The sequence below is a fragment of the Trachypithecus francoisi genome, unplaced genomic scaffold (assembly GCF_009764315.1).
Source record: "Trachypithecus francoisi isolate TF-2019V2 unplaced genomic scaffold, Tfra_2.0 Lachesis_group5, whole genome shotgun sequence".
Lineage (NCBI taxonomy): Eukaryota > Metazoa > Chordata > Mammalia > Primates > Cercopithecidae > Trachypithecus > Trachypithecus francoisi.
In genome coordinates, this window is record NW_022681470.1 from 23,708,400 (window position 1) to 23,766,073 (window position 57,674).

Here is a 57,674-nt window from a genome sequence, read left to right on the forward strand (position 1 = left end):
TTATTTTTAAATGTACTTTTAAAAAATTCGGTTTTGTTGGTTCACTGGTTTTTGTTATCCTCTCCCCTCATTAGATTGTAAACTTGAGGGGCAAGGAAGGCCTTATTTATCATGTTCCTCATACTGTCCCCCTCAACACTTTTCACAGTGCTTGGCACAAAGCTAGCTGGCCCTTTGTACCTGTAAAACACGGAAACACCCTCAGCTCCTCTTTTCCTCTACCTACTTTGTCGTACATTACGCAATAATGTACAGCAATTGCTCCAGGCCTCCCACGTGACAATGCCTCCGCCTGCCTCGCACCCAGCCAATCAGAGCACTTGCCACCTGCGACCGCCCTCTCCCCCCACCTCACCCGCAAGGCGGCACGAGCCAGAATCTTCCAGTCTCAGGCTGTTTGTCCCCCCAGCGGGGCAATGCGACTGCGCGCCCCGTCCTGATTGGCCGAGAGTTGCGGGCTGCGTGCGCAGGCGCCTACCTCGGTTACTTAGGGCGGGAGCCCGGCGAGGGCGCCGGTTCTTTGTGCTGTCTGAGGCCGGGAAGCCTGACCGCGCTGCCATGCCGAACCGCAAGGCCAGCCGGAATGCTTACTATTTCTTCGTGCAGGAGAAGATCCCCGAACTACGGCGACGAGGCCTGCCTGTGGCTCGCGTTGCTGATGCCATCCCCTACTGCTCCGCAGACTGGGCGGTAAGGCTGGAGCGGAGTGAGAGGGCTGGTCAGGGCAGTTGGGCAAGCCGGAGGGTGAGGCGGGAGGGCAGAAGGCCTCGAGGAGGTCAGGCGGCTTGGGCCTGCCAGAGGAAGAGGAAGGTCCTGGTTTGTGGTCCTGGGCAAACCGACACCAGAACCACCTCCCTGTAATGCCCCGGCATCTGCCTGCGGGCTCTAGAGCACTCGATCCTCATGGCTGTTTCTCTTCTTTGCCCCTTTAATCTCCAAAAGCTTCTGAGGGAGGAAGAAAAGGAGAAATACGCAGAAATGGCTCGAGAGTGGAGGGCCGCTCAGGGAAAGGACTCTGGGCCTTCAGAGAAGCAGGTAAAGTTAACAAGGGAAGAGCCGCCATCTGCCTGGCACATAGACGTATTCAGTAAAGGCTGGATGAGTGAATGAGTGAATGTCAAGGGTAGACTCCTTTGGGGGTTCGGTTAATGCAAAGACGACGTTCTTCTTTTGCCCTGGTGTCAGAATGCCTGTTAAAAGAAACCAGCAGCCTCCACAACTAGGGCATGCACACATTGGTGGAATTTGGTGGTGAAAGACCTGAGGAATTCCTGTTAGGAAACCTGCAGACAATACACTTTGATCAGTAATGGGAGTGTAACATCTAGGGGTTGTACTGGATGACATCAAGGTGTCCGTTTCAACTCTTCTGTGATTAATGAGCCTTAGTGGGGGTGGGGGAGGCAGTGGGGGCTTAAAAGTAGTTTAGACCATTCTGTCTTTTTTTCTTTAGCAAAAAATACCATTCTTTTAAAATGACACCTGAAACAAAGCCAGCTGCTGTGTTTAAAATATTGGAATAACAAGACTTGGATTAGTTGATGTATGTGTGTATGTCTTACAAGAGTTGAATAGGCTGGGCACGGTGGCTCACGCCTGTAATCGCAGCACTTTGGGAGGCAGAGGTGGGCGGATCACTTGAGGTCAGGAGTTTGAGATCAACTTGCCCAACATGGGGGAAACCCCAACTCTACTAAAAATAAAAAATAAAGCTGGGCGTGGTGGCAGACGTCTGTAGGAGGCTGAGGTGGGAGAATCGCTTGAACCCGGGAGGTGGAGGTTGTAGTGAGTCAGACTTGCGCCTCTGCACTCCAGCCTGTGCGAAAGAGCAAAACTCTGTCAAAAAAAAAAAAAAAAAAAAAGTTGAAGTTTATTTGGGTAAATTTCTGTGTAGTAGAATGTTAAAGTACTAAATAAAATTTGTTTTCTTGTTGATTTGTATCAGGAAAGTACAAGGTAATTGTTGGTGCTGTCCCAGCCTTTGTTTTTTCCGTTCTTCCATGATAAAATTCCATTCTTAAACTGTCAACATTGGATTGAAATTCAAGAGATAGTTTTATTTTGTGGATTTATGAGTAGAAACTCAGTTGAGTTTGTACTTACACTTGCAAGCCTTATTCTTACAAGATATCTCTCCTCAAAACTTAAGCTATGGTGTATGTGTACCTCATGTGAGACTTGGAGGCAACATAATCTGGTTTTGACTTTAAGTGAAAAACAAGCAACATTAGAGTACTTTGGGGCATAGTGTGCTTTTGGCCACTGACCTGGCATGTAGTAGGTGGCTTAGGATGATTACCTTGGATAATCAGTAGTGGGCAAAATGGCTTTCAGTTATTTACCACTCCTCTTCTGATTCAGAATATTTATAGATTTGTTATTCTGCCTTTGAGTGTTGGTATTATTGACAGATATATTTATTCATTGGATACATTGACCTTGGTAATCTATAGGCTGTTTTGAAGTTATTTATCTAAATTTTAATATATGGTCTAAAGTGCCCAGCAAGAGTTTATGTGGCCAATCATTCTCTTCCTCTTTAGAAACCTGTTTTCACACCACTGAGGAGGCCAGGCATGCTTGTACCAAAGCAGAATGTTTCACCTCCAGATATGTCAACTTTGTCTTTAAAAGGTGATCAAGGTAGAGTAATCCTGAAATATTTTGCTTGGTTAAATTTGAGTGCCCAAAACACTATATTTGTCAGTAAAAATGTTTTCTGTTCATTTTGATCCTCCATTTCAAAGTAATTAACTTCAAGTGTTAAACATTGTGGTACTGACATTATAAAAGATTAGGTAATTTGTTGAAATAAAACAGGAGAGAGTGGTTTTTTGGGGTTTTTTTTTTTAACAAAAATCTGGTCTCTGTTTCTACCACTCCATATGTTGATAAACATAGGTATTTTTTAGACTTGTTTGTAATTGGACACTTAAATACACTTAAAAACAAAAGTAAACAGGTGGGATAAGGTTTTCAGATATATTCTACAGTGTGATGACTACAGTTAATGTATGTTTCAAAATTGGTAAGAGTAGGTTTTACATATTCACACCACAAAAAGTGAGGTGATGGATATGTTAATGACTTGATTTAATCATTCTACAATGTATACATGTATCAAAACAACATTCATTGTACCTCATAAATATGTATATAATTATTATTTGTCAATTAAGAAAAAAATATTTAAAAATCCTGGGTGGTGGAGGGGAGTTATAAAGATACAAATGAATTATGGAACTTGCCAAGAAGAGAACATAGTTAATAAGGGTCATTGCTATGCCTTCTGGCTGGTTTTATTGTGTTCTGCCTTTGTTGAACACTGATAAACTTTTAACAGTCTTAAATGTGGCCAGTCTTGGTAAATAACACTTCACACATTCTCATATTCCTTTATTCCTTTAGAGGATTTATAGGTGGTCTTATATATATTGGTAAAAAGTGAAAAAAGAATGAACTAAATTGTTCATAGCTTTTATATTACAATCTTTCTACATTGATGCTGCTCAGCTTCGTTTCCCAAACCTTTACATATGTTGAATATGGGTCACTGCTCTGTGTCATTTCTGAGATTCAGGGCTCATCTATGGCCGAATTATGTAGAGCTGGCTGCAAGTTGGAATAATTTTGTTGCTTCATGCGAAGAGTGGTTACTTTAATCCTTGATAAGTGTAATTATAAAAATTTTGATTTCTTTATTTGGTACAGCTGATTAGTTTTCTCTTTTCCAGCTCATTTAGGAATATAGGAACAGAAAGAAAATTGTTCTAAAACATTTTTGTTTCCTTCAACTAAAGAGGCTTTTGTGGACAAGGTAAATTTGAGACATTCATTTATTCATTTTATCTTACAATTTTTTTTTAGCTCTCCTTGGAGGCATTTTTTATTTTTTGAACATTTTTAGCCATGGCGAGCTACCTCCTCATTGTGAACAGCGCTTCCTCCCTTGTGAAATTGGCTGTGTTAAGTATTCTCTCCAAGAAGGTATTATGGCAGATTTCCACAGTTTTATAAACCCTGGTAAGTCGTCAGAGTAGATGCTAGATCTTAAAAGTGTATGTTTTTTTTTTTTAAATCTTGACTTTATTTGACAATAGTACTTTTTCTTACAAACTCATGTACAGCTGTGTTCTTAATGTAACAAGACTTCATAATACTTACTGAGAAACAGTTAGGAATTAGGTGTTGACACAGGGTTTTTTGGTTTAGGCTTTTAACCTCAAATTACCGTTAAAATCAGATGGATAGACTATCTGAACAATTCATAGCCTGCTATTCACCTACCTAGGGCCTTACATCTTGGGGATTTTCTAAAAGCTGTGTCTGTGTATCCCATGATCTTTTCTTTCTCTACCTCATCCTTCACAGCAGTGGTGACTAGCTTTTTAAACCGCTATTGCTTTGTTGCCTTGAAGAAATTATTTAACCTCTCTGAACCTATCAGCTCATCCGTAAAGTGGGGATAATACCTATTGGAGGGTTGTTCTAAGGAATAGATAAGAAATATGGAAATAGCCTAATACTTAATCAGCTCTCAGATATTATCAGCATCTCTTCTTCCTACTGTTCCATCCCATTAAAAAGCAAGGTAGGTATGAAGACATAGGATTTGATACCCCTGAAGGTAAGTAGGAAAAATGTATAGGGAGAAGAGACTGGGGACATGACTTCATTTTTAGTTTTGTCAATTATCAATTACTTTAAAATTAATTAGGACATCCCAGCACTTTTTCCTCCTCATTTTTAGATGACAGAAAAACTAATCATCCTACTCACACTTGTGAGTGTTGCTACTTCTGTTTTTCCTCTGAGAAATGCATATACACCTTGCCATATCAATGCCCTTATGACCCCCTGAGGCCCATTCATGGACGTGGAGCTAAGACTCTTGTCACATGCTTGCTTTATCTAGCATTTCTTTCTCTGTAAGGAGTAACTTACTTTTAAAAGTAACTTACACAATATATCAAATTCTTCAACAGTTTTCATACCTTTGGTTGAAAATAAACCCTATAAAAGTTTAATCTTTTGTATTTTCATGTAATAAAAATTACCTTTCTGTATTATAACTTGGTCATCCTGTAGAGTATTACTGTAGCACTACTAGAGGACTTTGAAATTTCTGCTTCTCAACAAGATATTTTGTATTATAGGTGAAATTCCACGAGGATTTCGATTTCATTGTCAGGCTGCAAGTAAGTATAAAGGAATGTGGTATGATTTGTGACTTGAATGTATTCATACCTGGTTAAACTTATTCCTTTAACACACAAAATATAAAATGAGATGAAAATAACTTTAGGTTATTGTTAGAGAATCTGCATAGATGTGGTAGTTGGTGTCTGTGATCTTTAAATTTTTTGTAGACTGATAGTATACTGTACTTTTTCAGGGAATTGTTGTTTTATTTTCTGTATATATCCTTTGACCTTAAGGTCAGCTGTTCTTAGTGGCTGGGTACTTAGGAAAGCCTTTTAAGAAGTCTCAGATTATGTAGATTTAGGACCATTTTCAGGGACGTCCATTTCAAATGTGTTTTAAAAGTCAATACTTCAAAAAGAGTTCTGAATTTTTTAGATGAGTAAAAGAGTTTTCTAAGTATTTTGCCAAAGGGCATGACTGTATACCTAAGCCCTTGAACTTAAACCCTTTTTCTAGGAATTAGGTTTTAAGCAGTTTTCTGCTTAAATAGAATGACAATCGGAATAGGTTTATTTTTAAATGTATATTAAAAGCGTCAGTGCATAGGGACCATTTAATGATTCCTGTCCGTAAGGTAATTTTTTTTTTTTTTTGAGATGGAGCCTTGCTCTGTCACCAGGCTGGAGTGGAGTGGCACGATCTCGGCTCACTGCAACCTCTGCTTCCTGGGTTCAAGCAGTTCTGTCTCAGCCTCCTGACTGGCTGGGACTACAGGCGCACGCCACCGAGCCCAGCTTATTTTTGTGTTTTTAGCAGAGACGGCGTTTCACGATGTTGGCCAGGATGGTCTCAATCTCCTGACCTTGTGATCTGCCCACATCAGCCTCCCAAAAGTGCTGGGATTACAGGCACTGAGCCACCGCACCCAGCCAGTAATTTTTTTTTTAACTTAGAAATATGGACAGCTAGCCTGTAGAAGTGTTTGAAATTAAAAGTAAGTTTTTCAAATCTGCCACAACAAGCAACTATATTATAATACTTATAACTCTGTTTATAAATGAACATATTTTGGACTTATATTTGGTTGTATATTTTGAATTCCTAATATGTACTAATTCATAATTTGTTTGACTGGGATCAGGGCTGTAGGCTATGGAATAAGAAATGTAAGGGAGAATTGTTTTAGTAGTTCCTTTTTTTTTTTTTTTTTTTTTTGAGACAGAGCTTCGCTCTTGTTGCCCAGGCTGGAGTGTAATGGCACAATCTCAGCTTGCTGCAACCTCTGCCTCCTGGGTTCAAATGATTCTCCTGCCTCAGCCTCCCGAGTAGCTGGGATTACAGACACGCACCACCACACCTGGCTAATTTTGTATTTTTAGTAGACACGGGGTTTCTACATGTTGGTCAGGCTGGTCTCGAACTCCTGACCTCAGGTGATCCGCCCGCCTCAGGCTCTCAAAGTGCTGGGATTACAGGCGTGAGCCACCGTGCCTGGCAATAGTTCCTTCTTATATAGCTTTGAATGGAAAATAATTACAATATGGAAGAAAAACTCTGTACTTTCTTTGAAGTGTGAACATAGCTAATATCCCCAACTGTTACATCATCTGAGGTTATTGAACTAGATGGTAGTAAAAAAAAACAAAACATAAATGGAAACTCAGCCAGTGAATTAATTTTCACGTTTTTACTTAAACTCTGTTTCAGGTTTATTCATCTGTTAAATGCATTGGAATCCCTACTATGTGCCAGACATTCATTTCTGAGACTGTCACTGACTTACTGTTTCTTTACTATTTTGATTCTGTTAAATGCTTAAAAATCTATTTTTGACAACCTATTTTTACAACCTTTTCAAATTAATCAGATTAACAGAAAACGTGGTTCTTTAAAAAAATGTATTAAAGATTCTAGAAATGTTTTCTTAATTTATTATTCAACATAGTCGAAACAGTGCAATGTTTCTCTTTCAAGGAAACTTTAAAATGTTTGGAGCTTACTAATTTGAGCATGTCTTAAGTTGCCAATTTGATAATCCTGGGAAATACGCCAGTTAAATAAGATAAATGACTATTAGAGTGACACCTGTCACCATAATAACTAAAACTGCCTATGCTAATGTAATTGAGCTGATTTGGAGGAGACCATATTTTGTATAGTAACGCACTGGAATGAATTTACATGTGGATGTGAAGAATTTGAGTGGTATTTAAGGAACATGCATATTGATCTCTCAAATACTCCTGTGTTGTCTTATCTTTCATGAACTATGAGTGTGAGGATAGGAGGTCCTTATCTTTTATGAACTATAAGTGTGAGGATAGGAGGTCCTGGTTCTTCTCCCTCTCCACTTTAACCAGATGAGCTCTGCTTCTCTCCATTTTACTGGTTAATGATTTTCTTGAGAGAAATTCTGCTTTAAAACATCAACATTTTGCAAATTGCTTTCAGCTTCCTATACAAAAAGTCCATCAGCTTTTCAAAGGAAGCTTCTACACACAGAACATATTATAACATTTATTTAAGGTATAAAGAACATTAATAAAAAACAAAGCCACCCACAAGTCAGCTGAAAAAATAGCACATTTCCAGTGCCATTGAAAGTCCCTGTGTCTCTCCCTGATAGCGTCCCCTTCCCTCTTTATGAGAAAATTACGATTCTGAATTTTGTGTTTGAATTTTGTGTATTTCTTTTCTGAATAGTTTTACTACATGTACATATTTGTTTAAATGATGTATTTAATTTTACTTGTTTCAACTTTTGTGTAATTAACATATTGTATGTATCAGGGTGCCCAATCTTTGGGCTTCCCTGGGCCACCTTTTTTTTTTTTTTTTTGAGACGGAGTCTCGCTCCCTCGCCCAGGCTGGAGTACAGTGGCACGATCTCAGCTCACTGCAACTTCTGCCTCCCAGTTTCAAGTGATTCTCCTGCCTCAGTCTCCTGAGTAGCTGGGATTACAGTTGTGCACCACCACGCCCAGCTAATTTTTTGTCTTTAGTAGAGGCGGGGTTTCACCATTTTGGCCACACTGGTCTTGAACTCCTGACCTCGTGATCTGCCTGCCTCGGCCTCCCAAAGTTTTGAGATTACAGGCGTGAGCCACTGTGCCTAGCCCCCCTGGGCCACAGTGGAAGAAGAATTGTCTTGGGCCACACATAAAATACACTAACACTAATAATAACTGTTGAGCTAAACAAACAAATAAAAATCACAAAAAAAAATCTTGTAATGTTTTAAGAAAGTTTATGAGTTTGTATTGGATTGCATTCAAGCTATCCTGGGCCACATGAGGCCTGCATGCTGCGGGTTGTACAAGCATGATATATATGTTTTCTTTCCTGTGTTTTTTAACTCAATATCTTTCATTCGTTTTCTATTGAATTGTTTGTTTTTCTTACTGATGTGTGGAAGTTTATCTTATCTGCTGATGGATTTTTAAAAATTGTATGCAGATACCTGTTTTCAGTTTGTGTCTTGTATTTTTCACTCTTCTTTATGGTGTCTTTTAATGAACAGACTTTTTAAACATTTTTTGTTTTTTAGAGATGGGGTCTTGCTTTATTGCCCAGGCTAGAGCATGATGGCTATTCACAGATGCAGTCATAGGTCACTGCAGGCTCGAACTCCTGGGCTCAAGTGATCCTCCTGCCTCACTCACCTAAGTAGCTGGGACTTGAGGCATGCACCACTGTGCCCAGCTTGTTTTTATTTTTAATTTGGTAAATGTGTCGATATTTTTATCATTTGTGGGGTTTTGTGTCTTATTCAAGAATTCTTTTTTACCCCAAGGTTGTGAAAATAGTCTCTATTTTATTCTAAAAATTATAGAGTTTTATTTTTTGTATTCAAGTTCTTATTCTACCTGGAATTGACTTGTGTATAGTATAAGGGAGAGATTCACTTTAATTTTTAACCATGTAGATAATCATTTATCACAGCATCAATTATTGAATAATCATTTTGTGCCACCTGTATCATATGTTTCTGTTTGTGTGTGGGAGGATATTTTGTTCTCTTTATTCTGTTCTGTTCTACTTCTTTGCTGTCAATATCATATCCTTAAACACAGTAGTTTGATGATATCTATTTAGACAAGCCCCCAACCTCGTTCTTTTGGAATATCATGGCTGCTTTGACCCTTTGTTCTTCCATACACGATTTAGAATCAGTTCTTCATGTGTTACATTAAGTCATTTTGGAGAAAACTGGTATCTTCATTATATTGAATCTTTATATTTGTAAACATAGGGCTTCCTTCTTATTTTTTAGGTCCGTAATGTCTTTCAATGAAATTTTACAATTTTCTCCATTAGCAATCTGAATATCGTATGTTAAATTTATAGTGTATCATGCCTTTTGTTGCTGTTATAAATTATATCCCTTGAAATTATATTTTCTAATTGTTTACTTTTATGTTTTGGTTTTGTCCCACCCATTGGTAAACTCTGAGTTTTTAGCAAATTACTTAATCATATCTGTGAAATCACTTTGTTCTTTCTAATCTACATATCTTCATTTAAAATTTTTAAAGTTTGTTTTATCTTAGTATACTGACCATGACCTCTAGTTTCTAGTGTTTTTGCCAGTGAGTATGCTATTTCCTGTAGTTTTTTCTTTCTCTCCCCACCCCCGTTTTTGATGTGTGTTCTTTATCAGGATAAAGATGTTTCCTTCTACATGCACAGCTTGTTTTATTGCATTTCACTTTATTGCACTTTGCATATATTGCATTTTTTTACACATTGAGGTTTGTGGCAGCCCTGCGTTGAGCGAGTCTATTGGCATCATTTTTCCAGTAGCATGTACTTTTCTCTGTGTCACATTTTGGTAATTCTTGCAATATTTCAAACTTTGCCATTATCATTATGTCTGTTATGGTGATCTGTGATCAGTGATCTTTGATGTTCTTTTTTTTTTTTTTTTTTTTTTGAGACGGAGTCTTGCTCTGCTGCCCAGGCTGGAGTGCAGTGGCCGGCTCTCACTCACTGCAAGCTCCGCCTCCCGGGTTCCCGCCATTCTCCTGTCTCAGCCTCCCGAGTAGCTGGGACTACAGGCGCCCGCCTCGTCGCCCGGCTCGTTTTTTGTATTTTTTAGTAGAGACGGGGTTTCACCGTATTAGCCAGGATGGTCTCGATCTCCTGACCTCGTGATCCACCCGTCTCGGCCTCCCAAAGTGCTGGGATTACAGGCTTGAGCCACCGCGCCCGGCCTTTGATGTTCTATTGTAGTTGTTTTGGAATGTCAGGAACCATGCCCATATAAGATGGCAAATTTAATCAGTAAATATTGTACGTGTTCTGACTGCTCCCCTGACTGGCCATTGCCTCATCTCTCTCCCTTTCCTTGGGCCTCACTATTCCCTGAGACACAACAATATTGAAATTAGGTCAATTAATAATCCTACAATGGCCTCTCAGTGTTCAAGTGAAAGGAAGGGTTGCATGTCTCTCACTGTAAATCAAAAGCTAGAAATGGTTCAGCTTAGTGAGGAATGCATATCAAAAGCTGCAATAGGCTAAAAACTAGGCTTCTTGTGCCAAATGACCAAGTTGTGAATGCAAAGGGAATGTTCTTGAAGGAAATTTATGTACTACTCCAGTAAACAACCAATGATAAGAAAGTGAAACAGCCCCATTGCTGATACGAAGAAAGTTTTAGTGGTCAGAATAGATCAACATTCTCCAGTTACCACATTCCCTTAAGCTAAAGCCTAATCCGAAGCAAAACTTTAACTCTCTTCAATTCTGTGAAGGCTGAGAGAAGTGAGGAAGCTGCAGAATAAAAGTTTGAAGTTTGCAGAGTTTGGTTCATGAGGTTTAAGGAAAGAGCCATCTCTATAACATAAAAATGCAAAGTGAAGGAGCAGGTGCTGATGTAGATGCTGCAGCAAGTCATCCAGAGGGTCTAGCTAAGATAACTGACCAAGGTGGCTACAGCAAATAGCAGATTTTCAATGAAGATGAAACCACTTTCTGTTGGAAGAAGATACCATCTGGGAGTTCCATAGCTAGAGAGAATAAGTCAGTGCCTGGCTTCAAAGGACAGACTGATTCTCTTGTTAGTGACTAATGCAGCTGGTGACTTTAAGTTGAAGTCAGTGCTCATTTACCATTCTGAAAATCTTAGGACTCTTAGGAAATTATGCTAAATTGACTCTGCTTGTGCTATTATAAATGGAAGAACAAAACCTAGAAGACAGCGCATCTGCTTATAGCGTGGTTTACTGAATATTTTAAGACCACTCTTGAGATCTGCTGCTCAGAAAAAAAAGATTCCTTTCACAATTTTACTGCTCATTGACATTAGACCTAGTCATCCAAGAGCTCTGGTGGAGATGTAAAAAGAGATTAATGTTTTCACGCCTGCTACCACAGCATTCATTCTGTAGCCCATGGATCAAGGAGTAATTTCAACTTTCAAGTCTTACTGTTTAAGAAATACGTTTTATAAGTTTATAGCTGCCATAAATGGCGATTCTTCTGATGGATCTAAGCAAAATAAATTGAAAACCTTCTGAAAAGGATTCACCATTCTAGATGCCATTAAGAACATACATAATTCACTGGAGGAGGTCAAAATATCAACACTAAAGGTTGTTTGCAAGAAGTAGATTCCAGCCCTCATGAATGACTTTGAGCGGTTCAAGACTTCAGTGGAGGAAGTAATAGAAGAGAACTAGAATTAGAAATGGAACCTGAAAATGTGACTGAATTGCTGCAATCTCACAATAAAACCTGAATGGGTAAGGAGTTGCTTCTGATGTATGAGAAAAGAAACTAGTTGCCTGAGATGGAACCTACTAGTGAAGATGCTGTAAACACTGGTGAAATGACAAAGGACTAAGAATATTTCATAAACTTGGTAAAGTAGCAGCAGGGTTTGAAAGAATTTAAATTTCAAAAGAAGTTCTGTGAGGAAAATGTTATCAAACAGTATCATATGCTACAAATTCTTCATGAAAGGAAGAGTCAATGTGGCAAACTTCATTGTTTTATTTTAAGAAATTGCCACAACAGCTGCAGCCTTCAGCAACCATGACCCTGCTGGTCAGCAGCCAGTAACATCAAGACAGGATCTTCCACCAGCATGGGAATGTAAACTAGTACAACCACTATGGGAAAGAAAAAATATGTAGAAATTCCTTAACTAACTAAAAGTAGAACTACCACTTGAAAATTCTAACAGTCTCACTACTGGATATCTATCCAGAGGAAAAGAAGTCACATGAAAAGGATAAGTTGCACACACATGTTTATAACAGCACAATTTGCAATTGCAAAAATGTGGAACCAGCCCAAATACCCATCAATCAACAAGTGGATAAAGAAACTGTAGTATATATGTGTGTGTATATATGATGGAATAGTACTCAGCCATAAAAAGGAATGAGTTGATGGCATTCGCAGCAACCTGGATGGGATTGGAGACTATTCTAAGTGAAGCGACTCAGGAATGGAAAACCAAACATATGTTCTCACTCATAAATGGGAGCTAAGCTATAAGGATGCAAAGGCATAAGAATGATACAAAGGACTTTGGGGACTTTGGGGCGGAAGGGTGGGAAGGGGGTGAGGCATAAAAGACTACAAATTGGGTTCAGTGTATAGTATTCCGGTGATGGGTCCACCAAAATCTCACAAATCGTCACTAAAGAACTTACTCATATAACCAAATACCACCAGTTCCCCCAAAAACCTATGGAAATAAAAACATTTTTTTAAAAAGATCTTTAACCAGCAAAAAGACTGTAAGTCACTGAAGACTCAGTTGATCGTATTTTTAGCAATAAAATGTTTTCATATTAAGATATGTTCATTTTTAAAACAATGCTACTGCACACTTAACAGTATAGTCATAACTTTACAGTAAACATAATTTATATGCACTGGGAAACCAAAATATTAGCGTGACACTTTAAATTTCAGTACTCGCTTTATTATGGCAGTCTGGAACTGAACCTACAGCATCTCCAAGATATGCTTATGTTCCCTATTTGGCTAGGGAGATAGCAGTTGCACATTTTAGTGAATGCTTTTTCTGCATGTCATATGATTTTTGTCTTTTGTTCATGTGGCCATTTATATATTTTTTGAGACAGTCTGACTCCATCACCCAACCTAGAGTGCAGTGGCATGATCTCAGCTCACTATAGCCTCTGCCTCCCAGGCTCAAGTGATTCTTGTGCCTCAGCCTCCTGAATAGCTGGAATTATAGGTGCACGTTACCACACCCAGCTAATTTTTGTATTTTTATTAGAGACAAGGTTTTGTCATGTTGGCCAGGCCAGTCTCAAACTCCTGATCTCAAGTGGTCCACCCACCTTAGCCTCCCAAAGTGCTGGGATTATAGGCGTGAGCCACTGCGCCAGCCTCTTGTGGTAATTTATTAGTGTTAAACCAATCTTGTCTTCCAGGAACAAACCCAGTGTGGTCACTATATATCTTACATACACTGAGTTTGGTTTGTTACTATTTTGTTTTAGTACTTTTCCATTTATGTTAAAGACTGAGATTAACTTTACCTAATTTTATTATCAAGGTTATTTTGCCATTATAAGATGGGCTTGGGAATAGATTTTAAGATTTTGAATTTGATGCTTTTTTATGGCTCTACAGAAATTACTAATATTGCCTTTTAATTTCCCTAAACATAATAAGCCTAGTTATTTTAAAGGGTTATGTTGGATAATCCTCTTACAGGGATTTTCTTTTTGGAGTTGACTTTATAGTCTGTTGGTTATGGTGATGTTCAATCAAGCTAACAGAATCTCTTCATATGTCTAGTTATTTTCGAGTGCTAAACAGTGTATATGAAATCTCGTTATTTCTCTCCAAAGAAGATTTATGATTGTGTCTGTCAGAAAGCTGGAGTCAATAGCATCTCAGATTATCTTAATCCATTTTCAGGGATTGAAGTGGTTTTAAATTGGGTTTCAGACATCACAAAAGTCAATTTGTAGTTGGCCTTTACTAGAAAAGGGGGAAGGATGAACAGGTAATCACCAAAGGATTACTAGTAAAATTTACAGTTGACTTCACAGCATAAACAATGGAAGCCAGAAGACAATGGACTATTTTTTAATTTTAATTACAATTTTTTAAGTAAGTAATATTGCAATAAAATATTTAGTTCTTACCAGCTCTGAGTTTATTGGAAACCCTGTTCTGTTTCTCAGCCTCTAAATGTCCTCTTCCAGAATTGGTGAACTGGCCCTGGGAAGAAACAAACCCAACTGCCAGATTCAACTCTCTATAAGATTTCTTCCTTTCCAAGATTTTGAGCCCATGATTCATGATTCCTCACCACATTTTTGTCTCTGCAGGTCTTCGAAGAAGGTGTTTTATTTGTTCAGCTTTTCCCTAATCTATCATTAGAAGTTGAACAACTCCTGCATTTCTTTGGGGGAGAGTAAGGGGAAATAGAGTTCTTGTTCATTCACTCAGGCTGGAGTGCAGTGGTATGAACATAACTCACTGCAGCCTCAAACTCCTAGCTCAGTTGATCCAGTCTCAGCTTCCCAAGTAGCTGGGGCTGCAGGTGCATACCACCACACCTGGCTTCCTGAATATCTCTCTCTCTCTCTTTCTCTCTTCCCCCGCCCCCCCCCCATATATATATATTTAACAGTTTTGTGCTAAAATTTGTAATCTGGTCTCCTCAGACTTAATTAAGTAAAATCTGTCTATTCAAAATCTGGAGTACCTGTGGGTATCTTTCTGTCAACTATATATTCATTCTCATTCTTGTTTTATTGTGTACCTGATGGTTCATGGAGTATTTGGTGGAAGTAATGATTTCAGAGTAATTTGAGACTTATGATAATGTTAACTTCCTCTGGAAAGGGTTTGTGTTTGCTTTTTTAAGACGCCTGGGGGCCTAGAAGACCAGGCCCAGAAGCTGTTAAAAGCACTCTATTCAGTCATTCAGCTTCCTCTTCCGGAACTGGCAAATGATCCAGAGGAAAAACTTCCCTAAAGCTAATCTCACCTCTCTGAGTTTATGTATTCTCTAATCTTTTTTTTTTTTTTCTGAGACAAAGTCTGGCTCTGTCGCCCAGGCTGGAGTGCAGTGGCGCAATCTCAGCTCACTGCAACCTCTGCCTCCCGGGTTCACACCATTCTCCTGCCTCAGCCTCTCGAGTAGCTGGGACTACAGGCGCCCGCCACCACGCCTGGGTAATTTTTTGTATTTTTAGTAGAAACGGGGTTTCACCGTGTTAGCCAGGATGGTCTTGATCTCCTGACCTTGTGATCTGCCAGCCTCGGCCTCCCAAAGTGCTAGGATTACAGGCATGAGCCACCGCACCCGGCATATTCTCTAATCTTAACCCATTAATTCCTTAATGTTCTGTGTGATCTTAATATCCTCACACTTTTTTATTTTCTGTGGGAAAGTTGGTCTAAATTACTTGGTCTTTTTTTCCTGTAAAGTGGACATCATCATCATAACTTTTTTATAAAGCAATCATTACTATTAGGTTTTTCAGCCTTATTAGTAAAAAATTTATGAAAGGCAGCATGGGAGTAGTAAAACACTACAGGCCTGGTTACTGAACAAACCTAGGTTTAAGTCATGATTCAATTGTTTATCAGTTATTAAGTTACTAATTTCTCAGTTTCTCATACATGCACACACACACACACATCACATCATAGAATGGCTGTAAGACTGGGTTAAAATATGTAAAATCCTTACCAAAACGGCTTTGTACAGGTACTTAACTTTGTGTTACCCACTATCTTATTGTACCCCTACTTCCATACCTACCCCATAATATTTGTCTTGCTCAAAGTTTGAACTTCTCCTTTTTATTTACCTCAGGTGATTCTAGTCACAAGATTCCTATTTCAAATTTTGAACGTGGACATAACCAAGCAACTGTGTTACAAAACCTTTATAGATTTATTCATCCCAACCCAGGGAACTGGCCACCTATCTACTGCAAGGTAATTTCAGGTTAAGAAGTACTTTTAAGGTATCAATTTATAATACCAAAAGATCCATAAAACAAAGAATTTTTGCCTGTGTACTTTTGTCTGTGTGTCTTAAACACACATTCATTTTGAATTGTTTTGAATGTAATTAGGTGTAGTGCCTATTTTAAAAATGTCTCCAATTTTGGAGGGATTTTGAAGACTGCAAAAGCTAAACATATTTCTATTTTGGTAGAGTTCATGTTCTCTGAGTTCTTCTTTCTGAAATATCTGCAATATTTTTTACCCTTAAGAATGGATACTCCATTCTGTACACCTATCTTACCAAACAAGATTACCTTTTCTTCAAAACTGTCTTTGTAGCAATCCCTTCCTTCTTTGTTTGTAATATTTAGAGAGATGATATTCTTCGAGGCTTGGAGTTGAAAAGTTGGGTTTTAACCTTGCTACTTAGTATAACCATGAGGTGATTATCTGATCTTTTTCTGAACATTGATTTCTTCATTTGCATACCCTGGGTCTCCCTTGCTTCTCATAAAGTATCTTAACATTTCTGTATAAATGTAACTGACTAATAATAGCTGTAATCTTTTCTATGTCAATTTTTTATAGTTTTCATTTTGTTGGCACAAACTCTTCAGTCTTTTTCCTGTGTCCCCTACCTCCTAACCCCCACATTTTGAAAGGACAGCATTATAAGTCATTCAAAGTAGGAGAAGATACAAGTAGCTTTTTGTTTTGTTTTGTTTTGTTTTTTGCTTTCTCCAGTCTGATGATAGAACAAGAGTCAACTGGTGTTTGAAGCATATGGCAAAGGCATCAGGTAAGTAAAACTCTGGGTTGCTGCAGAAGTGCTTTATAATTAATATCTGTATTTGTTTCTACTTTGATATCTTCCGAGTATCTAAATTTACTAATTGTATGTGTTTTTCTATTTACTAATGGAAGAAATCAGGCAAGATCTACAACTTCTCGCTGTAGAGGACCTTGTAGTGGGGATCTACCAACAAAAATTTCTCAAGGAACCCTCTAAGACTTGGATTCGAAGCCTCCTAGATGTGGCCATGTGGGATTATTCTAGCAACACAAGGTATTGCTAGCATTTTTGTTTGAGTCATTTTGACTTCTTTTCTAAACTGGGAAAATATGGTAGGACTTTTTTGCCTTTTTATGCAATATTTTCCCATGAAAGCTTGGAATCATTGTATTTCCTTGAATATAAGATTTCATTGATAGTAAGATACATTGTTACTTGTGTATCACTAAAAACAAACCTGCCAAATAAACTGTTCTTTCTTATCACTTAGAATTTCTATACTGATGAAAGAATGTCCTTAGATTTATTTAGAGAGATTTTTATTACATAGAACTCTTGTACTTACATGTGAAAGAATATATAAGTGAAATCAATTGGCAAAAGTATTTTTTTATTTTGAGATAATTTTACACTTACAGAAAAGTTGCAAAAATATTACAAAGTTTACTATTCTCTGTTTCCTTAATTGCTAACATTTTAATACATTTTCTTTATAATTTTGTTTCTAAATATATATACACTTTTTCAAAATCACTTCAGGATAAGTTGCTGTCATTATGCCTCTTTATACTGAAATACTTCAATATGTATTTCCTAAGAATAAGAATGTTTAGTCTACGGCCATAGCACCCTGAACACGCCTGATCTTGTCTGATCTCACAAGCTAAGCAGGGATTGGCCTGGTTAGTACTTAGATGAGAGACTGCCTGGGAATACTGGGTGCTGTAGGCTTTTACTGTGTGTGCGTGCACGCGTGTGTATATAGAACATTTATATTACCATAGTGTAATGATCAAAATCAAGATATTGAATATAGGACACAATACTATTATCTAATCTGAAGACCATATTCATATTGTATTAGTTGTTCCACTATGTCTTTTATAGCCAGACAAATTCTAGAGTCCAGTCCAAGACCACATGTTGCACTTAGTTATTTATCTCTTTAATCTGGAACGGTTCCTCAGTCTTACTTTGACTTTCATGATCTGGATATTTTTGAGTATAGGCCAGTTATTTTATAGAATGTTTCTCACTTGTAGTTGATCGGTATTTCCTCATGGTTAAATTGAGATTATGCATTTTTGGTAGGAATACCACAGAAGGGATTATGTGACTGCTCAGTGTGTCATATCTGGAGGCATGTGATGTCAGTTTGTCCCATTACTGATGATGATAACTTTGATCACTTGTTTAAGATAGTACCTGTCAGTATTTCTCTCTTGGAAAGTTACTGTTTTTTTACCATGTAATTTTTTTTTTTTTTTTTTTTTTTTTTTGAGACAGAGGCTTGCTCTGTCACCCAGCCTGGAGTGCAGTAGCGTAATCTCAGTTCACTGCACCCTCCACCTCCCAGGTTCAAGCAATTCTCATGCCTCAGCCTCTCGAGTAGCTGGGATTACAGGTACCCACCACCACGCCCAGCTAATTTTTGTATTTTTAGTAGAGAAGCGATTTCACCATGTTGGCCAGGCTGGTCTTGAACTCCTGACCTCACGTGATCCACCCGCCTCAGCCTCCCAGAGTGCTGGGATTACGTGCATGAGCTCCTGGCTTTTTACCATATAATTAATAAATATTTTGTGGGGAAATACTTTCAAATTGGGTAGGTATTCTCTTCCTCAAACTTTCATATACAAATTTTAGTATCAAGTGCTGACTTTTGCCTGAGTCAATTATTACTGTCATTGTGAAAGGTGATTTTTCTCATTTGATTGTTCCTTCTGCATTTATTGGTTGGCATTCCACTGTAAAAAAAAAAAAAAAGAAAAAAAAGTTTCTCCTTTTTACCCATTTTTTTTTCATTTATATGAGCATGGACTCATGGATTCTTATTCAATACATTTTAATCTATTATTGTAATTTATTTTTATGATCAAATTGTTCCATATATGGCCAGCGGGAGTTACCTTCAAGCAGGGGTTTGTGTGTCCTTTTGACATTGCTTCATTGCTTTCTATCTAACAGAGCTGCTTTGCTTTCTATTTGGCACAGTATGTTACAGGCCTATCTTGTACTTTCTCTGTTCCAGCCCTGGATTAGCCATTTCTCCCAAGAATCTCTGGTTTCTTTTAGTGGAACATAATATTTAGGAGATAGAATCTGGGTGGTAGGTGTGCTCATTTCTTACTAAAGTGTTATTGATTCTATATCCCCTTAGTAGAGAGCTAGGAAATATATGTTTGTGTGTGTGTGTGTGTGTGTGTACACACACTCTCCATACACATCTGTTTGTAGCTAGGTCTGTCAGTCTTTTTATCCATCTCTGTCTTACCATGAGTTCACACTTAACCTGTTATTTCAATCCAATACCATAGAGTTCTCTAGCTTTTTTACTTTTTAAAAAATTTCCTTTCTCTAAGAATGAGAACCCTGGCTGTCAGTATTTTTTAGAATTATATGGTACCATTATTTTTTTTAAAAGACATACAACTGTTTAAAGTTTGTTTATCATTGTTTATAGTCTGAAAGTATATAGTCAAAATACTTTGTTCAGAAGTATTTTTAGGTTCTTTTTTCCCCTTTCAGTACAAATTACTCTTTTGGAATATATTAATAGTTAAGTTTATTTGCTTGTTTGTATTCCATGTTCATATTCCATTTTTGCTAATTTAGCTTTTGAATGTCTGATACATTTCTGTTTTGTAAACAAAAATAATATTCAGAAGAACTTTATTCTAGTTTCATTTTAAAAAAGCTTGTTAGGATTGCGTTAAATTTATAAATTAACTTGGGGATAACTGAAATATTTATAGTATTGAGTTGTTTCCAAAGACTAGGGACATCTTCCCATAGTTCAAATCTACTTTTGTGTCTTTCAAATATGTTTTAAAATTTTTCTCATGCAGATTGTGCATCTCTGGGACTGGCACATTTTTGTAGGAGCAGTTTCTTGATAATTTTTTCTGTTTTTCTATGGAAATTGGTTTTATTAGGCTTTCTAATTTTAATGAGGTAAATTTTGGTAATCTGTATGTTTCTAGAAAATGGTACATGTTATATAGCTTTTCAAAGTTATTTGTTTAAAGATCTGCAAGGAAGTGTGGTCTCTTAAAATTTTTTAAAATTTCATCTGTTTCAGTGGTTATCTTGTCATTGTATATTTGTGCTCTCTCATTTTTTTGTAAGCAAGTGTGTTGTCTACAATAGGATTTTAATTTATTAAACCTGTTTTTCTATTCTCTTCCTAATTAATTTTTGCTGTTATTCTCTTTGTATATTGTTGTTTTTCTAGTTTTGGGGGCTGGAAATGTAATTTATTTATCTTTTGCCTGATTTTTTAATGTGTTTGGTAGAGTGAAGTTTCTCTTAATCATTGTTTTCAGTGAACTACATAGATTATTGCGTGCCATATATTCATTGCCATTTTAAATAAATTATGTCATTTTAACTCTCAACCACCATCTCTTTAAAACAAGGCTTTTAAATGTCCAAGTGAAAAGGACTTTCTGCATTTTGTTTCTTTTAGTAAATTCCAGTGCTTTTACATTGTGATCAGAAAGCATTTATAATATTTTACTTTATGGAAGTTACTGGTATTTAGGGGATTTTTTTGCCGACTTAATGTTAGAATCAGTTTTTGTGACTGTTCTCTTGGCATATGAGAATATACTTTCTTTTCAGGATATAGCATTTGAGATCCACACACATACATCATCTATATTGATTGTATTGTTTAGATTTTCTTTAGTCATATTTTATATTTTCATTAGTTATATTTTATCCAGTTGATATATCTTGTGTTGAGAGTAATCTCCTGTTATAACTGTGTTTCTGTCTGTGTTTCATTGCATTTCCTGTAGTTGTAAGCTGCCTGCTGTGATATTTGATGCCTTAAAAGTTAAAGTTTGCTGAACCTTGATACAGTAAATTGATCAGGGGCTCATGGAAGAGTATTCCCTGTGTTCTTGCATGTTTAAAACTTTTCCTAATGGTTTACACAGTATTTCCTTGAGTTTCTAGAAAATGCAACTTCATTTTATGGCTTTGTGTGTTCCTTTTGTGAAATTTGGTCAGTTAATTCTCTTGGCCTTAGTTATCTTGGCCTTAGTTATGTGATCTTTTTGAATGGAGTTAGTTGATCATTTTGCCTGGAGACGACCTTAGTCTTTTTTCATTTTTAAAGTCTAATACTGTTACTGGGATATTTCTCTGAGTTTATATGCAGGTCCATTTTCTGAGACATTTGGTGAGCCCCTTCAATATGCAGAATCAGGTTCTATTTCTGGAGATTTTTTTTTAGATCATAGTTTAATATTAGTTTTGTTCCACTGTTTAATGTTTCTTCTTAAAAGGAGTCCTATATATGTATGTTGGATCTTCTTTGCCTTTCAGTCACTTTTTCTGACACTTTTTACTTTGTTTATTCTTATGATAGTTTCTGCTTTCTTCAGTTTCTCTTATTAGCTTTACAAATGAATCTGTTCAGCCTTGGGCAGTTGGTAATTTAGTTCTTTTCTGTAATGTTTTTGTCTTTTTTTCCCCTCCCTTTCCTGAGTTAATTTCTTCTTTTTTGTTTATTTCTGTTTCTAGTTTTGAAGTTTCTCATTCAGGATGTGTTTTTATATTCTCATATTCTTTTTCAGGATATTTAATTTAACATGGAGTGGTAATTGATATGGTTTGACTCTGTGTCCCCACCCAAATCTCATATGGTTTGGCTCTGTGTCCCTACCCAAATCTCACCTCAAATTGTAATCCCTGTAACCCCCACGTGTCAAGAGTGAGACCAGGTGGAGGTATCTGGATCATGGGGGCAGTTCCCGCATGCTGTTCTCATGAGATCTGATGGATTTAATAAGCATCTGGCATTTCCCCCGTTTGCACTCATTCCATCCTGCTGCCTTGTGAAGAAGGTGGCTGCTTCTCCTTTGCCTTTCCCATGGTTGTAAATTTCCTGAGGCCTCCCCACCAATGCAAAACTGTGAGTCAGTTAAACCTCTTTCCTTTATAAATTACCTGGTCTCAAATATTACTTCCTAGCAGTGTGAGAACAGACTAACACCGTAATGTTACGTTTTTCCCCTCCTTCATATTTTTTTGGGGGGTGGGGGTATGAGAAATTATCAGCTAAAGTGTTTTGATTCTCCTTTTCTGTTTTCTTTTCTTTTTTTTTTTTTTTTTTTTTTTAAGAGAGTCTCATTCTGTCACCCCGGCCGGAATGCAGTGACACAATCATAGCTCACTGCAGCCTGGTATTCCTAGAGTCAAGTAATCCTCATGCCTCAGTCTCCTGAGTAGCTGGTACTACAGGCATGTGCTACCATGCCTACCTAGTTATTTTTCATTTGTCATGGAGACAGAGTCTTGCTGTGTTGCCCAGCCTGGTGTCGAACTTCTGGCCTCAAGCGATCTTCCTGCCTCAGCCTTCCAAATTGCTGGAATTACAGGTGCAAGCCATCATGCCTGGCTATCTTCTTCTTATAATAGCTTGTTTTCTTCCTATAATAGCTTTCTGTAGATGAAGATACATTGCTCCTTTGCATATCTTGGACAAGGCTGATAATTTATGGGGAGGTTTGATTGAGAGTCTTTGTTCCAGGAACCTTCCTCTCTGTCAATGTGACAAAGTACAGGTTCTTTAATGAATGTTTTCAGGGTGGTGGGAGTGTGGTTGTAGGTTCTTAGAATTTTATTTCCTGCATGATCTTCAATTTCCCCCTTTGCTTTTTTTTCTCCACCTAATTTCTAAAGGGCCCTTCCCCCTTCCTCTTTCACTTAGCATGGCACTTGCCTATAGTCAATGCTCTGATCTACTAGGACTGTTTGAATATTTATATAAAGAATGGGCTTCCTCATTGTAAAAATGATTTTAATTTAATCTTAGGCTCTCCATTTTCTTTCTTCCCCACAGTTTTTTCTGGACTCTACTCCATATAAAGGTTGGGGTAGGAGACTGAGAAATTGCTCCATTGGAAATTACAGTTTTCATTTTTCTATTTATAGACAACTGAGTTTTGTAGCGTTCTTCTAGTTGTGCTGCAGGTGGAGATTTTGTTTTCCCCACGTTTGTTGTTCTTGTTAATCTGTAAAGCTTATGAATGATGTGTTAAGATATTTGGATTTATGTACCATTACCTCAGTTACAGGCTGAAGTATTTCTGAAATTTCACATTGAGTCATTCGTTGTCCATGTTTTTATACATTATTGTCCTCTGTGCCATTAAGAGTGTTGGCGATACAGCATTTCTTAAAAAAGAACTCCACTGTTGTCTCTGGGGTTTTGTTCTAAGCATACCCTTTCTGCAAGTTTTGATGCCAGTTCTTTCTTGATCTTTTCAGAAGGGGTCAAAAGAAAGTTTTCAGCGACAAACTTAATATGTCCTCAAATAATCTTTAAATGGTTTATTGACTAAAATGTTGAAGGATTGCAAATGTCTGGTTACCATCAAGATTAATAATTAAATTTGTACATGGTTAGGCAATGGCAGCTATTTCTAGACTGTCAAATGTACATTGTGCAATACCTTCAATTGTAAAATGCATTCTAATTTTGGTTAAAATGTGAAGAAAATGTGTTTTATAATTGAAGAAATACATTATTGAGTTCAGCAGAGTAGCTATACTCTGCAACAAGATTAGAGTAGCTCTAGTTTAAGACATTTGAGGCCCATGCTGTGGGATTTTGTTAAAGGTAAAAACTCTTACACAGTACTGTAGGCACTTTACTAAACTTCTTTGGACAGGATGGATCTACTTTTTATTGAGCTTCACAACATAATAAGATTCAAATGTATGATATTTTACAAGGGAGTTTGGATTGTCGTGTACAATAGAAACTATTAGAGTCTGTTAATATAAGCAAATGAAACTTATTCCAACCACTGCTCTTAAACGCTTACTGAAAGACCTTAAAGTTGGTAATAAATTTGTGGTAAATGTTTTGTCTAGTTCTAACAGAAATGGGTAGGTTTTGTATCGGTGAAATTGAGTACAATTAGACAATTTGACTATTAGAATCTTAAGTAAACAGTCTGTTAATAACATGCATTTTAGAGGCTAGAATATTTATAACTTTTATAGATCCCCTATTCTCCTGATGCTTCTTGTCATAATTGTTCTTGGACTATTTCACTGTCTATGACTTGCTAACTAAAACATGGTAGCCTTTATTTCATCAACAAATACTTATTGAGCACCTCCTCCGTGCCAGGAAATGATCTGAAAGTGAGCAAAATTAATGTGGTCCCTGCCATCAAGAAGCTAACAGTTAAGTAGGAAAGAAACATACAGTACATAATAAAGAAAATTATAATTTTAGCTTGTGGTAAGTGCTAAGAAGAAAATCAACAGGACACTCTAACAGAGAAGAATGTATAGAAAAGTAGACCACTTTATAGAATGGTCAAGAAGACTTTGAGGTTGTGACATTAGAACTGAGAACTGAAGTGGGAAAAGGATGCAGCCATGCAAAAAATGGTAAGAAGAGCACCCTGGACAGAGATAGAAAAACCTTGAGGTAAAGGCTTGGTGTTTACTAGAAATTGTTAGACAGTCAGTGTGACTGTGGAGTAATGAGTGAAGAGGAGAATGCACAAGATGAGGTTGAAGCAATGAGGGGGGCTCATAAACCATTAGAAAAATTTTAAACACACAAGAACACAGGGAGAGATGGAGAGGAATAGATCGATTTAAGATAGATTAAAGTCAGTAGACCTTGCTGATGGACTGGACCCAGAGAGAGAAAATGGAGAGAAATAATGAAAGATGACACCCAGGTTTCTAGTGTATACTACTGGATAGATGGGGAGGAGAGGAGCAAGGTTACAATGTTCTGAGGTCCTGGTGAGGCATCACATCCGGAGATAGCAGGCAAGCAACTGTCATCCTGCTAGAGCTCAGTGAAGCAGTTTGGGTAGTGTCAGCATTCTTTTCACTATGTGCTGGGCACTGAAGATACAGTACAGGAAGACAAGTCTTCTGCTTTGATGGACCTCACAGCATGTACATGAGATCACCTCAGCAAACAGCAGAAAGAGAACTGAGCACAAGCCCTAATGAGCTCTGATAAGTTAAAATGTGGGCAGAGGGTTTTCGAAGTCTCAGTACCTCTCAGCCTGTAAGTGTTGCTATGTTACACAAATCATAGCCATCATCAGTGTTGATGAGGGTTGAAAAGATGAGAAAAACTGGGGTTTGGGATTCTGGATGTAATAATTTCATAAATCCATGTGAAGTATTTGGTCTTCTTTACCACTCTATAAAGTACTCTGCCTTTCTACACAATCTTATATATCCTGTGAGGGCTATTAGTTTGCTTTTGTTCCCTGGATTATCTCATTCTTCTGGATTGTGAGTTGTGGTCTCCCTGTTTTATTCTTTTTCATGTTGCAGGCTTTTCTTGAATGCCTGATTATCCCTGATTGTGTTCATATTTAGAAATGAGGCTACAAAGCTGAGTGTTCCGTATCGTTCAGTGGGGATTGTTAACTGATGAGGCTTTCCTGTAAGGAAAGCAGACAAGAGAGATGTTTAGTTGGAGTCAAAATCGTAAATGCTAGAATATGAAAGGCTTTGCTTTAGGGTACCAGCAGCCATTCTTGCTGCCTGGTTTTCCAAGAACAGTTTACTTTTTTGCATGGGGGGTCAGGGAAGTAGACTATTCCTTTTACAGAAGTTCAGCCTCGTGTCTTCCCTTTCTGTTCTGTGAGTAGAGACATGCTCCCAAGTCCAGAGCCTCTTCAGAGTTCTGATAAGCAGACCTTCTTCTGCTGTTAGCCTCTTGAGCACTGAAGACTGTGACTTCTTTCCAGCTTCATCAGTTACCATTTATTTTGTTTATTTGCCAAAGATTTGTTAAAATCTTTTCTATGGAGGCCTCTTCCTGCCTTTTTCCTTTATTGTGGACATCTACCATTTTTATTCTTTATTGTGGACATCTACCATTTTTATTCTTTGACTGTCATCTTCACAGGGTCTTGGGACCAAGAAGAGATCAATTTGTGCATGTGTTTAATTCACCATCTTGAACCAGAAACCCCAGCAACAGTAGTATTAAGAAATGCAGTTTTATACTTTATCACTTTAAAATAGTTTTTCTTAGTCCAATTTAATGAGCTTTTGATACTTAGCAGGATTGGAACTGCTCTTGTACATAAGGCACTTGTATGGGAAAATTTCTGTGGGAAATATGGGAAAGAGTGACACACTCATCCTTGGCCTCAGAATCTCCTGTCCAAAAAGACTCTAGTGTGAAGATATTAGTCGTGTATGGTAAATTCTGATAGAATTTCAAAAGAGTTTCAAAAAGTTTTGAAAAATCATATGCAGAAGAAGTCACTTAAGTGTTGTAAGGGTTTAAAAACTATTAAATACTATATGGAATAAATGTTTTATTTGTTTCTTTTGTGAAGATAGAATTTCTTAGAGCAGAGATTTGGGTTGAAAGGGAGACCTTTCCGATAAAAAATGGCCTGAATAGTGACTCAGAGAAATGAAAGCCTGCTGGGCGCAGTGGCTCACACCTATAATCCCAGCACTATGGGAGGCCAAGGTGGGTGGATCCCCTGAGGTCAGCAGTTTGAGACCAGCCTGGCTAACATGGTGAAATCTTATCTCTACTAAAAATACAAAAATTAGCCAGGCGTGGTGGCACATGCTTGTAATCCCAGCTGCTCAAGAGGCTGAGGCATGAGAATCGCTTGAACCTGGGAGGTGGAGGTTGCAGTGAGCACAGATTGTGCCTCATATCTAAAAACGCAATTAAGGATAATCAGGCATTCAAGAAAAGCCTGCAACATGAAAAAGAACAAAATGGGGAGACCACAACTCACAATCCAGAAGAATGAGATAATCCCGGGAACAAAAGCAAACTAATAGCTCTAACAGGATACAGAAGATTGTGTAGAAAGGTAGAGTATTTTATAGAGTACTGTGCCCAGCCAGTTTCGGGTTTTTTTGTTTTCTTAAATTTTATCTTTTGCCGGTACATAGTACGTGTATATATGTACATAGTTTGTGTATTGTTTTAACCTAAGGCTTCATGTTATAGTTTTGTGAACTACCACATTTATTGGATCACTTTTCTTTGGAAAAACAGTGGGAAAATCTTAATTTTATTTTTAAGTAGTCTTCCATTCATCCATGCATGAAATAACTTTCATCCAGTGTGAATAATGGACTTTTTACACTTTTACTATTTAAAATGTTTATAATTTTAAATGAAGACTTTTGTTAAGTTTAGGCAAGCTTTGTATTGTACAAGTAGAGCTGCTCTGAGTCTTAATAGACTGTGTACTCATTGGAAAGATACACAAGTTTATAGCAGCTCTTGTCATGAAAGTGTGCTATTTTAGTGTTTGTAACCTTGTATTGACTTACACAAATTATTTCCGTCATTACCTCACCAACATGACCTCCTGAGATCTCCATTGAAACACCACCTTCTCAGTGTTACCTTTCATTGACACTTTATCTAAAATGTTGTTCCTCCCTAATAGTTTATATCACCTTTTTATTTTTTCTCCTTAGAACTTTCCCAGTTTTCTAATTTATTATGTATTATGCTTGCATATCTTTCTTGATCTGTCTTTCCCACTGGAAAGTAAGTTTTGTGTGGACAATAGTTTCTGTTTTTTCAATACTGTATTTCTAGTACCTACCACAAGGCCTAGCATTGAATAAATGTTTGTTGAATGAGTGCATGTCACTGATGTGCCAGAAGCACTCATTTTATTTCAAGGTAAAATTTGACTGTATGGTTATGTGTAGGTTGTGTGGTATCACGAATTTGTATCAGAGAAGGTAGCATTAAAATCTGTTTTTTAAAAATCTTTGTGTTAAATTTGAAGTTTTAATCTTTAAGTAACCTCATTTTTTAAAAGATTTCAGATAGAAATCTGGCATATAAAAACCTTTAAGCAGTGCTACTTCAGTTAGAATATTAAAGTCCTTTTTTTTATACAGGTGCAAGTGGCATGAAGAAAATGATACTCTCTTCTGTGCTTTAGCTGTTTGCAAGAAGATTGCGTAAGTTGGGGAAAGGAGTTTCTTCATAATACTGTATTCTGATTAAATTATTATGTGCTGTTTTGCTTGCTATTGCTTTGGCAGTCGGGGTAACTCTGTTTCCACAATGCTCTTTTAAAACAAAGGGGGTCAAATCAAAACTCCAGTGAGATATTATCTCACCCTGGTTTAAAATGGCTTATATCCAAAAGACCGACAATAATAAATGCTGGTGAGGATGTGGAGAAAAGGGAACCCTCATACACTGTTGGTGGGATGTAAGTCAATACAACCACTATGGGGAACAGTTTGGAGGTTCTCCAGAAAACTAAAAAGAGAGCTACCATATGATCCAGCACTTCTTCTGCTGGGTATATCCCCCAAAGAAAGGAAACACATTGAAGAAATATCTACACTCCCATGTTTGTTGCAGCATTGTTTACAATAGCCAAGATTTGGAAGCAACCTAAGTATCCATCAGCAGATGAATGGATAGAGCAAATGTGGTATATATACACAATAGAGTACTATTCAGCCATAAAAAAGAATGAAATGCAATCATTTGCAATAGCATAGATGGAACTAGATGTCATTATGTTAAGTGAAATAAGCCAGGCACAGGAAAATAATCATTGCATGTGCTCACTTATTTGTGGAATCTAAACATCAAAACAATTGAACTCATGGAAATAGAGGGTAGAAGAAATGATTACCAGAGGCTAGGAAGGGTACTAGAGGGGTGAGGGGGAAGTGAGGATTGTTAATTGGTACAAAAAAGTAGTTTGAATGAATGAATTAGGCCTAGTATTTGATAGCACAACAGTGTGACTATAGTCAATAATAATTTAATTGTACATTTGAAAATAACTAAAAGAGAATCATTGGATTGTTTATAATACAAAGGATAAACACTTGACGGGATGGATATGCCATCTTCCATGATGTGATTACTACACATTGCATGCTTGTATCAAAACATCTTATGTAGTCCATAAATATATGCACCTACTATATACTCACAAAAAATAAAAATAAAGGTGGTTTTGTACATCATATTACTTTTATTTTCTGTCCATGTCACCTCTTCTAGCAATATGGGTGAACCTTCAGAACCACTTCCTTATTGGGGTACTCTAACACATAGGTCTTTTGTTCTCATTTTGTAGTGAAAGTACCTGGAGCCCCACATAATCTGGGTGCTCTGGTAGCCCAGTGGGTGATATTAGTTCAGAGGATAGATTAGTGTTTATGGTTGTTGTCTTATTTCTGCCACTTCCCTCTCCTTGCCTTAAACGTTTGGGAATCGTAGTAATCTTTATCTTCATTGCCATGCCCTTAAAATGAACCTAAAATTTTATCTGGTAATCAAAAGATTGCTCACCAGTAATAACCTGTTTTATTATATGTATTGCTGTTTATTTATATGTCTTCTCTGAATCACCAAATTTATTTTTTTCCCAGTTTATAACAGTATCTCAGATGCTTTCTTTTTGTTAGAGATTTTAAAATACAAATACTTTTAGGTGAATTAAATTAGATTCTGATAGTGAGATTTTTATTTCTTTTAAAGGTACTGCATCAGTAATTCTCTGGCCACTCTGTTTGGAATCCAGCTCACAGAGGCTCATGTACCACTACAAGATTATGAAGCCAGCAATAGTGTGACACCCAAAATGGTTGTATTGGATGCAGGGCGTTACCAGGTAAGAACCTGACTTTTAAGAGCTGCTGGTCTCTTTAGCTGTTCTACTCAATGTGATTCTGGCCAACAGCTGTAAAAGATCAAGCCTTTGTTTGGTTCTTTCCCTCCCCTTAAACATTATTTTGAAGTCCTTCATGGAATGTCAAAAAGTTCCTAATCCAGTTGCGACTAGTAAAATTCTTTTTTCTCTGGTATATTTCCTACCAATTTAACAAAGTTTTAAGAAAGTTAAAACCAGTATTTAGTCTTTATATAAAACATTTCCAAAGATGTATTCCAAAAATTAAGTATCTGAATGTAAGTAATATAAATATTCTGAACATCTACTTCAAAAATGTTTAAGACCTGATTTAGGATTTGATTAAAAGCTGTCTAATTTTTTTACCACCTTCCTTCCCTCTCTGCTGTTTACTTATTAGTAGGCCTCTAAACCACTAAGTACATAGCAGTTAAGAGTATGGGCTATAGGGTCAGAATTCCTGAATTTTATTTTAGGTTCTGCTACATACAAGCTTTGTGACTTTATGCATGATACTTGAACTTTCTGTACTAATTTTTTATTTATTAAACAAGAACAATAATGGGGGCTAGTATTTGTTAGGATTAAATGCAGCAATATATGACAGTACCAAGGCCTTCCTGCCTTAGAGCTTAATAAATATTACATAAATATTGTTATTTTACAATAAACATTTAGTGAAAAGGAAACTCAAAGGCAAGAACTACTGATAAAAACAACTAGATTCATCCTAGTTAATTATGCTGAACAAAAGAAGCAGTCTCCAGAATTACGTACTTTAGAATATACTGTATGATTCCATTCATATGACATTTTTTTGAAGACAAAACTATAACAAGAACAAATTAGTGGTTCCCAGGGGATAGGAGTGGTGGGAACAGGGTGTCTATAAAGGGATTGAACATGAGAGAGGTTTTTGAGGTGATAGAATGGCTCTGCATCCTGATTGTGGTGTTTACACAAGTCTGTACATAATGTTAAACTTCATAGATGTGTACACCAAAAAAAAGTTTTACTGTGTGATAATTTAAAAATAAAAATGAAGGACTTCAGATCTCTCCATATGTACTCTAGGCAAGACCCTTCTCTACCCTCCCTTTAAACCTTTTACCCAGTGGTTCTCAACTCCATTTCATGTCCTCCATGGGACATCTGACAATGCCTGGGGGCATTTTTGGTTGTCACATCTGGGGAGGGGGTGCCCCTGGCATTTAGTGGATAAAGGCCAGGAACGCTGTTAAGCACTCTATCTGTACAGGACAGCCTTCCACCACAAAGCATTTTCCAGCCTAAAATGTCATTAGTGCCCAGGTTGAGAAACCCTACCTTAGTTTCATCACCGCCATCTGTATTCACATCATCAGAATTAATCTCAATAACGTGACTTTTCATTGTTGACATCAGTTGCTATAGGAAGCCTAGGACTCTTAAGATTCTTTCTCATCTCCCAGACTCATCTTATTTGGCTGGTCCTATTTCCCAGCCCTCCCCAACTCCTGAGAAACCTTCCTGTCGGTTTTCTCAGCCTTAGTTATCAGCAGAATTTCAGATATCTTCAGTCTCTTTGGGGGAAAGTCTATTTACCTTCTTGGTTGTAACTAAAACTTGACCCTCCTCTAAGGACACTGCTTCTCTATTAGCCTTTTCAAATGGTGACATCTTTTTCTTCTTCATGTGTCATGGGCTTAGATTTGAAGTAGTTGTCCTTGATTGTGGCTTCCAGACTTCTTTATACAGTCTCCCCAAAATTCCTAGGCATTGAATTTCCTGCCATCCAAGATGTAGTACCTGTTTGGAGTCAGTAGACTCCAAGTGGCCCCTTTTTGGAGTCAGTAGACTCCTGAGTTGGTTCCCCTCGTTCTTAGAGCAACACCGATCCAGAAAACTGGTTTTTCCATCAGAATTATTTATTTCAATTTCCCTACACATAGTCCTTCCAGCTGCCTAACCTCTCAGTTCGATTTCCTCTCCTTCAATAATCCTGTCTTCTACCAAACAATCATATCCTGGACCCCAGTGGTACCTCCTTCATAATCTCAATTTCAAACATCTCCCTCTCAGACTATCACCATCTTCTAGTACCCCAGTGCCAACAATTATTTGGTCTCTACTGGGATATACAATTCATTTATGCCTCCACTGTTTTACACTCCCTTACAGGGCCACTTCATTGCACAACTCCAGGGCACCATTCACGCTAGTAATGCTGTAGCCTCGTGTCTCCTCCTTTACCACCTTTGTCTCTACCCTTCACCTTCTTCCTTCCCAACTCAGATTCCTTGGCCTATCTTTTCCACTGCCTTGCATGCACTGTCAACTCCATTGGCCCTCTTTTTTTCATCATACTTGACAGATACTAACCCTGATTACATCTAACTCTTCACCTACTCTCCTCGTATACCTGTGAAGCTAAATGCACCTGGAAAGGAACTACCATGCTGACCGATCTTACTATTCATCACCACCAACTTCAAGGGGCCTTTAATGTTGCCTGACAGATACCCATTTCTCTAGTCTGATTGATTTCCTACTCTCCTAGACAGTTATTTCTCACTACCTTTTTCCTTCAAATTTTATCATCTCTTCCCTTACCTTTGCTCTAGCTGATGCCTTTGCCTCCTACTTCTCTGAGAAAATAGAAACAATTGGGAGAGATTTTCTACATATTCCTATGACTCATCTACCTGCATCTACCATATCCTCTGCTTTACTCCTATTTTAATGAATGAATTTTCTGTGTTCCTATCTGAAACCAATCTGTCCATGTGTATGTTAGATTTCCTTCCCTTACCACTCAAGGACATGGCTTCAGTAATTTTCCCCTCCTATATCATCAGAGATTCACTCTGTTCTAATTCATTATCAGCAAACGTGCTATAATCTCACTTAAAAAGAAAAAAAAAGGCAAACCCTTTTTTACCCTGGAATTCCTAATCTCCCTCCAAAGTCTATCCTGTTTTCTCCCCCTCTGTGCAGCAAAAATTGATCAGACATTGGAAAAGTATTTGAGTGTTAGTTTGCATTTTTAAAGAGTAATTTGAAATTGAAGACAGACCATCCAATAATTGATAAGAAATAAACATTTTTCCCCCTGGTATTTTCCTGCTACTTACAGAAGCTGAGGGTCGGGAGTTCAGGATTCTCTCATTTCAACTCTGCTAATCAGGAACAAAGATCAAACACACCCCTTGGTAAGCACCTTCTATTTTACAAAAATGCACCTAAAGGATGTTAGAGCCTATTACTAAGATCCTAGGGTGTGGTATTTAAACAGTGATATCTAAATTAGCTTTAGGATATAAGGCACTTGTTGAATTGAAGGTTTTATTTGGCATTAGCACCTTAAACAGTTTAGCTATGTACATTTTTGGGTCACTTGGATATATTGTAACTTCTCAGAATTTGTTAGGGCATTTAAAAGAAAACTTGTTTTTCTTGTAGCGGCAATAGCTTTATAGTTTTGATTTTAATGATACCTTTTGTGGGGTGAGACACTTTAAAAGCTCGTGACATGAAATTTCAAGTGGTGCCTAAAGAATTTCAATTAAAAGTTTCCTGGGCTAAAAACAAAAACATTTTTCTATTCTTGATCCATTGAATTATGGCTTAGTGAAAGGCCTACAGTAGGATGAGTCAGTTAATTGAGGCATCTCTTTGTAATAAAATTATAAAATTGCTATATTTCTTTTCCCGTATTTTCAATATCCCAGGTGACTACCCATCTAGGGCGAAAATTTCTGGCCAAAACAGCAGCGTTCGGGGAAGAGGGATTACCCGCTTACTAGAGAGCATCTCCAGTTCCTCCAGCAATATCCACAAATTCTCCAACTGTGACACTTCACTCTCATCTTACATGTCCCAAAAAGATGGATACAAATCTTCCTCTTCCTTCTCTTAATGATGGTACTCTTTTCAATTTCTGAAAACGGTAACAGGCCCAAGTTCCTTCTTACTACAGTCATATTAAACAGATCACATCAATGATAAATGTCACTACTATAAAAACTACTTAATTTGTAAGGAAATTGTTTCCTAGATTTAAAAAAATTGTGGTTGGAGAGCATCTTGGCATTTGTACTTTTTTTCTTGAGGGATTGTTCTGCTTCCTGGCTGTATGATGGGTGTATCATTAAAGTTTTGAGTCCTATACGAACAAAACTGACATTTTTAGAGTTGTACTTTTGGGAATGTTATAGATTGATAATTATTTCCCCTGATAATAAAGGTATTGAATATCTGTTATGAAAGGTTCTAAAATAGTGTTTATCTGTTTCTTCCTGTCATGAAATGGGACTCTTGCACTACAGACCTGCAGGCTGTTTTTATTGCAAATAACTAAGAAAATTCTTTAACAAACACAGAGTTTTGCTATCTTAAAAAGTTTTTGAAATATACTTACTTTGGCAAAAGGAGTCACTTGAAAGATGAGAAGGCAAAATTAGAAAGGTTATGTAATTTACCCTAAATCACATCACATGGCTAGATATTGAATGAATTTCTCATCCGTTGGACCGCAAAGCAAGCAGGTATTATATTGAGTCAGGTGTTCACTCTGTGACTGACTTAAACTGGTTTATTATTCTCAACTTGGGGTAATATATAACCTAGAATGAGTAAAATAGGTATGGTAACCCCTTTTGCTTGAAACCACAAGCCAAGACCACACATGACATTGGCAGAGGCAACAATTTGATTTAAGTCTGTCTGACCCCAAACTCTGGTCCCTCTGATTACAGAGAATGACTGTCCTGGGCCTCTGGTTTTGTAACCCATATTTTCCTTTACTAACTGTTGAATACCTACCTTATGGATGTTTTATATGTGTCATCTTAATTAAACCCTTATTACCACTCTGAAGGAGGCGATACATTTTAGAGACCAAAAAATGCTCAGGTCACATAGCTCCTAACTGAAGGAACCGTTGTTATTCCAAGTCAGTCTGACTCCAAAGACCATGTTCCTTTTTTTTTTCAATTGGCCGACCTTTTGTATAGATCATGTTCCTAATACACTATATTGTCCTCCATCTCGCATTCATCTGTTTCTGATACCAGATCTTTGAAAAAGAGCAATTCATAGACTAAATTTATATATTATACTTCTAGTAGTATATTTTTCTTTAAAAACTTCATATCCAAGCTTTAAAACCATTGTGTCTTTCTTAAAAATCAACTTAGACCAGGGGTGGTGCCTCACACCTTTAATCCCACCAGTTTGGGAGGCTGAGGCAGCAGGATCACTTGAGGACAGGAGTTTGAGACCAGCTGAGGCATAATAGCACAACCACAGCTATATAACAAGTTAAAAAGTTAGCCAGGCATGGTGGTGCATGTCTGTAGTCCTAGCTACTAGGGAGACTGTGGTAGGAGGATCACTTTAGTCCAGGAGTTCAAGGCTGCATTGAGCTGTGATCATGCCACTGCACTCCAGCCTGGGTAACAGGGCAAGACCCTGCCTCTAAAAAACTAATAATAATAACTTTGAAAAACTCACCTTATTAATAATTGGGTGGAGGAGATAAGGAAGGCTTAAAATATTCAGACTCATGACTTCAGATGCCTAAGTCTTGTTCTCTGTCACCTGAATTCAGTCCTCTGTGAATTGTTCAAGTTAATTTTTTAATTTAAACAATAGTATTGGTTATACTTTTGAGGTATATGTCAAATAAACGAAAACAATTCAATAGGCCCCAGGGATTTATTTTAAGAGAACAGCTGGTCTTTCTCTTCAAAGAAATTCAAAATCCCCAAACTATATTTTTAGTAAAATTCAAACCCTGTCTCCTCTTTAAAAAAAAAAAAAAATCTTTGGCATTGAATTTGAAGTATTAATTACCCTTCAGGAAGACTAGGTGAGTGATTGGTATACTCATGGATATCCTGGTTGACAGTGGTTTCTGCCCCCTCTAACTCCAGTAGTATTTCCTTTGTATTATCTTACAACATTTAACTGTTTTTAATTACAGCTATTTTGGTTCATGACATTATTTCTTTTTCTCAATTGCAAACTTTGTGGTGCCCATATTTCTATATGAGAGGGTGTTCACTACATGTTAGAATCAATAGTTGCCAATTTGAGTAATGGAGAAGGGATGTCAGAATTTCAAAGCCACTTCATAAGGTAAAGCACTACATGAGAAAGGGAACCAACTTTATTGTAGACTCCATTCCCTTTCTTTTCCTCAAATTAAGTGGTTAGTTTCATTTGTTCAGTGAAAATGTTTTGAGAGTCTGTTAAATGCTGAGTTAAAAATACTAAGATGAATAAAGATGTGGCTCCTGATCTCAAGGAACTCACAGTTTAATGGGGGACGTAAACTATTACAGTGCATTAGTAAAAGTGGTCTTAAGTATGAGGAGAGATGTATGTAAATCATTGGAATAGAATTGAATCTATTCCAGAAATAAACTCATATATCTGTGCCAAGACCATTCAATGGAGGGAAGAATAGTCTTTAAAACAAATAGTTCTAGGGCAACTGGATATCCACATGCAAAATAATGAATTTAGATAGGCTATGGTTTGAATGATGATGTCCCTTCAAAATTCATGTTGAAACTTAATCCCCAATGCTACATTATTAAGAGGTGTAGTCTTTTGGAGGTCTTTGAGCAGAGCCTTCATGAATGGGATCAGCACCCTTGTAAAAAGGCTTGAGGTTAAAGGAAGCACACTCTTGTTCTTCTGTCCCTTCCACCATGTGGGGACAGTGTTCCCTACAGAGGATGCAGCAACAAGGTGCCATATTGGAAGCAGAGAGCAGCCCTCACCAGATATCAATTCTGCCACCACCTTCATCTTGAATTTTCCAATCTCTAGAACCAAGGGAAATAAATTTCAGTTCTTTATAAATTATTCAGTCTGAGGTATTTTGTTATAGCAGTACAAATGGACTAAGACAGGACCCTACCTAACACAAAAATTAGTTCAAAATGGATTAAAGACCTAATGTAATAGCTAAAATTATACAACTGTTAGAGGAAGAAAATACAAGTGTAAATCTTCATGACCTTAGATGAGGCAACAGTTCCTTAATAGGACACCAACAGAACAAACAAGAAAAAATAATTTGGAATATATCGAAACAAAAAAAGACAACCCAGTTTCTAAATGGGCAAAAGATTTGAATAAATATTTCAAGTATCTGTTCCAAAGAAGAAATACAAATGGCCCATAAGCATACAAAAAGATGTGCAACATCATTAGTCATTAGTATAAGCATATCAAAACAAAAGATAGTGCTTCACACTCACTAGGATGACTATCATCAAGAAAAGGAAAATAAGTGTTGGTAAGGATGTAAAGAAATTGGAACCCTCATACACTGCTGGTAGGAATGTAAATGTTCATAGCAGCATTACTTGTAATAGCTCCAAAATGGATACAACCCAAATAGCCACAAACTGATAAATAAGTAAACAAGAAGTGGTATATCTACACAATGGAATACTATTCAGCCATGCAAAAGAATGAAAAGTCATTTGCAGCAACATGAATGGAACTGGAGGCCATTAAATGAAATAAGCCAAGCACAGACAAATGTTGCATGTTCCCACTCATGTGGAAGCTAAAAAAGCAGATCTGATGAAGATAGTAGATTGGTGGTTACCATCGGCCAGGAAGGGGAAGGGCATGGGGGACATGAAGGAGCAAAAGGAATATAAATGTATTTATTACCACTGAACTGTACACTTAAAAATGGTAAAGATGGTAAATTGTATGTGTCTATTTTACCTCAGTAAAAAATATAGACTGGGTAGGAAGATGAATAAAGTATCAAGATGACTAGATCAATGGATTGGAGGTAGGACTGAAGGATAGATAGATATGTTGTGGTACCAGGGGGAGTGAGCTAGAAAGACAGGAGGTGGTAGAGAGTGCAATGCATGAAATTAAGATTATAGAACGTCACAGTTACTGATAATGAGATAATCTGGGTATTGTTTTATGAATGAGTTCCTGAGGGAGGTAGAGAACAAGATCATTGGAGGAGAGGTATTTAAGGAACTGAGAAGTCAGCAGTGAAACAGAATAGAGAATCCAGAAATAAACCCAAATACTTACATCCAACTGATCTTTGACAAAGCAAACAAAAACGTAAAGTGGGAAAAGGACACCCTATTCAACAAATGGTGCTGGGATAATTGGCAAGCCACATGTTGGGGAATGAAACTGGATCCTCATCTCTCACTTTTTGCAAAAATCAACTCAAGATGGATCAAGGACTTAAATCTAAGACCTGAAACTATAAAAATTCTAGAAGAGTACATTGGAAAAACCCTTCTAGATACTGGCTTAGGCAAGGATTTCATGACCAAGAACCCAAAAGCAAATGCAATAAAAACAAAGATAAATAGCTGGGACTTAAACTAAAGAGCTTTCGCATGGCAAAAGGAACAGTCAGCAGAGTAAACACAGAGTGGGAGAAAATCTTCACAATCTATACGTATGACAAAGGACTAATTTCCAGAATCTACAACAAACTCAAATTAGCAAGAAAAAAAAAATCCCATCAAAAAGTGGTCTAAGGACATGGATAGACAATTCTCAAAAGACGATATACAAATGGCCAACAAATATATGAAAAAATGCTCAACATCACTAATCAGGGAAATACAAATCAAAACATTATCATAATGGCCATAATCAAAAAATAAAAAAAGATGTTGGTGTGGATGCAGTGAACAGGGAACACTTCTACACTGCTGGTGGAAATGTAAACTAGTACAACCACTATGGAAAACTGTGTGGAGATTCCTTAAAGAACTAAAAGTAGAACTACCATTTGATCCAGCAATCCCATTACTGGGTTTCTACCCAGAGGAAAAGAAGTCATTATACAAAAAGATACTTGCACACACATGTTTATAGCAGCATAATTTCACAATTGCAAAAATGTGGAACCAACCCAAATGCCCATAATCAATGAGTGGATAAAGAAACTCTGGTGTATATATGTATACAATGGAATACTACTCAGCCATACAAAGGAATGAATTAATAATGGCATTTGCAGCAACCTGGATGAGATTGGAGACTATTATTCTAAGTAAAGTAACTCAGGAATGGAAAACCAAATATCATATGTTCTCACTAACAAGTGGGAACTAAGCTATGAGGATGCAAAGGCATAAGAATGACACAATGAGGCCGGGCGCGGTGGCTCACGCCTGTAATCCCAGCACTTTGGGAGGCCGAGGCGGGCGGATCACAAGGTCAGGAGATCGGGACCATGGTGAAACCCCGTCTCTACTAAAAATACAAAAAAATTAGCCAGGCGCGGTGGCGGGCGCCTGTAGTCCCAGCTACTCAGGAGGCTGAGGCAGGAGAATGGCATGAACCCGGGAGGCGGAGCTTGCAGTGAGCCCAGATCACGCCACTGCACTCCAGCCTGGGCGACAGAGCGAGACTCTGCCTCAAAAAAAAAAAAAAGAATGACACAATGGACTTTGGGGACTCAGGGGGAAAGGGTGGGAAGGAGGTGATAGACGAAAGACTACAAATTGTGTACACTGTATATTGCTTGGGTAATGGGTGCACCAAAATCTCACAGATCAACACTAAAGAATTTACTCATGTAACCAAACACCACCTTCTCCCAATAACCTATGGAAATAACTTTTTTTTTAAAGAAATGAGAGGTCAGGATGTTGGAAGAATCATCTCCAGGTACATTGAAATTACCAGTAATTAAGACTTGGAGAGAGTGGTAGTATCCCAGAAGCCAAAATTATTGAGAAAATGGAGGGTGGATGTGGGGTCAACCCAGGGGTTGACAGGTGACATCAAAATGAGGGTGATAGGTGTTAAAATCTGATGACATGAAAAAGCTGAGAGTTTTAGGGAGAAGGAAGATAGAAAGTAACAGTGAGAAACAAGGAGGCACTATCTCACCTCCAGGCCCAGTGGTAACAGGGGTATGAGAAAGAAAAATAGCCAGTACTTGAGAAGGCTTCGAGGGAATACTGCTCTCAGGAAAGAGCCAGATTTCACTTTTAGCAAGCAAGTGAAGGGAGAAATCAGAAAAATGCTTGAGGCTGGCCACGGTGGCTCATGCCAGTAATCCCAGCACTTTGGGAGTCTGAGGCAGGCAGATCACTTGAGCTCAGGAGTTCAAGACCAGCCTGGGCAACATGGAAAAAAACTCCATCTCCACAAAAAATACATAAATTAGCCGGGCATGGTGGCATGTGCCTGTAGTCCCAGTTACTGGGGAGGCTAAGGTGGGAGGATCACTTGAGCCTGGGAGATTGAGGCTACAATGAGCTGAGATTGCACCACTGCACTCAGCCTAGGCGTTAAAGTGAGTCTTTGTCTCAACAACAACAACAGCAACAACAACAACAACAACAACAAAACAAAAAAACAAAAAAAAGAAAAGAAAGAAAAAAGAAATAAATAAAAATGGTTGAAATTAAAGCAGTTTTGCTGATAATGAACCATAAGTTGTAGAGGGCATGATAGAAGGGTTCAGGGATTGGTTAGGAGAAGAGGCTGCAGTAGAGATGTACAGAACGTTAGGGAGATTTGGGTGTGGGAGATGAGCAGTGACTTAGGAGTCTGGTGATTCTTGTGGTAACTGATATAAACAAAGATAAAAGACATAGGAAAGTTGGTCCTGGTGGAGTCAAAGAAGATAGTGATGTTAAGGTTACGATTGTTAGCAGACTAGGAGTGAGTTTCTGTGACTCTTCACTCGTGACAATGAGATTAAAGAGGATATGGGAGTTGTGCTCCTAGAAGCAGTACAAATAGTTCAAGTAGACCTCTTTTGAGGGAGAGGTCATCACTCTAAGCATGTCTGCCTCATTTTGACCCCTGTAGATGGACTGAAGGAATTTTAAGGAAGCTGAGAAGTTGGGTATGGATGGCCTGGGAGTCGGGGGTAGGTGCAAATAGCACTGCTATCATTTGTCTGAGCCTAGGGCCAGCAGCAAAGTAGAGAGCCTAAGCCTCAGACTTCTGCCTCTCAGGGAGGTGAAATTGTATCAGGTTGGTGGCAACCCTTGGACACTGTCAGAAACAGGTAACAATCCTCTCTTAAGAAATGTTTGTCCATTTTAGTTTCCCAAGATTCCTACAGATTAAAATCAAGCAGTAAGCTCATTAAACAAAGCCTTTAAAAAGGTGACACACTGTGAGAGTAGAATCAGCAAATAATAGTTACCCACTCAAGACCTGCAGATACTGAAATTGTCAGACGTAGAAAATAAAAGAGATATGCATGAAATGTTTACATAAAAGACTTATTCACAAAGAAGAGCAAACAAGTGTATTTGAAGAACAAGAAACAAAAGGAACTTCCAGAAATAAAACAAATTAGAATTTGAAGTGAAAAAACCCATGATGGCAAGTTAATCACAGCTGAAAAGAAAATTACTGTGTTGGAAGATAGTTCTGAAGAAATGTAGAAAAAAGAGACAATGGAATGGAAAATAAGAAAGAGATGTTAAGAGATATGAAGGAAAAAGATGAGGTTTAAGAATAGAGAGATGGATGAGACGCTATATTTAAAGAGATAATAGCTGAAAATTGTAAGAAATAATGAAAAACATGAATCCTCAAGATAAATATTAAAACCTATCCCAAAGATATTGAAGGGAAAATTCATTAACACCAGAGTAGACTTCGAAAGCAGCCACAGAAAAATATCACCTACAAACAGACAATGACAGGAAACTCTGGCAGCAGTAAAGTCAGTCAGGAGATGTGAAATAATATCTCCAAAATGTTGAGAGAAAATAATTATCAAACTAGAATTGGGTACCCAGTAAACTATCTTTGAAAAAAGAGGATCAAATAAATACATTTATAGATTTAAAAATCTGTTGCCACCAATTGAACTAATAATAAAGGACTTCTGAAATTATCCTAGAAGGACAGTGCATGATGAGATAGCAAGGATATAAAATGGCAAACGTGCAAATCTAGACAAATATTGTTTTATAAAAATTGTAATTATTAGTATATTTTTTAACTTGTGAGGTTATAAAAGGATGGGACTAAAATACTGGCTCTATAATAACATGTAAGTCCGAAGGAGAGTTAAATGAAATTAAGGTATTCTGTTATTAGAATGGTTTATTAAGAGATTAATATATTATTTTACACTTGATATTATTTAGTCAAATAGGTGTGACAAAATTTCAGAGGTAGCCATTAACAGAATATAAATAAAGGAAATAATTCCAAAGCAATAGAAAACATTTGGAATAAGGAAAAATGCAATCAACAACAATACAATTAACTCATACCTCTGGAGGCAAGGGAAAAAAAAGAAAAACATGGGGTTGGGGAACAAGGAAAATAGTATAAAGTAAAATGGTAAAATCTAATGCAACATATCAATGCTTGCAATAAATATAAATGGACTAAACTCACCAGTTAAAAGTTTGCCATCCTGAGTTTTTAAAACTCCGGTAATAGGCTGCTTATAGGATTTACACCTGAAGCAAATTGCTACAGAAAGATGAAAAAAGGATAGGCTGGGCGCAGTGGCTCAAGCCTGTAATCCCAACACTTTGGGAGTCCGAGGCAGGAGGATCACAAGGTCAGGAGTTTGAGACCAGCCTGGCCAACATAGTGAAACCCGTCTCTACTAAAAATACAAAAAAATGAGCCAGGCGTAGTAGCGGGTGCCTATAATCCCAGCTACTTAGGAGGCTGAGACAAAGAGAATCACTTGAACCTGTGAGGCAGAGGTTGCAGTGAGCTGAGATAGCGCCACTGCACTCCAGCCTGGGCGACAGTGCAAGAGTCGGTCTTAAAAAAAAAAAAAAAAAAAGAAAAAGAATAAAAAATATATATACTGAACCTAAAGTAAAAGTTTAAAAATAGACAGAGAACTATCAATCCTGTCATAATTATATTAATACCAAATAAGAGTGCTTAGTATAAGAATAATTGCATTAACCAGGAAAAATAAAATACTCAACATTTTTATATTTCCTGGTTAATTCAATGATCTTTTCCTTTTATACACCTATTATAATAATTTCAACAAATGCAAAATGAAAACTAATAGAATATAAGGAAAAACAGACAAATCCATCATCATGCCAAAAGATTTAAACACAAGTCTATTATTGATAAGTCAGGCATACCAAAACCCAGTAAATATATGGAATATTTGAAATTTTAAACTAACACATTTGATCTAATGGACAATTTGTCAATCACATTCATTTCAAACAGACATGGAACTTTTTCAAAAACTGATAATGGACCAAACCATAAATTAAATCTCAATGCATTTCAAGAAATTGACATACAGTCATGTTCTTTCTCCACTATTCATCTATCAATATAAATTTTTTATAACATTTAAAACCTGTACATCTAAAAGAAATAATGGATGCTAAAACCTTCTTATGACTAAATGATAGTAAAAATTCTTCATAACAACTGCATAATAATCAAACACTACATATTAGAATATAGAAATATTGAGAAGACACTTATATTACAAGTAAAGAAGGGCTGAAAAGTCAACAATTAAATACCAACTTAAGAAGTTAGAAAAAGAATAAGCCCATTAAATATAGAAGGAAGGTGATAATAAAAAGAAAGCATCAATGAAATAGAAAAGACATAATAGGTTCAACAAAGCCCAAGTTGGCTTTTTAAAAAATATTAAAATAGATAAAACTCTGATGAGATAAACCAAGTAAAAAGAGGGAAGGCACAAACAACATTATGTTCCAAAAGGGGACATTAATTTCAGACCAGCAGGGGTTAAGGACATAAAATAAAATAATAATATGAACTTTCCATACCAATAAATTTGGGAACTTGGATGAATCGGAAACAAATTCCCAGAAAAATACAATTCACTGGAAGTGTCTCAGGAAGAAAGAAAGCCTATATTATATTTCCTGAAACAGAGAAATTGAAACAACAGTTTAAAGTATTTTAAAGAATAAAATGTCAAAGCCACACAGTTTAACAGCTGAATTCTAAACTTTCAAGGAATATAGTCTTTCCGTATATTAAAAAAGTCATGTCCAAGTTGAGTTTCTTCAGGAGAGCAAGATGATTTAGCATTCAAAAAATCTATAAATGTCATTTACCGTATTAATAGATTCAAGAAAGAAAAGTGGTGCTCACCTGTAGTCCCAGCTACTCAGGAGGATTGCTTGAGTCCAGGAGTCCGAGTCCAGTCTGGGCAACATAGTAAGACCCTGTCTCTTTAATTAATAATAAAGAGAGATGAGAAGCTTTTTGGTGACTTGGGCAGTACAATATTGAAATATAGAGTTTTCCTTCTCTCAAGTTAGAGTATCTTAATCTTTAAGACAGTTTGTACTAGTTGATTTGGAAAGAGCTAGAGTTAAAGAGTTGCCTGAGACTTTTCCCGTTTTAGAAAATAAAGGTGGAAGAGTTCTGTGTGCTTTCCCAGTAAATCAGATGTCTTTATCAGCTGCTGAGCTGAAACTCTGTGTCCTTACTTAGCTTTAAAAAAAAAAAAAGAAAAAGAAAAAAGAAAGAAACTTTCAATCCAGTCCTAGTTGGATGCCACCTTGGGGTTTTTATTCACCCACCACATCACAGTTTGAAGAACTGGAAAAGTTCATTTCACTCGTTGAGATGACAGACAAGGATGGCAATTTAAATACATTTGGCTTTCCAGGAGCTAAGAATCAAATCTGCCAGCAGAGTCCAAAGAGCATCCACCATTTGCACTAGACTTTACTAAAAATAACATGCATTTTCTGTCTCCCGCTGGCACACAATGGTGTTAAGCACCGCTACTTTAACATTAGAACAGGTCACAAAAGAGGGTGATGAGTGTTTAAAAAGCTTTTAACTAGTAATATTAAACCCTTGACTTTTGCCAGATGCTAGTAGCGCCTTTATAGAACTTTACAAATTTTCTGGCACCTGTTTTTTAACCAAAAGACTTCTTGGAGGCTAAAGCACGGCTGAACATGACCTGAACTTGGAGACTGGAGCATTCATTCCAGTTTCACTGAAGTATATTTAAATAGAATACAAACTCACACTTGTACCTAAATTTCCACCAGCCCTGACTTTCTAGCCAAGCCTGGAATACAATCTCATCTCTGCCTCTCTTAGGACACTAAACACTTTCCATTTTATAATAAGAAGTGTATGCATAGTTTGTCTCCCCAACTTGAAAACAAAAAGACATCCTTTTAAGTTAATATCACTATTACTATTTTTAATTAGCATTGCATGTATGTAGCTCAAATTCAAAAGTTGCCAGGGATACACAGTAACCCCTAGGGATGACACCATTGTCCCCATGTACTTAATTCCTTTCCCCAGGAAATCAATGTGGCCAGTTGTTGGGCATTTTTCCAAAGTATTATACACCTACAGAACTATAACAATCAAGCATACAGTCATATATTCTTTATTCCCTCTTTGAAAAAAATGGGACTGTTTATGTGAGTGTTGGGGGATATCTCTCCTTCTACCCATCTTAGGTTCATGACCGAGACCCTGTAACAAAAACAGATTAGCAAGACAAAAGCATACACATTTATAAGTTCTATATGACATACGAGCCTTGATAAGGAAATAAAGACTCGAGTAAACAATTAAACCTGAGTGTTTTTATCGCAGATTTGGTAAAGAATGGGTAGTCATGGAGAAATATGATAGGATGAATTGGTATGGTCTAATGGTAATGCACTGAGAGAAACTTAGTGAGGCCTGCCTGTTCATATGCTTTTTGGCATCTCTTGATCTTCAGAGATAAGGATGTTCCTTTCCTTTTCCTCCAGATACAGGAAGGGCACCTCTCACATGAGGGTCTTATGACTTACTTCAGGGGAAGATGAGGTTGACAAGTTATGTCACCACTCTTCCTCATTGTTGCTGTCATCTACTCCACCAGATCACTCCCACTCCTTCTTTGATTATTTTAGCTCTGAGCTCTGTCACACTCTCCAATACTACTTCTGCCTTAGTTCTTGGAGAGTTCAGTCTTCCTGAGATGATCTTCTCATGGATCAGACGTCTTGGTTCTTTGACATCCTCTCCACCGGAATTTGCCCTTCACCCTGCCTCTACTATCCACTTTGTTAGACATATACCAGTAACACAACTCCATATCTTCCATTTCAACATTATACTCTCTGCTCACCACCTCCATTTTTTAGCTCATACATTCTGTCACCCCAAGTTAAACAATTCTCCTATTTTTGAACTTGTAGGTTTAATGGGACCTACAACCCATTAATTTAATCACATTTTTTTCTGTGTCATACAATGCTTTTGTTCACACTTTGACCCTTACCATGTTCGAAGTCCACAATCAAGTGTTATGATCACTCCCTGGTATACATTCCCACTTCCCTTACTAAACAATTGTGTGGCGCAATCTAAAGCCTTGCTAAACACAACTCTCTGCCTACTTCACACCAACACCTACACATCTGAATAATGCTGAAGACAAGCACACTGCCATGCTACCTGGTCTCACTGTGAATTCATGACCACCACCCTCAAGGAGACCCTTAACACTACTGCATTTGCCTCATCCACTGTCTCTCCAGTCAAGCTTTTCTTTTCTTATTCCACTCACTCGCTAACTCTTCTTTTTTAGATGACCCTTTCATACCTTCTCTTCTTTCCTTAAAATGCCAACATTTCTTCCAATCCTCACTTTTAGCTTCACACTTCACTGAGGAAGAATTATTCAGAAGAGAACTTCTATAAGCTCTGACCACCACATGCTGTGCCCCCTACTCCACCCCCAACCCTGCCTGTTAGAATGAATAACTTGTTGGTGCTCCTCTTAAGGCCAACAACTCTCCCCTTCTCTAAATCTTATCCTAGACTCAGAGTGTTGAACCAGCAGTTCTCCCCTTTGGCATCACTAATGGTTCCCTCCCAATTGGATCATTCCCATCACTGTGCAATTAGATTTCTCATTAAAAATAAAAATAACCCTTGAGCCCCTCTCTGTCTACTGCTTCATTATTGGCTCCCTTTTAGAGCAAAGCTTCTCAAAAGAATTATCTTTTCTTCCTGTCCTCAATTTCTCTCCTCCCATTGTCTCATGAATTCAATCAGGCATTTGTCCATGTCACTCAACTGTAATTACTCTTATCAAGGCCACCAGTGACTTCCACATTGCTAAATCAAATGGTCCAAGTCTCAGTCCTCAACTTAATTGACCTATAAGCAATATTTTGTAGACAGAGTTGAAACAGTTTATTCACTTGGCTTCTAGGACCACATGTCCTCTTGGTTCTCTCTTGCCTTATTGGTTGCTCCTCAGTCTTAGCTGTTCTTTCATTATCTCCCTTCCTCAAAATTTTATAGTTCCCCAGAGCTCAGCTTCCAGATATCCCAATTTCAGACTTCTTGCTGCCAGAACTGTGAAAGAATAAATTTCTACTATTTTAAGTCACACATTGATGGCAATTTATTTGGTGGCTCTAGGAAATTAATGCATACTTCAATAAAGTTGCTTAAAAACAAACAAACCTGTACTGGTTCTTCATCTTAAGTCATGTCTAAGTTCAAAGTCAAAGTCCTTTCTGTAGCCACTAAGACCCTACTACCTCCCTGACCTTGCTTCCCACACTCACCTCTGCTCCCTCTGCTACAGCCACGCTGTCCTCCTTGCTCTTCCTTAAATACTCCAAGCACGCTTCTGCCTCAAGGCCTTTGCCCTAGGTGGTTCATCTGCCCAGAATGCTCTTCCTGTAGATATCTGCATACCTCTCTCCTCACCTTCCTCAGGTGTTGACCCAAATGTCACCTTCTCAGTGAGGTCTTGACCCCTTCTTCAAAATAGCAGTTATCCACATTCTGTAGCCCCCTGGCCTGATTTATTATTCACCATTGTAGTTATAAGCACTGGACATACTTTGTTTTACTCATTCATTTTATTTAGGATTACCTTTTCCCACCACGGGGAAAAGAAATTTTTCTTTCTCTTTGTTCACTGCTTTTTTTTTTTTTAATTTGGACAAATTTATGGCATACATGTGAAATTTTATTACATATATATAATGCGTAGTTATCAAGTCAAGGTATTTAGGGTGTCCATCACCTGAGTATAATACATTTTGATTAACTATAATCTCCCTACACTGCTATCAAACATTAAATTTATTATTTCTATATAACTGTACACTTGTGTGCTTTAGCCCACTTCTCTTCAACCTTCCCCTACCCCCAACTCACCCTTTCTGTTATCTTTCTCTTCTCTGTCTCCACATAATCAAATATTTTAGCTCTCACATTTAAGTGAGAATATGTGATATTTGTCTTTGTGTGTCTGGTTTATTTCACTTAAGGTAATGACTTCCAGTTCCATCAGTGTTGCTGTACATGACATGCTTTCATTCTTTTTGAAGGCCGAATAGTACTCCATCATGTATATATACCTCATTTTCTTTATCCATTCATCTGTTGATGGACACTTAGGTTAATACCATATCTTTGCTATTGTAAACAGTGCTGCAATAAACATGTGAGTGCAGGTATCTCTTTGATATATTGATTTATTTTCCTTTGGGTAGGTGCCCAGTAGTGGGATTGCCAGATTAATCTATTTTTAGTTTTCTGAGAAATCTCCATGCTGTTTTCCATAGTGGCCGTACTAATTTACATTCCCACCAACAATGTATAAGAGTTCCCTTTTATCCACATATTCAGCAGCATTCATTATTTTTTGTCATTTTAATAGTAGCCATTATAAAAAGGGGTATGGGGTATGATGATATCTCATTGAGGTTTTGATTTGCATTTTTCTGATAGTGCTGTTGAATGTTTTTCATATACCTATTGAGCATTTGTATGTCTTATTCTGAGAAATATCAATTCACATTCTTTGCTCGCTTTTTAATGGAGTTGTTTTTTCTATTGAGTTGTTTGAGTTCCTTGTATGTTCTGGATATTAGTACCCTGTCAGATGAATTGTTTGCAAATATTTTCTCCCATTCAACCCCCTTCACTGTTTATTATTTATTTTGCTAGGCAGAAAGTTTTCAGTTTAATTAGGTCCCATTTGTCTAGTTTTGGTTTTGTTGCCTGTGCTTTTGAGGTCTTAGTCATAAATTCTTTGCCCAGACCAACGTCCTAGAGTTTACTCTAGGTTTTCTTCTAGTATTTTTATAGTTTCAGGTCTTATGTTTAAGTCTTTAATCCATTTTGAATTGATTTTTGTATATGGTGAGAGCTAGGAGTCCAGTTTCATTCTTCTGCATGTGGCAAATTTTACCAGCACCATTTATTGAAGAGTATCCTTTCTCCAGTGTAAGTTCTTGTTGGTTTTGTAAAAGGTCAGTTGGCTGTAAATATGTGGCTTTATTTCTCAGTTCTCCATTCTGTTCCATTTTCTATGTGTCTATTTTTATACCAATACCATGCTGTTTTGGTTACTATAGTTGTTCATTGCTATTTTTACATTGCCTGGAACAGAGTAGATAATGAATAAATATGTGTGGAAGGAAAGAAAGAAGGAAGAAAGGGAGGGAGGGAGGGAGGGAAGAAGGAAGGAAGGAAGGAAGGAAGGAAGGAAGGAAGGAAGGAAGGAAGGAAGGAAGGAAGGAAGGGAGATTACCTATTATTCTTTTTTTTTCAATCAAAGTGCTGGGGCCATCTTGTTATTTGATACAGGGCTTTTGTTTTTATTGTTGTTTTTGTTGGTTTAACTTTTTATTATAGAAAATTTCAAACATAAAAAAGTAGAGAAAACATATAAAGAATCTAGTGTACTTCTCACCCTGATTAAACAGCTATCAATACAAGTATGGCAAATATTTTTTCACCTATACCCCCACCCATTCCCTATACCTCCCACCAGATTATTTTGAAACAAATTTCAAACATATTATTTTAATTTATAAGGATTTCAATCTGTGCCTCTGAAAGATAAGCACTAAAAAGAACAAAAACAAACCCCAAAAAATCAGGCAATCTCAGTACACACCTAAAATCAATTTATAATAATGCCTGAATATTATTCAGTAGTCAGTCTTCACATTTTTTCACTTGTCTTAGAAATGATTTTGGTTTTGCTTTTTGTTTTACACTTTGATAGTTTGGATTAAGATGCAAATAAGTATCATATATTCTAATTTATTGATATGTCTTTTTTATTCTGTAGGTTCCCCCTTTATTTTCTGCAAGCTTAAAACTTTTTGTGATAAAACAAGCTCTGTAGTTTTCCATAGTTATACTGTAGTTTCCCATAGTCTGGATTTTGCTGACTGCATGGCTGCACTAATAGATCACTTAACATGTTTTCCTCTGGCCTTTATCACTTATGAACTGGCAATTACATCTACATACTTGGTCACATTTTTCCCCCACCTCAGGCCTTCACAGGTGGTGTTTGTACTTCTAATAGGAGGGACAGTCTCTGTTGTTTTCTTTTTTGGGGGTGATGATCATTGCCCAAATCCACTACTTCAGTAGGTTTTGAAACATAATGATACTATAATTCTATCCCATTCTTTTTCTTTTTCTTTTCAGTGGAAATACTTTTGCAACGAGAAGCCCCTCTACCTCCACACCATATCAAATATCTGCTTTTTCTAATCATTTAAGAAAACGAGAACAAATATTTTATTTACCCGTTTTTAAATTAATAATGTGGGTTATTCCTAGCATCTTCCAAAGGAGACCAATGAGTTGTTGTGGTCATTTTAGTATCATTATAAAAATGGATATGTGATTTTTAAAGTTTTTACTGTAATAATTATCTTTATTATCATTGCTCAAGTTATCCTGTCTTTTGGCCAGTGGAAACTTATTTAGATTGACGTCTGAGTCCTAGTGATACAATTCTAATACTCTTTGATAACTTCCTTATTCTCTGATACTTTTCCTTTTTAATAGCCATTCTAACTGGGGTACAATGATAACTCATTGTGGTTTTGATCTATACTTCTCTGATTGTTAGTGATGCTGGACATTTTCTTCATGTACCTGTTGGCTATTTGTATGTTTTCTTTTGAGAAATGTCTACTCACATCCTTTGCTCACAAATAACTTAATGAAGTTATTTGTTTTTTTCCTGTTGAGTTGTTTGAGTTGAATGTATTGTAGGCTTACCTTGTACATTTCCTTCCTTAGACCTGGATTCAGCCATTTCTCCAAAAAGACCTATTTTTGTTTGTCAGCAATGGTATTTACCACCATCTGTGTACTAGTGGTGCCTTGCTGTCAGTTTGCAGCAAAGGATTAACTCAGCAAGCATGGGTTGCCCAAACCCTGTACATTCCAAAGAAAGTTTGGCCCTTGACCGACTCCTGGGAGATAACTTCGAAGGCCTTGGGATATCTTTCCTGATAAGAATGTCTGTTTCTATAGGACCTTGGGCCATGCCAGGCAGTCTATGCTATTAATGTGATTTTTGATAGATGCCTTGGGCCATGCAGTATCTGTTGACCTTTGGAAATTCATGCCCACATTACTAGCCCCAGATTTAAAAGAAAAAAAAAAGTCTTCTGTAGTTGGCACTACCTTGCATGTGCTGCTACACATCATTGCTGGGAAAATTAAGGCTGTCCATATGACTCCACTGGGATGGGAAAAATTGAAGCTTGTATCTTGTCTTTCTTGCAATCTACCCTATGTGCCTTTTTCCATTGCTGACTTTAATTTGTATCTTTTCATTGTAATGGACTGTAACCATGAGTACAACAGATTTGCTGAGTTCTGCCAGTTTTTCTAGAGAATCACTGAACCTGAGTTTGGTCTTGGGGATCCCTGACTACAGTCAGAAACTCTGTCTGCGTTTCTTCAGTAGGCAGAACTAGAAAATATGTTTTTAAGATCAAACATGTCATGATTTCATACAGATATTCCAAATGAAATACAGGTCTACAGGTTCTGACTTAAACTCACCAATCTGTATCTCCTTTCAACCACACCAAAAATATATAGTTCTCAATGAAACCAAATAATCACTTTTCTTTAACCTATAACACGGCAGTCTCAAAATAGCAATACCAACTCTACCACCAACAATATGACTACTGAGAACAGTTCAAGGTTTTGTTTTTGTGTTTGTTGTCTTTTTGTCCTTAGGCTTGATCTCAATGGTAATATATGGCCAAATTGCTGTTTTAAAGTCATTTGAAGGCTGGGCATGGTGGCTTATTCCTGTAATCCAAGTACTTCAGGAGGCCAAGGCAGGAAGATCATTTGAGACCAGGAGTTCGAGACCAGCCTGGGCAATATAGTGAGACATTGTGTCTACAAAAAGTTAAAAATTTAGCTGAGCGTGGTGGCACGTACCTGTGGTTTAAGCTATATGGAAGGCCGAGGTGGAACGATTGCTTGAGCCCAGAAGGGGGAGGGGAGTCTGCAGTGAGCCAAGATCAGAGACACAGTCTCAAAAAAAAAAAAATCATTTGAGGCTGCTTTTGTAGCTTAAGTGTGATGATTGAGTTTGCATGTGCATGTGTGAGATGTGCCCCCTTTAACCTTGTTACAGCAAGGCCACATTACCCATCTGACATGAAAAAATATAAAATAAAATAAAGTCATTTGAGATCATTTCTCTTTGTTTCATAATGGTGTTTACTGGCTACACAAATATAATCACTTATTTTATTTTTGCTTTGGGGAATTATGTTTTTATTTAATTTTGTTTTATAATTTTAAAAATTTATGTTTCTAAAGACAAATATTTGGAATATTCAAAGATAAAATATATTCCTCCGTCTCCTCTTCTATACAGCTATTTAAAAATATTTTTTATTCCCTTATTGGTTTTTATAATGTAAGCAAATGCATACTTACAGAGATAGGTAGATAGGTTCTACTCTTTCTTTCATATGTAAATGGTAGCTTACTACACATATTTTTCTTCACTTTGCTTTTTTCATTTAACAATATACCCTAGAGATCACTTACTGTATAGAGATAATCCCCATTTTACACTGCAGTGTATCATTATGTGCCTGAAGCAGTTTATTTAACTATTGTGCTATCGATTCTGATTGTCGCCAGTCTTTTGTTATTACAAATAATGCTGTAACAGTACCTTATACGTACACCTTGTCATATTTTTGCTATTGTGGCTTTGGGATAGTGTTCTAAAATCTAGATTTTTAAAAGATAAATTTCAGTATGATTGCTGAGTCAAATGGTAGATGCACATATAATTTTGCTAAATTTCCCCCATTCCCCTCCATCATCATGATGCCATTTTTTATTCCTACCAGCAATGTACAAGAGTGTTTGTGTCACCCTAGCCTCACCAATAAAGTATGTGGTCCAAAGTTTGGATTTTTGCCAATCTTACTGGTGGGAAACGGTATCTTAGTGTAGCTTCAATTTACACTTGTAAGTGAAAGATGGTGAGCATCTTTTCCCAGGGTTAAGTGTAATTCTCACTTCTTTTCCTGTGCATTGTCTGTGCATATCTCTGATGAGGCTTTTCCTCATGTTTCAAGTTATTATACTTTTGTGAACTAACACAGCCTTAAATTCTAGCAAGATCTGAATTGCCAAAGAGACCTCAGGTTCTATGGAAACTCAATTGGAGGGTGGGTATGGGGACCATGGAGTATCACAGACATGTACTTAGCACATGGATAAAAACACAAAGATTTTCAAATATTAATTACAGTTTTGAAATTTAAGAAATATTGGATTTCTTGGATATTTAAATTTATTTTATTAATTCATTAATTCAAGTAATATTTGTTGAACACACGCTATGTCCAAGCACTGTTTTAGGCACTGGAGATACAAGAGTGAACATATTTTCCTTCCTCAGAAAGTAATGGAAAAAGAAATGACATTATTCTCCTGATTCAGGCTGAAAGATCATCTCTAAAAGAATAGACTATTCTTTCATATGATTTTCCCCATATTCCCATTTGCCATATTCATAAATTGCAGGTCAACCCCAGTGATAAGTCAAAAGCAGAGGTGAAAATGCTGGTTTCTTCCATACAGATGACTGTTGGTGCTAGAAGAGGATCTTGAACCTCTTCCTGACTCATTCTCTTATCAATAAGAGGGAAAAAACTCCAGAGACCTTGCCACTGTTCAAAGTCACACAAAGCCAGAGCACCTGGTTTTCAGGTCTTCCTCGATTATTTCCATGGCATCAAACTGATAGAGAAGTTAAGGGAGCAGAAATAACGTAAATGCAACCCTGCCCTTTGGTCCTGTCCGGTCTGGAGAACAACCCTTATTAACGGGACCTTGGGCGATATTTGATAGTGGCATTGTTTCTCTGCTCTGCTTAACTGTTCCCCGGCCAAGCCACAGAGCTCTCCTCTGTCATGGAGCAGGTTCAAAGGAACTGCAGGATGTTTTTAGTTTCATAAAAAAAGACAATGAAAGCCAGTTAGAGAAAAATCGGAACAAGAAGATGAAAGTAACATGTTGGGAGAGGAGGAAGGCTGCCCTGAGCTGATAAACCATATAGATTGTTCCTGAAGGGAGAGACTAAGGCTTATGGTATGAAGAATTGTACTTAAGCAACTAACATCTTTATTTAAGGGTTCTCAATCTCTTTCTGGGGGAAAAAAAAAGTCTGTAAGACAGTCCAGAACTAAAATAGTTAGACCTGAGTTTGGGCTCTATCTTTGTCACTAACCAGCTGCGTGATCCTTGACAAGTCACTTTAATATCCTGAGCCTTGGTTTCCTCATCTGTAAACTGAGATGAATAATGCCTGGCTGATAATGTGGCTGTGAAGATTAAAAGGGGTCATAACTTTGTATATGCTTTATAAAATTCAATTCTTCTTTCATTTCCTCAGCTGATTGTTCATGTTCCTCTAATACACTGTCCCCACCCTAGACAACCTCTAGAGGTATATGCACACCACAAGATACTGAGACAGGGAGACTGACTAGTTGTGAGGCTGATGTGCCTAGAAAGCTGCTCACTAAGTATTCCCGCAGGGTGTTTGAAGCCTCTTCCTGGATGCCTGGTGAGACGAAACGCTTTGAATCCACCTTGCAAAGCTCCTCCTCCAAGACATCTGCAGCCTGTGCTCTGTCGAGCGATATGAAATAATTGCCCATTGGCACAATAAGCCCATCTCCTCTCCGGGCAGCACAAAAGAAAGCTCAAAAGCATCTCCGGTTTTGATTGCCAAGTGGGGGAGGCAGTGAAAGTAGACTAAATTATGCGTCCAGGTGCCTCTCTACAGAAATCCACTTCCGCCTCGCTGCTGCTCTGAAGGCGCGCAGTGGGTGTTGACGTCACCTTCGGCCACAGGAGCTTGAAGAGGCTGGGCCCTGGCTCCCTGGGGGGTCCGCTGGTGGATCAGGGCGTGCTCTGAGACTGAAAGTGCTGGAAGGCTCGCTTACTTTCGCCATAGACCACACTGACAGGGGTCTGCCAAGGCTGCTGGGAATGTGGGAAGTGAACTTTAGGTGGAAACAGAAAAGCTTCTCTCTCCGTGGGTAGACTTTTTTTTTTTTTTTTAGTTCAGGAGAGGAAAAAAAAAAAAACCATAGAAGCCTGCCAAGCCAAATAAACTATGCTCAATTAAGTCTTTCAACTGTGCAGTTCCTCTTGTTGATTTTATGAGGAAAAGGGCAGAATAGAAACATGATGGGCTTGTTTAAAATACTTTAAAAGGGAAGAACCTATATTCTCCTGCTTCCCAGCCCGTCCTCTCTCGGGCTTTCTTCCAGCCTTGCTGCAGGCCTTTCACTGTCATCTCCTCCATCTGTTATAAAGCTGTCCTCGGAACCCGTCCTCGGCTGCTTTCTCACCGCACACCCTCACCCAGGGCATGTCCTCCATGTCATGCCCCTCATCCAGGCCTGTGACTCCCGAGGAGCTGAATCAGCCAAAACTCTCCCCTCCCCAACCTCCAACTCCAGGCGCTTATACCTCACTCCCCACAGCTGTTTTTATTATTCGTATTCACTGCTACTCAATCCCGTCTTGTTTTCAAGAGGACTTAAGGTGGATTCCACAAATACATAAAAGATGAGAACTAAATAAAGGCAAAGTCGCTGTGAAGATAAAATGAGGGCAAAAAAGGAGAGAGAGATGAAATCATGGACAAAGTTAGTTCACCAACTCCATTTGGAAAAATTCTAAACAGTTCCTTGACATATATAAGTTTGACTCTGAACTTCCTAGCAATCATTGCAATAAGGAAAGCACAAGTTGTATATAATTCATGGTGTCCTTAACACAATGTGTCTATAGCAGACTTGCTTATGAGTAGCAAAAACTTAACACCTAATGGGAATAGAAAAAAAAAAAAAAGAGGCCGGGTGCGGTGGCTCATGCCTGTAATCCCAGCACTTTGCGAGGCCAAGGCAGGCAGATCACCTGAGGTCAGGAGTTCGAGACCAGGCTGGCCAACATGGCGAACCCTCATCTCTACTGAAAATACAAAAATTAGCTGGGCATGGTGGCAGAGGCCTGTAATCCCAGCTACTTGGGAGGCTGAGGCAGGAGAATCACTTGAACCCAGGAGGCGGAGGTTTCAGTGAGCCAAGATCGTGAAAAAAAAAACAAACAAAAAACTGAGCAGCAAAAATCTTCCTAGTAAGCAGACCTGAGAGGAAATTATCTGGTGGATTTTCATCAACAAGTAATCTACAATGTAGTGAGCAGTGTCAACAAAACTCTAACGATAAATACAAAAATGAGAGACCTAATATTGCTTCTAACAATTTCCTACAATGATGCCCAGTGGAATAACGCTAAAGTAGTTATGTAAAAGAACTTCAGAGGACTCAAGGTGATTCCAACCGAAGATGCAGATCCGATGGCTTGGCTTGAGACAGGGACAAAGTAAAGAATATTCTATACTTTGTACAACTCTCTGTAAGTATTATTTCTTTTATTGGAAGTTTTGAAATGTATCCATCAGCAGTAAGTCCAAACTTACAATCTCTTGAAATTTCTGGGGTGCAAATATTCTTAGGATTTAAGTGCAAATATTCTTAAATTTAAGCCAGCCAAGAAGGGTGGAGTGGGGTTAGAGTGACATCCTTTTATGAAGGTTGAAATGCTTAATTTAGACACTTACCCATGAAGAGGCCACTTCCCTGGTTTTGCATAAAGCTGGCTTGAAGGGCTACCAATGGGCAGAAAACAAGGTTTGCTCCAAACCAGGAATATATAAGCAGATGAGGCTAGGTCTCTATGCCTCAGAACAATGCTGCAACAGAAAGGAGAATGGTGAGGAGGAAGACTCATAGAAGAGATGCTAATGGGATAATATCTTCAAAACTGGCCACTAGTTGACTTGAAAAGAAAGTGGCGTCTAGGAGGACTCTCAGGTTGGGAAAAACTTTCATTCAGGGGCTCTTTTATGTTCATTGTATTGCTCTGAGCAAATCATTCCCTGTCCAATTACTGCTGGTAAAGAGAAGAGGGGCTGCTGCAGCCCAGCTCTACAGGAATCAGCTGCAAGCTTCAAAGAGGGTGCCTCGCCAGAGAAGATAACAAGAGAGGAACTCCTTCCAGCCCACACTTGAGGCCGAGTGACTGCAATCAGAAGCTAAGGCTTCTGAAGAGGGACAGTGCCTGAAACTGAGGTATAAACAGGCTCCCAGGGTCAGGGTCTCCCTGAGGTGGGGAAGCCTGGAGGCTGTCCACTCTGAGGGCCTGGCAAGTCCTTGTGGTCCCTACACCTCATCCCCTTTGTCACCTGCTTGTAGTTCAGCTATAATGGATAGGTCCACACATGATGCCTCTGCACCTACTCAAGTGCATGCTACACTCTCCTTTATTCCCTCAGGAGATTTTTACCAACCTATGGGAAGGGCAGCTGGGAAGTGTGGGGGAGGTGAAAGCCCCAGAAACATCCCTTAGCCAGTAGACACCTATGGGATGGAAGCGGTAGATAAATGCCCCAGCTGCTCCTCCCTTCAGTGCTACAATCCTGAGGCACATTCTACAATTTCTCAGAGGGCCCCTAGTAAAATGAGCCCTAGTTGCCCAGGAAGCAGAAG

General features: G+C 37.7%; 1 protein-coding gene, 1 non-coding gene and 1 pseudogene across 2 annotated transcripts; all 3 read left to right on the plus strand.

The window, feature by feature from the left end:
• Positions 1 to 299: 299 nt before the first annotated feature.
• On the plus strand, positions 300 to 34,044 carry MAEL (maelstrom spermatogenic transposon silencer). The gene is made up of 12 exons (XM_033196911.1): positions 300 to 690; positions 943 to 1,035; positions 2,544 to 2,643; positions 3,868 to 4,023; positions 5,157 to 5,198; positions 15,971 to 16,095; positions 16,852 to 16,906; positions 17,032 to 17,173; positions 28,025 to 28,087; positions 29,637 to 29,769; positions 32,903 to 32,978; positions 33,498 to 34,044. Exons 1-12 carry the CDS (start codon positions 559 to 561, stop codon positions 33,683 to 33,685), a joined length of 1,305 nt encoding a protein of 434 aa, XP_033052802.1. The 5' UTR covers positions 300 to 558; the 3' UTR covers positions 33,686 to 34,044.
• Positions 17,733 to 17,851, plus strand: LOC117077112 (annotated as a pseudogene).
• An 18,095-nt stretch (positions 34,045 to 52,139) lies between the features above and the next one.
• Positions 52,140 to 52,240, plus strand: LOC117077101. Its single transcript, XR_004434683.1, has one exon. It is a non-coding gene; the product is annotated as a small nucleolar RNA U13 (small nucleolar RNA).
• The last annotated feature ends 5,434 nt before the right edge of the window (positions 52,241 to 57,674 follow it).

Bases quoted from the DNA above. Each gene is read 5' to 3' on its own strand.
- MAEL (XM_033196911.1), top strand. From the start codon at position 559: ATGCCGAACCGCAAGGCCAGCCGGAATGCTTACTATTTCTTCGTGCAG. The intron at 16,907-17,031 runs GTAAGTAAAACT...TACTAATGGAAG, and splicing joins GCATATGGCAAAGGCATCAG to AAATCAGGCAAGATCTACAA. The intron at 28,088-29,636 runs GTAAGTTGGGGA...TTTCTTTTAAAG, and splicing joins GCTGTTTGCAAGAAGATTGC to GTACTGCATCAGTAATTCTC.